Below are 72089 nucleotides of genomic sequence, written 5' to 3' on the forward strand. Positions count from 1 at the left end.
TTGAATATGCGTACCTGGACTTGTTTCTCATCTTGTAGATACAATAATAGCTACCTCAATGTGTTTACCTTTATATAAATTCCAGAACAAGTGACAGGTTGTGATGCACTTTCCACAATGTTATATGATGTGGGAGATTCCCTTAGCTGTTTGTCTTTTCTTCCACTGCTTGAATGTAGCATAAATTCCAAAAGCTAAGGTATGATTGTATAACAAAGATACAGTATATTTCAACACCATTATTATCCCTTTGTCCTCGGGAGTTCAAACATAATTCCTCACTGAGTTTGGTTTCAGGTACTTTAATAATTTGCAATTTTTCATAGGAAACGTTTCAAAACATACCCTATGTAGTTGCACTCCTAAAACATAGGAAGTTTTGAACGTTCCTTTCATATGAAAGTTAAAACATGACCAAACTTTCAATTCCATCAATGTGACTTTATCATTGCAAACAACAAAACAATGTTAACGTACACAATAATAATGCAAAATATTTTACACTTACATTTGTAGATGACCGCCTTGCTTCATTTAGAAAACCATATGACCCGCTATTCCATTGATGTGAAGCTTGTTATAAGACCATACATTAATGTATTAAATTAGCAAACCATGTCTTCAGTTCCTCTTTCCCTAAATTCCAGGAGAGAGAGGGTTTCCACAAAGTATGTTTCCCTTTGTGAAAGAATTGAATAGAAAGAGGGACATTATAATATTCCAATTAGCCAAATTTCCTTAAATAAATAAAAACACTTACAGACAATGGGCTTGCAGTTGTTTGGTATGATAATAAGTTCCCAAACTATATATTTGCTCATTGAATTTGTTCCTTCCCGCATCTCTTCCACCCATAGTTGACACTGAAGAAAAATTTAAGCCTTCTTAAGAGACTTCCTCTAAAATTTAGAGTGACTTCCCCCCTAAAGAACACATAACAATTGTCCAGAGATGACATTCCAAGTTAATCCCTCCCAATTATCCTAAGCATGTTAGTGTCGGGAGTTACTCTTGTAGTTTCCTCTGGGGTCAAGATTGTAGTCCAGTATGATTGTCAATAAGTCCACCCTTGATCATAATAATTTTTGTGTTCCTACTTTTCCACCAGTTTGATCCACTAGAATAACCATTACAAAATTCCCGATGTGTGCTTTGCCGTAACTGAGAATTTCATGCCAAAATAGAAGATTTCCTTCTAGTCAAGACATATAATGACTATGCTAGATGAAGAATGATATCAACAAATGGCAATATGCAATGCTTCATTAACAAAAATAACAAGGGAGTATAAAAGACATTCAATTCTTCCATTCAATAGTGGAGTGTACGGTATATTACAATGGTGAATAATTTCATGCTCTTTACATGCCAATTGATATATTCCTAAAGTGTATTTTCCCCACCAATCAGTTGTTAAAACTTTAGAATCTTTTATCAACTGATTTTCCACTTCAGTACATAATATGACAAGCAAATTAAAACATTCCGACTTGTATTTTGAAATAGTATAAGCATAACCATATCTAGTGCAATCATCAATGAATGAGATAAAAAATGATCTGTAGTGGGAGTGTCCAAAGAAATACCATAAGAATATCAAAATAAATAATGATGTAAAGCTTTTTTTTATCTCCTTCCACCTTCAGAAAAGGTGTATAAATAAAAAATAACCATTATAAATGATTTACAAGTACCATAGTCCTCCCACTTGATCCTGTTCCAAGATATGTCACCAAGTCGTGGATGATATAAATAATATGATTCCAGACATGTGTTCCCATTATTAATATTCCTCTCTATGGAGTTATCTTCACCAAATAAAATTTGGGTTGCCAACTTCTAGTGGACCATCAAGAAAGAAAAGACCATTGTGTAAAGTTCAATAATGCACTAATTTATTACTGAGCAATATTTGCACTCTTCCTTTTCCAAATAGTATAACATAGTCAATAGATTCCAAGATAGAACAATAAATCAAATCCCTTCTCACTGAAGTTGCACATAGTGTCCTATAACAATAATAGTTTTCCTCCACAAGGGAGTTTCATGGCATAGTTTCCAATCCAAAGTACATCAATTTTCCTCTGAAATTGTTGCATGACAATAAATTTGCTATGGTATTCCAACAATAAATGATGTATAGAAACTAACACCATAATCCAACTATTTGAAAAAAAGGTAGTGGTAGTTAAACATATAATACAAACATTGTCAATGCATACCGTTAAGTGTGAGAAAATTTCCTTTTCCATGGAGTGGTTCCCATCTTCCTCCATAAATAAGTGATGCTCTGACGGGGTCCTCTACAAGGGGTAGCTAATACCAAGGAGCCCGACCTCGTCAACTACAAGGGGGCCCAATAGGCCCACGATGTGATGCTAACCCTAAGGAACCCGAAGACCTTCTTGACACCCAAGACTAGAGGACATCAGCGTCCCCAGATCTCATCTAGCATGTAAACCCTAGATCTCTCCTGTCTATATAAAGGGAGGCCTAGGTTCCCCCTTGATCGATCAATCCTTAGATAGGAGAAACTCTCGTAGCAACATCATACACCATTGTATCCCTCGCACGAGGTATCCCTCCATTATGAATATCCAAAACCAGCAGGATGTAGGGTATTACTCTTCAGAGGCCCGAACCTAGATAAACCCCTCGTGTGACCTTCGATGCATAACTTCCAGCTGCGCTTGGAGCCCTACCGAGGGATTTGATAGAAAGCTGCTCTGTTAGTTGGCGTGCCAGGCACGGGCGACACCGGCTGGAGACCGATCACGGGTCGGATCATTTTCTACTTCCAGCGGCCTCTCGCTGGGGGAAAGCCTAACCTTTGGCTCGAACAACATGGGCCGGGTCGACATCAACCTACCGGCCCGTCCCACACACATGATCTACATCGGCAACATCGTTTTCATCACCGACACGCGTGGCGACCTCCAGATATGCTGCCACCTATCCAACATGGCGGCGTTCCGGCCACGACAACCTTAGCCACCGACCCTGCTGATCATTTTCCATACGAACTAAGGGACGCGGGGGCTACATACCAGAATGAGCTCCACCAACATTCTCGAAAGAACGTGCAACTCATCGCCATGGTGTGCGACAACTGCCACATCGATCACCCCGTCGAAGATTGTTTCCTTGATGAAATGATCTCAGATTGCAGCGTCGACACTGTAGATCTATTATCGTTATCTGACCACGAGGACGCAGATGGCGAACTGACCTCACCAAAGAAGATTGAGGCCGAAAATATCAGAACCTCACCAACCAAAATCAGGTCTCCAGGGATGGAGAATAGAGGCCGAGGAAAAGATCAAGAGACCTCAAAACTCTGCCACCAGCAGGAAGCAGAGGGCAAAGTCGAGCCGTACGTCCCACAACCAATTTCTCTTTACAAGGTGATGCTTGCGGAAACGGAGGCTAAAGCAAGCGACAACATGCCATGCTCGACCACCACAAAGGTGGAAAATCCACGAAGTTCCCAGACCCAACTGCCCATAAGGGCAGACCACCCCAGTCCCAAGAGGACGAGCACATCGAGATCTTTACGTCGGGGGCTGTAAGCCATGCACTATTTAAAGCAAACGAGGCAAGGGAACACTCAACAACATATAGCACCAAGCAGCCACAACGCGAAGGCCGCCAGCGAGACACAGAGGCCGAAGGTGAAAAGAACGTCGAGGAAACCGATGAGGACGGGCCAAGAGAGCTCCTTACAGCATCTCAGAGCATCCAGGAGGCGGTATCACTGGTAAATAAGCTCCGAGACACACCCACAGACCCCGAAATCCTAGCCGACCTCATCAAAGCCATCCACAGGACGGGCAAGCTCCAAGAAAGACAAGAACCTCGTACAACGGGCGGCCATGGACCGCCTAACAATGACCCGCTACAAGGATATCAGGAGGAAGACGACGTCGAGAGATATGACAAGACACTGTGCGTCGATGACCTCCGACACACAATACAGGCCGCAAGGGCCAGGCAGTCGGAAGGATCCGTTCACGGTCGCCTAGGCCACCGACCGGATCTCCGCGACCATCTGTGAGCCAGGCCATGGAGAGCCGTAGACTGGACTATGAAGCTCCAATCCCCCGTCTAACGACCATCATCATCCCCATGTGCTTTGGCTATGAGGTCATCACGCACCAGTTCCCGCAACCATTCATCATGCGCGGGGTCAAAAAATACTCAGGAGACACCAAACCCGACGTTTGGCTCAGCGACTACCTGACGTCTGTCGATTTGACACATGGTGATATTGGGAACGCCCTCCACCACATCCCGCTATGCCTATCAGGATCGGCATGGTCATGGTTGAATGGGCTCCCACCAAACTCCATCCATAGATGGGAAGATTTCGAGCACGAGTTTCGCAATAACTTCGAGGGGACATACCACCGGCCAGGAAGCCTGGTAGATGACGGAACGAGTCCATGGACTGACGAGGACTTCGTTGCTAGGCTGCGCATCGACGGCATCACCGGCGCTCTCCACCTTTCATTTCTTCTCCGCCTTGTGAGTCACCCGCACGCTCTCGGCACCGGCCTCAGAACCTTGTTGACCCATATCTTGTCACCTAGGAGATGAAGTGAAGGGTCCGAAGATGATGAACATCGCTATGATGGTGGAGTAAGGGCACGAGGAGGAAGAAAAACAGGGAAGCAGAGGTGTGGGGCAGCAGGCGAAGGTGAAATGACGCCTTACCGCCCCACTACTCTTATGACCAATCACAAATGGACCAGGAATCAAGGCGTCTCTACGCACCATGCGTCTCATGACTCACAAGCTATTCCCATTCGTGTCTTGCAGGTGCAGGAATCAGGGCCAAGTTATGTGGCACCCCGGCTCAGAGCAACTGGTACCTTGCATTGCCAGCCCAGACATCAAGTCTTCTGCCAATACACAACAACTTGGTACAGAAACAACCGCTTTATTGATCTCTTGCGGATACATAGGTTTGATGGTTACATAATGAAACGAGGCCAAGCGGCACACACGGTGCGGCTGCACTTATGTACATTATTTAGTAGACAAGACAAGGACCTCAATGATAAGGAAGCATCTATGTGGCAGCGGAACAATCACATAGCGGAACTCCAACTCACATGGACACTGCTGGGACATGGCCTAGATCACGACAAATCGAACGACTCCAACTCCTGATACAATTTCTCCTGAAACTGGCATGACACGCCAGGTGAGTAGTTTGAATGTACTCGCAAGCTCACAGCAAACAAAGCAAATATGACAAACAACAACAAGGCATTTAACAAGTTGAATGCATGAGCATGAGCATGATACTGTATCCATGAAGTGCACATGGTGCAATGATCACGGTCCCTCAGACCAACTTACCATCTCGGATTACCTCGTAACCACCACAAGAATTTACCATCATGATCCTCACTAGATCACATCCGAAACAACCATAGTGATCCTCACAAGATCACCAACTTTTGAATGTGCCATCTCGGTGTTATTAGGTGTGCCAGTTAATTATATCTATTGACCCACGGTGTGACCTACTATGAACTGTGTCCATAACCAAGGATGCGGCTATCGTAGATTATAAACTCTGCAGAGGTTAGTACACTATACCCACACCATAGAATTCATGGCCACGTGCTCCCATTCGGGTGGACCAATGACATTTCGACAAAACCAATCTATTGCATGACAATCTCCCGACCACTCCGACAAACTCCCCTTTGGGCTACGTCCCGGGTGTCCCCGATGTCACCGCGTGACATCTGCCACCTTCGTGGCCGACCATCATCGTGGCCAAAACTAAAACAAACATCCCAAACAAGGCAATGGTATCATACAACTTCGGGCACACAAGGTTATGGCTACCTAGCAGGCCAGGGCAGAGCGAGCACATAGCCTTCCCTACTTGGAGGCACCGGCGAGAGGCATGATAATAAACCCAATTAGGGCTTCACCATCCAGGCAAGTGTGGTTGCACTGGTGAGCTCGATTTGGTGGCACCATGACTCAATCAACAACTTGTTCAAGTTGAATTAACATCATGTTTAACTTGAAATTTAAATTATTTGAGTCATAGTATGGAATGAAATGCACGGGTCATACGGAGAGTAAATGCATCATCAATAGTATGAACAAATAACATGATCTCTACTGCACATATTACCAAGATGACATATACTCTACTGCAAAGATATAACATGGATGAAATAATATGCACAAGGTTCATATTGCAAATTCTTTCAACTAAATGGTATTAAAATGAATTTTAATTCAAGTAAAATCATTGCTATTGCAATGCCATCCTTGCTAATGATTGTTGTGGCTTGCCTTAGTTCAGAGGAATGTCACAATACTCATGGTCTTATCCAAGGCAACTAGAAGCTTCTCAAAAATAATTAAAATGCAAAAAGAAAATGTCACATAAAGCCTTTTATTGCACTAGAAATTATCTAGAGCAAGAAAAATCTCAAACTTGGCAAACAGAAACTTTAGCTCATTATGAAACTAGTGCAAAAAGAATCAACTCATTTGGAATTATGGTTTAGGAGATATTGCTGGTCAAAGTTGTGCTCAAAATATATGAATTAAACTAAAATTCAGAAAATCCAGGAGAGGCCACATCGAAGGCGTATTTTCAGAATACACCTCCACTCATACCGCTTCGGGAGAGCGAGAGAGAGGCTGATGGGTGCAGCCCCTTGTCAGGTTTGAGGGAGAGAGAGAGGGAAATAGAGGAGGTGGCTCTATCACCGGTGGCTCTTCGGCGAGGAGGCCACGACGACCGCGAAAGAGGAGGGGGATGGGTCCAGTGCCTTGAGGTGAGCATGAATGTACCTGAAGTGATGGCGGAGGTGGACGGACAACGTCAGGGTGTTCTTCTCTAGAGATGACAGGCAGCGGAGCTTGTCGGAGTTGATGATTCCGGTGCGAATCCGACGAACCAACGACACCGTCGTGCTTAGGAGATCAACATGAACACACCTGAGGGAGTGGGCGAAGGCGGGGAGCATCGAAGCAGGAGGTCGGCCATGGGGGATCCGCGACCAACTCCAATGAGGATCAGCTGCAGGAGGCCCTCCCGGCCTTGGCGCACTAGCTAGGAAGAAGATTTGTGGCCAAAGTAGTAGTTTGGGATGATTGAAATGACTCGGGAAGCGCTCTATATATAGACAGTGAGGAGACCGAGCTCCGCCCAAGATGAGCTGCAGAACAAATGAGAGGGGAAGGGCTTGGGCTCGATGCATAGGGGTAGTAGACGATGCCAAGAATAGTCGATGCACACGGCCAAAGCTACAACGCGCGAGGTGGGACAAGACGTTCACGCGGGCACATTGTACCGATCGGACTCGCCGTGTCCGCGTCCGCCATGCAGTCTACCGGCACCGGGGAGGGCCATAGGAGTGCTAGGTTGAGAGATCTGAGCGTGCTGAGTGGCGCAGACATGATGCAGTGGCGCGAGGAGGGCAAACGGGCGATGGCAGGAGGGTCCCGGCGTCCAGAGCGCGCCGAATGCCTGTCGAACACCCTGCACACGCACGATCACCGCGTGCATTGGCACACGCGGTGTGTCTAAGGCTCCAGATTGTGTCTAGGGTGTAGTCCCTTCAACGCGGTGCTGCAGAGTTCCCTCAGATCGACACCTAGCCCAATGGACAACATAGGAGAGGGAAGAAAAGTTTCTGGAGAGAAACTTGTGATGAGACCTGAGAGAAAATTACTTGGATTTAAAGAGTAAAACCTGGAGGTTAAGCTTCTACTGGGAAGGTAGTTATGTGGTAAAAATTTCAGCCCAAATGGATCAAGTGAAAATGTACTTGCTTCACAAAGTGACATTTCTGTCCAGAAGTAAAAATATTTTCTTGAGCTAAAATTCTACAAATGACCATGGCATATTTTTGCATGGGAAGATGAGGCATGACCCAAATAATATTTGGGAATTTATTAGGAATTTTTAGAGTAAGAAAAAAGAGGATTGCTTCATAGCATATTGAGGAAACATTCATTTTTCAGAATGAAAATGAATATTATGCCATTAAATAAAATTATTCCATGGCATTATTTTGAGAGTGATGAGGTCAAGAGAGGGTTTAGTGATGATAGAACCCACTTGGAAGAAACTCAAAATGATTTCCATGTGATAAGTCCAAAAGAAGTTGATTGCAAATCCAAATGCAAATCAAATATTCAATAAATCCCAGAAAAAAGAAAAATGGGCAAAATCCAGGGTGTCACAAACCTCCCCCCTTAGGATGAATCTCGTCCTTGAAATTCGGTTGCTCAGGAAACAAATCAGGGTATGCAATGCTTAAGAAATCCTCCATTTCCCAGGTGGCTTCATCCTCAGTATGATGTTCCCACTGTACTTTGTAAAACTTGATTGACTTGCTACGGGTGACTCGTTCCATCTCATCCAATATCCGAAAAGGTTTCTCTTCGTATGTCAAATCCTTACCAAGCTCTAGTTCAGTCAGATCTGTGCGTTTTTCAGGCGGTGAGATGCACTTCCATAGTTGAGACACGTGGAAGGCATCATGAACTTCGGACAACATAGGTGGTAGCTCTAACTGGTAAGCCACTGTACCAACTCTTGTCATGATTGGGAACGGGCCTATGGATCTGGGGCGAGCTTTCCTCTAGTTTGGAACCTCTTAATTCCTTTCACAGGAGTGACTCGGAGAGAGGCATACTCCCCTGGTTCAAAGCAGATTTGTCGATGTTTTGAATCATAGTAGCTCTTTTGACGAGACTTTGCTACCTGAAGTCTGTCCCGAATTTTCTTTACTTGTCGTTCTGCTTCCATCATCAAATCAGTCCAAAAGATGCGACTGTCTCCGGTCTAAGACCAATTCAGAGGGGTGCGACATTTACGTCCATATAGAGCCTCATAAGGCGACATCTTGAGGCTGGTTTGGTAGCTATTGTTGTAGGAAAATTCTGCATAGGGCAAACTGTCCTCCCATTTTGGTCCTTGAGCAGGAGCACATGCCCGAAGCATGTCTTCCAGAATCTGATTTACTCGCTCTGTCTATCCGTCTGTCTGAGGATGGTAAGCGGTGCTATACTTCAAAGCAGTTCCCAAAGCTTGGTGAAGACGTGCCCAGAATGCCGAGGTAAACAGGGATCCTCGGTCTGAAGTGCTGGTCCGTGGTACTCCATGCAAACTGAAAATCCTGGACACATATAGTTGAGCAAGATGATCTGCATGATATGTGGTCCTTATGGGAATAAAATGGGCCACTTTTGTGAGCATGTCAACCATGACCCATATAGTATTATTTCCTCGGGGTGTCTTGGGCAAACCCACGATTAAATCCATGCAAATATCATCCCATTTCCATTGTGGAACGGGTAAAGGTTGCAATAGGATGGCGGGTTTCTGGTGTTCCGCCTTTACTTTATTACAAATGTCACAGCAGGCGACAAAATATGCAATGTCTTTCTTCATACCATCCCACCAGAATATCTGTCTCAGATATTCATACATCTTTGTACCTCTAGGATGAATTGAATATGCAGACTCATGTGCTTCCTTTAATATCTGGTGCTTTAGATCTCCCTGGCTAGGTACGCAAATTCGATCTCAAAATTTAAGAGTACCTTGATCATCCATGTGGAAGTCTTGAGTCTTTCCTTCTTGCATTCGGGCAATCATCTTTAATAAAAAAGGATCCTTAGCTTGAGCCTTACAAATCTCTTCTTCCAGCGTAGGAGTAACCTCTAAGGTAGCTGTGCACATGGCATCACAAATGACCATATTGAGCTATGCTATCTCTTCTTGCAGTTCAAGAGGTAAGGAGTCCATTAACTCGTTTATTGTGGCCGGTTTGCGACTGAGTGCGTCGGTGACCACATTAGCCTTTCTCAGACGATAGTTGATACCAATGTCATAACTTTGACCAATTCAAGCCATCTCCTTTGCCGGAGATTCAGGTCAAGTTGAGTGAATATGTACTTGAGACTCCTATGATCAGTGAATACTTGGCATCTCTTCCCAATGAGGTAGTGCCACCAGATTTTCAAAGCGTGCACCACAGCTGCCATTTCCAAGTCATGCGTGGGATAGTTCTCTTCATGCGGCCGTAGTTGTTTGGATGCATATGCCACAACCTTGCCATCTTGCATGAGTAGTGATACATCTCCATCGTATCTACTTTTCCAAACTCTTTTGCTCATGTTTTGGACTCTAATTTGCATGATTTGAATGGAACTAACCCGGACTAACGCTGTTTTCAGTAGAATTGCCATGGTGTTGTTTTTGTGCAGAAATCAAAGTTCTCGCATTGACCTGAAAATTTATGGAGAGTATTTTTGGAAAATATAAAAAATACTGGTGGAAAAAGATACCATAGGGGGGCCACCCAGGAGCCACAAGCTTTGGGGGCGCACCTACCCCCCAGGGCGTGCCACCCAGGCTTGTGGGCCCCCTGGACCTTTGACAACCCTAACTTCGACTCCATATATTCCTATTTGCCAAGAAAAAACCCAGAGAGAAGGATTCATCATGTTTTATGATACAGAGCCGCCGCCACCTCCTGTTCTTCATCGGGAGGGCCGATCTGGAGTCTGTTCGGGGCTCCCGAGGGTGTAAATCGATGCCGTCGTCATCATCAACCTTCCTCCACCACCAATTTCATGATGCTCACTGCCAGGAGTGAGTAATTCCATCATAGGCTTGCTAGATGGTGATGTGTTGGATGAGATTTATCATGTAATCGAGTTAGTTTTGTTAGGGCTTGATCCCTAGTATCCACTATGTTCTGAGATTGATGTTGCTATGACTTTGCTATGCTTAATGCTTGTCACTAGGGCCCGAGTGCCATGATTTCAGATCTGAACCTATTATGTTTTCATGAATATATATATGTTTTCTTGATCCTATCTTGCAAGTTATAGACACCTATACGAGTTATGACCCGCATACCCCAAGGTGACAATAATTGGAATTCTTTCCGGTGATTACCATAGTTTGAGGAGTTCATGTATTTACTAAGTGCTAATGCTTTGTTCCGGTTCTCTATTAAAAGGAGGCCTTAATATCCCTTAGTTTACTTATGGACCCCAGTGCCACGGGAGGGTAGGACAAAAGATGTCATGCAAGTTCTTTTCCATAAGCATGTATGACTATATACGGAATAGATGCCTACATTACATTGATGAATTGGAGCTAGTTCTGTGTCACCCTAGCTTATGACTGTTGCATGATGAATGCCATCCAACATAATTATACATTACTGATCCAATGCCTACGAGCTTTTCACATATTGATTCTGCTAAGTTACTTTTACTATTGCTACAGTTACAATCACTACAAAATTGCTATTGTTACTTTTGCTACCATTACCGTTACTATCATACTACTTTGCTACTAAATACCTTGCTGCAGATATTAAGTCTTTCAGGTGTGGTTGAATTGACAACTCAACTGCTAATGCTTGCGAATATTCTTTGGCTCCCCTTGCGTCGAATCAATAAATTTGGGTTGAATACTCTACCCTCAAAAACTATTGCGATCCCTTATACTTGTGGGTTATCAAGACCTTTTTCTGGCACCATTATTGGGGAGCATAGCTATATTTGCTGAGTCACTTGGGATTTATATCTGTTGATCATTATGAAGAAACTGAAAGATACCAGAACCAATATCATTCCCTCTAAGACGAGGGGAGGTAAGGAACAGCCATCTAGCTCTGCACTTGATTCACCTTCTGTTTTGAGTAAGCTTGCAACACCACCACCTGCCATTAATCCTGATATGTTGCAAGTAATTTATGATGCTACTTCTGCTATGAATGATGATACTAGTACTTTGCTTGATAAGACTGTGCCACTGGGCTTATTTCTTGATGAACAACTTGCTAGAGTTAATCAAATTGAGAATGCTGAAACTGATGAGACTTCTGAAACTGATGAAATTACTGAAACTAAAAATTATGAACCACCTATTAGACCTAGCACTCCTAGATATTAATTGGCTGATATACCTGAGGGTTATGTTATGGATGGAGAGGTAGCTAGGGATTTTCTTGCTTGTAAGGATAGAGATGATCTTAAGAAATTACTAGTCAAGTTGAAAGAAAAATCTTTGAATGCTAGAATGAAATATGATCCTAAGTTTTCTACTTCACCTATCTTTGTTACTGACAAGGATTATGAATTCTCTATTGATCCTGAGTTAATTATTTTGGTTGAATCTAATCCTTTCCATGATTATGAATCTGAAACTGTTGTGGCACATCTTACTAAACTGAATGATATAGCCACCCTATTTGCTCATGAGGAAATTTTTGCTATTACTATATTCTTAAGTTGTTTCCTTTCTCACTAAAGGGTGATGCTAAGATATGGTTTAATTCTCTTGCTCCTGGTTGTGTGCGTAGTCCCCAGGATATGACTTATTACTTCTATGAAAAATATTTCCCTGCCCATAAGAAACAAGCTGCTCTACATGAAATATTTAACTTTGTGCAAATTGAAGAAGAGAGTCTCCCACAAGCTTGGGGGAGGCTTCTACAATTACTTAATGCTTTGCCTGATCATCCTCTCAAGAAATATGAAATACTTGATATCTTTTATAATGGACTAACTGATGCTTCTAGGGACCACCTAGATAGTTGTGCTGGTTGTGTTTTTAGGGAATGAACTGTTGAACAAGCTGAAGAACTATTGAATAATATATTGAGGAATGATAATGATTGGACCCTTCCTGAGCCACCTTCTAAGCCAACTCCAAAGAAAAGAGGCGTTCTATTTCCCAGTCCTGAAGATATGCAAGAGGCAAAGAAATCTATGAAGGGAAAAGGTATTAAAGCTGAAGATGTCAACAATTTACCACCTATTGAAGAAATACATGGTCTCAATACCCCGACACAGGTAGTAGAGGTAAATTCACTCTATAGATTTGATGAAGGTGACATTCCTTACACTAAGTCTGCTAATCAATGCTTGGATGAATTTGATAACTTTATTGTTAAACAAGAAAACTTCAATGCATATGTTAGTAGACAATTGAAACAAAATGCTTATATGATTGAACACTTGAGTAACTATATGTTTAGAAATGTTAATGAGGTCAAGGGTGTGAGTAAACATGCTTCCATGATGAAAACTCAAGTAGAACAAGCTCTCAAGGCACAAAATGATTTGCTTAATGAGATGAACAATAAGATGAATAATCATGCTGTTAAAGTTGTGACTAGGGGTGGTAAAATGACTCAGGAACCTTTGTATCCCGAAGGCCATCCTAAAAGGATTGAGTAAGATTCTCAAAGAATTAATACTGATGTACCTAGTCCACCTCAAAAGAAAAAGAAAGACGATAGGACTTTGCATGCTTCTAGTGAACCTACTATAGACACACCTGAAAATCCAAATGATATTTCTATCTCTGATGCTGAGACACAATATGGTGATGAACATGAACCTAGTAATAATGATAATGATGATGTTCATGTCGATGCTCAACCTAGCAATGATAATGATGTGGAAGTAGAACCTGTTGTTGATCTTGATAACCCACAACCTAAGAATAAAAGATATGATAAGAGAGACTTCATTGCTAGGAAACATGGTAAAGAAAGAGAACCATGGGTTCAGGAACCCATGCCTTTTCCTCCTAAAGCTTCAAAGAATAAGGATGATGAAGAATCTGAGCGCTTTGTTGAAATGCTTAGACCTGTCTTTTTGCGCCTTCGTTTGACTGACATTCTGAAAATGTCTCCTTATGCTAAGTATATGAAAGATATTGTCACAAACAAAAGGAAGATACCAGAAGCTAAAATTTCCACCGTGCTTGCTAATTATACATTTAAAGGTGGAATACCCAAGAAACTAGGAGACCCAGGAATACCAACTATACCATGCTCCATTAAAAGAAACTATGTTAAAACTGCTTTATGTGATCTAGGAGCCGGTGTTAGTGTTATGCCTTTCTCTTTGTATTGAAGACTTGATTTGAATAAGTTGACACCAACTGCAATCTATTTGCAAATGGCTGATAAATCAACTGCTATACCCATCGGTATTTGTGAGGATGTGCCTGTCGTAGTTGCAAATGTTACTATCTTAACGGACTTTGTTATTCTTGATGTACCAGAGGACGACAGTATGCTGATCATCCTTGGTAGACCCTTTTTGAATACTGTAGGGGCTTTTATTAATTACTACAAAGGCAATGTCACTTTTCATGTTAATGGCAATGAGCATACGGTACACTTTTTGAAGAAACAACCTCGAGTGGATAGTATCAACTCTATTGAAGAAATTTCAACAATTACTATTGGAGGTTTTAAATTCCCTATTCCTACTCTCAAAAAGAAATATGAAATTCTCATTGTTGGGGACATGCATATCCCCGTTGAGGTAACCTAGTGTTATTCAAAAATTCTTCGGTTTCATGTCATTCGGAAGAAGTTTGTTAATAAGACTTGATCAACCTTATTAATGGATTCCTTTTGACGGGCATGTGGTCGATGAATTTAGTAGACACAACTTTTTGTACCTTTTTTACTTTCTGTTATTTAGAATTAATAAAGTAGAAATGCTATTATTTTACTATTTTTTGAATTATCTGCACAATAAAAAAATGACCAGAAAATAGAAGTTCTCCAAATGCCCTAAAAATTTTATATGATTTTTCTGCAATATTTAAGAATTTTTGGCACTGAACACACCCAAGGGGGGTGCACCTGTGAGCCACAAGCTCACAGGGCGCGCCCAACAAGCTTGTGGGGCCCACGTAGGCCCCCTTACTTAGTCCAGCCACCCATGTGCTTCTTCTTCCTCTAGAAAAAATCACACACCTGCTCAAACCCGTGTTCTTGCTCACCTTGCTGCCTTTTTCGATCTCCTTGCTCGGAGCTTCGTTTTCAAAATTGTTTTAGGGGATCGTTCATTGGTATGTGACTCCTCCAATGGTCCAATTAGTTTTTGTTCTAGTGCTTTATATATTGCAAATTTTTTCTGCTGTGGTGACCATGTTCTTGAGCTTGCATGTCAAATTTATATGGTTCAAAGTAGTTTTGTTGCATGATATAGCTTCTAGACACTTGTGGGAGTAGTTGCTATCAATTTTGTTGAGTTTTGTTCACTTTTATTTTGAGTCACTAAAAATTTCAGAGAAAAGAAAAGCTATGAGGAGGTGGTTAAGGGGCTCATCAAGCCGGAATTCGGAGGAAACTCCAGAGGAGAAGCCCAAATACCATCTTCCACGTGCGGTGGAGGTTCGGCCGTGTGAGTGGCCAAGTGACACATTTTTGAAGGAGGCGGGAATATATAAGGATTTATATTATTTGGCAAACAATGCCGACATCATTCCCTTCCTCGAAGATAAGTGTGATCAATACCTCCTACTCACTAATACCTTCGTGCAAAACTTTCACTTTTATCCTAGGAAGGAACCACCCATGGTAGAATTTAAATTGTATGATGTGCCTAGGGAAATGACATTATATGATTTTTGCAATGTTTGCAAAATACCTTATGAGGGCAGTATCAGTGAGCCATGTCCTAGAGACATGGAAGATTTCATCTCTAACAATACTGTGGGAGAAGAGAGAGGAGTGTCAGAAGCGAGAGTAGCTAGTTTACATTTTCCCGTTTTATGTTACTATGCATTATTTGCCAGGAGATGTTTGACTGGTCCTGGGAAGAGTGGAACTCTCAGTGCACCTGACATTGTTATTTTGTGCCATGCTTTATATGTTGATAGAACTTTTAGTTTGGGCGCCATGGTTGCTCGACGATTACACACAAACCGGTCGAAGGGTGCTATTTACGGTGGTATCTATGCCACACGCCTCATTGCACATTTTGAGATTCCTATTAGACATTATGATGAGGAGGAGATGCTGCTACCCACCAAATATTTAGACTATGCTAATATGGTAGCGCATCATTTTATTGACAATGATAAGCAAAAGCAACTCCTCTACAACTTAGTTTTCAGCCAGGGAACTCGTGAGATTATTACCTTGCCTGCAACTTCTTTGTTCAATATTTATTCAGGCAGGTACATCATTATGCCCGAGGACATCTACGCACACTGGGATCTGACACAACCCCCAGGACCCTTCGCAGTATCCGGGAGAGGGTTATTTCTAGCCATGGCCATAGACCAACTTAGGACAAAAGCCTAAGCTTGGGGGAGTATGTATCTCTCGTCGACATTACATTCATGTTCACACATTCATTCCAGTTGTCGGTGATCATCCTTTTTCATTGTATTATCCATGTTAGTTCATTTTTCTTGCTTTCTTCTTGTGTGTTTGAAAAGCTTTGATAAAATCCAAAAACATTTCTCACTTCTTTTAGTTTTTCTTTCTAGTTTATTTAGTTGTAGTATTAAAAGAAAACCCAAAAAGATTTCTCATTCTTCTTTTACTTGTTGGGGGCTTTCCCGTGTATATAGTTTTTCTCGCTTTAGTTTTTCTTTCATTTCGTTTCTTCAGAAAAACAAAAACTCCAAAAATATTCCAGTGTGTTTCTTTGAAATTCTTTTCTTTTCTTTGGGTCATAAGGAGAAGACCACGATGAAAATATTGACTGGCTCTCATATGCATTATTGATGATCTAACAAAGAGCCCATATTACTTTGTCTTCTCCTTTTGAATAAAATGTTTGCAGATTCCAGTTTAGTCCACGGCACGTGCACTATTATTATTATTCACATCGTTCGGTTGTGCAAGTGAAAGGCAATAATGATGAAATGATTGAGATGAAGAAAAGCTGGTATGAACTCGACCTATTTTGTTTTTGTAAATATGATTAGCTCATCATTCTTGATTCAGCCTATCATGAGTAAACATGTTTGCAATGACAATTAGAGATCATAGTTACTCATGCCATGCTTAAATAGCTAGGAGTGTATAATGGCTTGTCTTGAATGTCAACATGCATTTAAAATGGTTATGACGTAGTATGGTAGGATGGTATCCTCCTCTGAATGATTAAAGTGGCTTGACTTGGCACATGCTCACTCATGTAGTTGAATCAAAACCAACATAGCCTCCATGATATTTATGTTCATTGTGATTTATATCCTACTCATGCTTGTATTCAATGTTGATTAACCTCAATGCATGTTTATGACCGTTGTCGCTCTCTAGTTGGTCGCTCCTCAATCTATTTGCTAGCCTTCACTTGTACTATGCAGGAATACTGCTTGTGCATCCACTTCCTAAACCCAAAGTTGTTCCATACACTACAAAAAAACGACTTTCGTGATGATACGTGTTTGTCACAGTAGGTCATGTTTTCTGTCATGCATGTACATGCATGACGGTTTTATGACAGAATCAAGATAGTCATACCTGTGTTGTCGTAGAAGTGTTCCATGACAATACCAAAATTATCATCACAGAAGTGTCCACTTCCATGATGATAAATTGCGCATCATGGAAGTGCTTTCGTCAAGGGTAACCGACACGTGGAATCCACTGTAACGGATCGCCGTTATGCTATCGGGTCCGGCTTTGGATCTGATAACCCGTTAACAGCCCGGACCAATGGAGATTTTCCATGTGTAAAATTCTCATTGGCCATAGCAACCACGTGTCAGCTCCGCGCTGAGACAGATGTCAACCGCCCAATGGACAGGAGAAGCCTATGATACGTCGACACGTGTCAAGGCCCAACAACGGCCCATTTAGGTTAAAAAGGCCGGTCCAATCAAAATTAGCAGGCTAGCCCATTAACAGCCTGCTTGCAGACGGCCCATTCGCAGTTAAGGCCCATAGGAATAGTGTAAAATCGGCCCGTCAATGACCCATTCTAGATTTCTCACCATTGCGGCCCATGGTCACTTCTGACCCATTAACAGTCCGCTAAGTATTTGGACCGAATTACAACGCGGTGTGTTTTCGGCCTGTTAAAGGTCCTGCTAAATTTGGGCCCATTTATTACCCAATGAAACTTTTGGCCCATAAAAGACTGGGAAGGAATTGTGTCACATTTAGCCATGTATGGCATTCGGCCTGTTAGCGGCCCACTGTAGATTTGGGCCAGTTCCAGCCTGTTGTGTTTTTTGGCCTGTTAACGTCGGCCGAAATCCATGGGCCATATGTGGCCCAATGTCACATCAGGCCTATTAATGGCCCATATAATCACTGATCCAAATCAAGCCCTACCACACTTCCGGCCTGGTAAAGGTCCGTGTAGTAGGTCGGCGCATTTACGGCCCGTCTGAATTTTGGCCTGTGAACGATCCGCAATGTAAATGGGCCACCCTGAGCTGGATACATTTTGGCCTGCTAATTACCAGTGGGTTATTTGGCACATTTCAGGCCCAATCCTCTTTTGGCCTCCTAAAAGCAATGGGCATAATCTGGCCCAATTTGGGCCCAATCTGACTTTCAGCCTATTAAATACCCATGTTATTTATGAGCCATATTAGGCCTGTGAGATATTTACACATGTTAACGGCTTGTTGTTACTACGGGCCCAAATTATGTTTAGGCCTATTAAAGGCCCTCTGTGGGCACTTCCCTAAAATAAGAAAGCTTAAGCTGATTTAGGCCCAGACATTTTAGTGGGCTAAATGCCCATTTCGGCCCATAATCGTTTTTAGCCCAATTGGAATTGTTGGCCCAACGAATGTTGCCCTATTGGCTTTCAGCCGAAAGGAGATCGATGATGCCGAATACCATTACTAAGATAAACCTACACTATACAAAAATAGTATCGTAATTTCTACGGCCTTTGGCAGCACAATAAATGGTGTATCACAACAAAATAAATTATAGCCATACAAAAAAAGGCCTGTTGGCATAAAAGTTTACAGTCCTTGTAGATAAATGCACCATCAGATGTATAGAAGCACAGATCATTTGACTTGAGTGCTAATGTTTCAGGCTGTAGAATCTGATGGAGCAGCATGACCTTCCCCTTTTTTTTCTGCCATTGCTCTTGAACAACGAAGCAAATGTCTAATAGTATGGTTTCAAAACCATTCATATCTTGACGACATTTGTCAACCACTATTCTTGTTTTAGAAACGACCTCCATTAGGGATTGGACTTGTGTGTGGAGCACAGATATATCACTCTGTCTAGCCGGAATATTTTGTTCAGTAGGCGATTTGGGCGAGGTTACCTTGACAACCAACACAAAATTACGGAGGAAGGTGCTTCTTTCACTGTTAGTGGAGAGATACTAACGCACTGCAGCAAGAGGTGACATTGTGCCTGTGGTAGCCTCGTCACCTTCAGGTGGTTGTGGTTGTTCAATCATTTGTTCCATAGCTTGCTGAAAGTTTGAATTTCTATATTAGTGTACCAGATAAGTTACTAATGAGACAAAAACAAACAAAATAGGTTTCATGTATAACTTATTTTGGTGAACTACTGTAATACATTAGCATGTATTGTAGTGCCAACTACATATTAAAATCACTTTCAAAACTTATGTCTATGTAGCATGCCTACTGTATTGTCTATTTCCTCACATTCATTGACATCTAAGGATAAAGAGACATGGTTTAAAGTAGGATGAACATAGTATGACACCATTCATATCACGGGAAAACATATATTAAACAAACAGACTATTGTATCATTGTGTGGGCACGTGAACATCACAACTAGATTATAGATCAAGACCAAAAGAATATCCTTCCTCTCTTTTAAATCGTGTAAGGTGAAATGATACGTTAAGACAACTATGTATAAAAGTGAATAGAGTAACTGACATTGGCTGCAAACCAAGAAGTTAAATGAACACGTCACAGTAACAAGCAGCTCAAAGGCATGCAGAGTAAGGACTTACAATAGCGGCCTGAACTGGTGTGCTCATGCCCTTCATCTTACTGCTGTGGCAATCCTTGAAGATTTGCACTGCATTTGGTTCAGGTTCTTTTTGGTCCGCACGGGCTTTCGTCTGTATTTGAAACAAGTCAATATAGATATGATAATATGGCACAGAAAAAAGAAGGAACTAGCAGCTATTTACAAGAGCCTCGCAGTGTGCAATATAGCTATGAGATCCTATTGTCTGTTGGAATTTCACTTTAGAACGGTTGGTCTTGTTCTTCAAACAGTTAGCCTAAAATAGGATAGACTTGTAAGGCACATACGTAAATACGAGTTCAATATGTGATCTGATCAAATACATATACCCTACCTGATACTTTGGATCAGACCAGTGTTTAACAAGGTCTGTCCAGTCTTCATTCGTAATATATTCCACTGGAGATGTTTGGGCGATTTCATTGTTAGCCTTGCCTTCAAAGTGAGTTTTTCTAAGGTGATACCAATACTGTCGCAGAGCAGACTGAAAAACATGAGTGCATGCTTGTTTAGTTGCATCATCTTTCGGATCCAACTTGAACCTCATCTGTTGAAAAAAGAATGTGAGTCTCATTAGGAAGAAGCTAGAAAGTATGGGACAGAGCAAGACAATATTACAAATTGCGATGAATAACATTACTTACGGATAAATGGTCAAGGAAGGTGTTAAACTGGGTATCGTCTTTCTCATTCCTGTAATGGATCCACGTTGGGAGGATACGTGCATTACACCTAATGGCAACAGCTGCCTCTGATACCAACTTGGCTGACTCTGTAGCATCACGTGACCTTTTTAAACCTGCCTCAAAATGGATCTCCATTCTTCCTCCTTTAGATTTTGTTAATCTGTCAAGCATTATCCCTAATGTTTGTTTCCGCTTGCGCCGTGGTTCTAGTTCAACAGCAAGTATGGAAAGTGTTAGTGCACATCAAACTATGAGAGTACATATAAAGGAGCATGCAACTGCAACTTGACTCGGTCAAGTACCGTCTTGGTGTTGATGCTCATGAGGTTCATCTGATCTTGCCAAGTCCTGTTGTGTCAGCAGTGCTTCAGAAGTAGTGTTAGGTGTGAAGGCAGCTTGGGAACATGCCACTTGCGGAGCAAACGAACGAGTAACTCGTAGATGTAGGTACAGTTGAAGGAGGGGCTGCAGCTGGTGGAGCAGGTGATACTGTGTTTGTAGATTTAGTAGGTGGACTTGGACCTTCTACTACACTATAAGTACCAGCAGAATCTTGAGGAAAGATCCTTTTCTATTGCACCCGACGAGTAACACCATTACCTACTATATTCTTTTCCTTGATCTTTTTTGACTTTTCCATGTCAAGCCGTACCCACAACACAAAAGAATAAAATCGCTCTTCAAAACTCATTGATGCATGATACAGCGAGCAATACTTTGATGTAAGACAACTGTATGAGGAGGATGGAATATGTAAGAAAAACAGGCCGACATGACATATTCACACCTACGATGTGTAAACTAAGCAGAAGAATTTTCAAGAAATTAGAAGTAATGCAAGCTAGACACCATATGAAAGATGCAACCAATATCACTCTGCCAAGTTAAAAGTGTCTTGTCATAAGTGGCATTTCAAAAAATTAGAAGCAGTACAACCTAGAAATCAATGCAAGATGCAACCACTATCACACTACCAATTTAAAAGCGTCCAATCATAAGTGATTGATGCGGGATACACAATAGCAATACTTTGATGTAAGAACATGGTACGATCGATAGATGCAGTGTATTCTAGACACAGAAAGGCATGTCATATGCACATGTATAACGTATAAACTCAACAGGTGCAATTTAATAAAATTAGAAGAAATACAAGCTAGACAACATATGCAACATGAAACCAATTATCACACTGTCAACTTAGAGCAAGCACCTGCGATGGTGGAGTTGGGGAGATGAACTCATCATATAGACTTGGGACTTCAACTACAGTAGCAATAGCAGTGGAAAATCTAGAGAGCCTCCGTTTGCGTCGGTCCGGAGGACCACCAACATCCCCTAACTTACTCTTTTCCTTCCTCTTTTTTGATATTGCCTTCTGAAGTTAAAACCACAAGAAGAGGAATAAAATTAGCTCTGCATAACTGGTTGATGCATGGTACAGACGAACACTACTTTGATGTAAGGCAAGCGCATGATAGGAGGATGGAATATATACAAGAAAATGACAGCATTGCATATTTACACCTATGATAGGCGGATGGAATATGTATAAAAATGGTAAGCAGAGGCATTTCAACAAAATTAGAAGAAATGAAAGCTAGGCACCATATGAACATGCAACCAATATCACTCTACCAGGTAAAAAGTGTCTCGTCATAAGTGCCATTTCAACAAATTGAAAGCAGTACAAGCTAGAAGACAATGCAAGATGCAACCTACATCACACTCCCAAGTTAAATGTATCTTATGGGTAAGTGATTGTTGCAGGATACACAACAGTACTTTGATGTAAGAACATGGTGTGATAGAAAGATTTATTATGTTCTAGAAACAGGAAAACGTGTCATATTGACAGGTATAAGTTGTAAGCTACGCATATGCAATTAAATAAATTTAGAAGGAATACAAACTAGACATCATACGGAACACGCAACCACATATAATAGTGCTAAGTTAGAGCAAGCACCTATGATGGTGGAGTAGGGGAGATGTGCTCATCATCTACACAGCTACGTTGACTGTCCAGCCTTGTGTTGTCTTGCGAATCTTGTTGGGAGGATGGTAGAGTAGAATCTGTAGAGACCCTCTGTTTGAGTTGCTCCGAAGGACCACCATCATCCACTGCCTTACTAATTTCCTTCCCCTGTATTGATTTTGCATTGTGAAGTCAAACCGATAAGAAAAAGGAATAAAATCCGCTCTTCAGAACTCATTCATGCATGATACTGTCGAACACTACTCAAATGAAAGGCAAACACATGATACGAGGATGGAATATGTACGAAAAATAGGACGACGTGACATATTCACACATATGATGTGGTAACTAAGTAGAAGGCATTTCAACAAATTAGAAGCACTTCAAGCTAGACACCATATGAAAGATGCAACCAATATCACTCTGCCAAGTTCAAACTCTCTGGTGTTTCAACAAATTAGAAGCAGTACATGCTAGAAATCATATGCAAGACTCAACCAATATCATAGTGGTGACTTAAAGGTGCCTCTGTTGGGGAACATAGTAATTTCAAAAAAATTCCTACACACACGCAAGATCATGGTGATGCATAGCAACGAGAGGGGAGAGTGTTGTCCACATACCCTTGTAGACCAAAAGCGGAAGCGTTAGCACAACGCGGTTGATGTAGTCATACGTCTTCACGATTCGACCGATCAAGTACCGAACGCACGGCACCTCTGAGTTCAGCACACGTTCAGCCCGATGACGTCCCTCAAACTCCGATCCAGCCGAGTGTTGAGGGAGAGTTTCGTCAGCATGACGGTGTGGTGACGATGATGATGTTCTACCAATGCAGGGCTTTGCCTAATCACTGCTACAGTATTATCGAGGTGGACTATGGTGGAGGGGGGCACCGCACACGGCTAAAAGACCAAACGATCAATTATTGTGTCTCTAGGGTGCCCCCTGTCCCTGTATATAAAGGAGCAAGGGGGGAGGTGCGGCCGACCTAGAGGGGGCGCGCCAGGAGGAGTCCTACTCCTACCGGGATATGACTCCCTCCCTTTTCCTTGTTGGACTAGGGGAGGAGGGGGAAAGAGGAGGGAGAGAGGAAGGAAGGGGGGGGGGGGCGCCGCCTCCCTCTCCTTGTCCTATTCGGACTAGGGGGAGGGGCGCGCGGACCTGCCCTGGCCGCCTCTCCTCTTCTCCACAAGGCCCACTATGGCCCATTAAGCTCCGGGGGGTTCCAGTAACCTCCTGGTACTCCGATAAAATCCCAATTTCACCTGAAACACTTCCGATATCCAAACATAGGCTTCCAATATATCAATCTTCATGTCTCAACCATTTCGAGACTCCTCGTCATGTCCGTGATCACATCCAGGACTCCGAACAACCTTCGGTACATCAAAACATATAAACTCATAATATAACTGTCATCGAAATGTTAAGCGTGCGGACCCTACGGGTTCGAGAACTATGTAGACATGGACCGAGACACATCTCCGGTCAATAACCAATAGCGGAACCTGGATGCTCATATTGGTTCCCACATATTCTACGAAGATCTTTATCGGTCAGACCGCATAACAACATACGTTGTTCCCTTTGTCATCGGTATGTTACTTGCCCGAGATTCGATCGTCGGTATCTCAATACCTAGTTCAATCTCGTTACCGGCAAGTCTCTTTACTCGTTCTGTAATACATCATCCCGCAACTAACTCATTAGTTGCAATGCTTGCAAGGCTTATAGTGATGTGCATTATCGTGTGGGCCCAGAGATACCTCTCCGACAATCAAAGTGACAAATCCTAGTCTCGAAATACGCCAACCCAACAAGTACCTTCGGAGACACTTGTAGAGAACCTTTATAATCACCCAGTTACATTGTGATGTTTGGTGGCACACAAAGTGTTCCTTCGGTAAACGGGAGTCGCATAATCTGATAGTCATAGGAACATGTATAAGTCATGAAGAAAGCAGTAACAACAAACTAAACAATCAAGTGCTAAGCTAACGGAATGGGTCAAGTCAATCACATCATTCTCCTAATGATGTGATCCCGTTAATCAAATGACAACTCATGTCTATGGTTAGGAAACATAACCATCTTTGATCAACGAGCTAGTCAAGTAGAGGCATACTAGTGACACTCTGTTTGTCTATGTATTCACACATGTATTATGTTTCCGGTTAATAACATTCTAGCATGAATAATAAATATTTATCATGATATAATGAAATAAATAATAACTTTATTATTGCCTCTAGGGCATATTTCCTTCAGTCTCCCACTTGCACTAGAGTCAATAATCTAGTTCACATCGCCATGTGATTTAATACCAATAGTTTACATCACCATGTGATTAACACCCATAGTTCACATCGACATGTGACCAACACCCAAAGGGTTTACTAGAGTCAATAATCTAGTTCACATCGCTATGTGATTAACACCAAAAGAGTACTAAGGTGTGATCATGTTTTGCTTGTGAGAGAAGTTTAGTCAATGGGTCTGCCACATTCAGATCCGTAAGTATTATGCAAATTTCTATGTCAACAATGCTCTGCACAGAGCTACTCTAGCTAATTTCTCCCACTTTCAATATGTATCCAAATTGAGATTTAGAGTCATCTGGATCAGCGTCAAAATTTGCATTGACGTAACCCTTGATGACAAACCTTTTTGTCACCTCCATAATCGAGAAACATATCCTTATTCCACTAAGGATAATTTTGACCGCTGTCCAGTGATCTACTCCTAGATCACTATTGTTCTCCCTTGCCAAAATCAGTGTAGGGTATACAATAGATCTGGTACACATCATGGCATATTTTATAGAACCTATGGCCAAGGCATAGGGAATGACTTTCATTCTCTTTCTATCTTCTGCCATGGTTGGGCTTTGAGTCTTACTCAGTTTCACACCTTGTAACACAGGCAAGAACTCTTTCTTTGACTGTTCTGTTTTGAACTACTTCAAAATCTTGTCAAGGTATGTACTCATTGAAAAACTTATCAAGCATCTTGATCTATCTCTATAGATCTTGATGCTCAATATGTAAGCAGTTTCACTGAGGTCTTTCTTTGAAAAACTCCTTTCAAACACTCCTTTATGCTTTGCAGAATAATTCTACATTATCTCCGATCAACAATATGTCATTCACATATACTTATTAGAAATGCTGTAGTGCTCCCACTCACTTTCTTGTAAATACAGGCTTCACCGCAAGTCTGTATAAAACTATATGCTTTGATCAACTTATCAAAGCGTATATTCCAACTCCGAGATGCTTTCACCAGTCCATAGATGGATCGCTGGAGCTTGCATATTTTTTTAGCACCTTTAGGATTGACAAAACTTTCTTGTTGCATCATATACAACTCTTCTTTAATAAATCCATTAAGGAATGTAGTTTTGTTTATCCATTTACCAGATTTCATAAAATGTGGCAATTGCTAACATGATTCAACAGACTTAAGCATAGATACGAGTGAGAAACTCTCATCATAGTCAACACCTTGAACCTATCGAAAAAACTTTTGCGACAATTCTAGCTTTGTAGATAGTAACACTACTATCAGCGTCCGTCTTCCTCTTGAAGATCCATCTAATCTCAATGGTTGGATGATCTTGGGCAAGTCAATCAAAGTCCATACTTTGTTCTTATACATGGATCTCATCTCAGATTTCATGGCCTCAAGCCATTTCGCGGAATCTGGGCTCATCATCGCTTCCTCATAGTTCGTAGGTTCGTCATGGTCAAGTAACATGACTTCCAGAACAGGATTACCGTACCACTCTGGTTTACCTACGTGGTTCGCTAGTAACTTGATCTGAAGTTACATGATCATCATCATTAGCTTCCTCACTAATTGGTGTAGGAGTCACAAGAACAGATTTCTGTGATGAACTACTTTCCAATAAGGGAGCAGGTACAGTTACCTCATCAAGTTCTACTTTCCTCCCACTCGCTTATTTCGAGAGAAACTCCTTCTCTAGAAAGGATCCATTCTCAGCAATGAATATCTTGCCTTTGGATCTGTGATAGAAGGTGTACCCAACATTTTCTTTTGGGTATCCTGTGAAGACGCACTTCTCCGATTTGGGTTTGAGCTTATCAAGTTGAAACTTTTTCACATAAGCATTGCAACCTCAAACTTTAAGAAATGACAGCTTAGGTTTCTTGCCAAACCATAGTTCATACGGCGTCGTCTCAACGGATTTAGATGGTGCCCTATTTAACGTGAATGTAGCTGTCTCTAATGCATAACCCCAAAACGATAGTGGTAAAATGGTAAGAGACATCATAGATCGCACCATATCTAATGAAGTACGGTTACGATGTTCAGACACACCATTACACTGTGGTGTTCCAGGTGGCGTGAGTAGTGAAACTATTTCACATTGTTTTAACTGAAGGCCAAACTCGTAACTCAAATATTTTACTTCTGTGATCATATCGTAGAAACTTTTATTTTTGTTACGATGATTCTCTACTTCACTCTGAAATTCTTTGAACTTTTCAAATGTTTCAGACTTGTGTTTCATCAAGTAGATATACTCATATATTCTCAAATCATCTGTGAAGATCAGAAAATAATGATACCTGCCACGAGCCTCAATATTCATCGGACCACATACATCATTATGTATGATTTCCAACAAATCTGTTGCTCGCTCCATTGTTCCGGAGAACGGAGTCTTAGTCATCTTGCCCATGAGGCATGGTTCGCAAGCATCAACTGATTCATAATCAAGTGATTCCAAAAGCCCATCAGCATGTATTTTCTTCATGCGCTTTACACCAATATGACCTAAAGGACAGTGCCACAAATAAGTTGCACTATCATTATTAACTTTGCATCTTTTGGCTTCAATATTATGAAAATGTGTATCACCACGATCGAGATCCAACAAACCATTTTCATTGGGTGTATTACCATAGAAGGTTTTATTCATGTAAACAGAACAACAATTATTCTCTAACTTACATGAATAACCGTATTGCAATAAACATGACCCAATCATATTCAAGCTCAACGCAAACACTAAATAACATTTATTTTAGGTTTAACACTAATCTCGAAAGTATAGGGAGTGTGCGATGATGATCATATCAATCTTGGAACCATTTCCAATACACATCGTCACTTCACCCTTAACTAGTCTCTGTTCATTCTGCAACTCCCGTTTCGAGTTACTATTCTTAGCAACTAAACTAGTACCAAATACTGAGGGGTTGCTATAAACACTAGTAAAGTACACATCAATAACATGTATATCAAATATACCTATGTTCACTTTGCCATCCTTCTTATCCGCCAATTACTTGGGGTAGTTCCACTTCCAGTGACCAGTCCCTTTGCAGTAGAAGCACTCAGTTTCAGGCTTAGATCCAGACTTGGGATTTTTCACTTGAGCAGCAACTTGCTTGCCGTTCTTCTTGAAGTTCCCCTTTATTCCCTTTGTCCCTTTACTTGAAACTAGTGGTTTTGTTTACCATCAACACTTGATGCTTTTCTTGATTTCTACCTTCGTCGATTTCAGCATCACGAAGAGCTTGGGAATCGTTTCCGTTATCCCTTGCATATTATAGTTCATCACGAAGTTCTACTAACTTGGTGATGGTGACTAGAGAATTTTTTCAATCACTATTTTAACTGGAAGATTAACTCCCACTTGATTCAAGGGATTGTAGTACCCAGACAATCTGAGCACATGCTCACTGCTTGAGCTATTCTCCTCCATCTTTTAGCTATAGAACTTGTTGGAGACTTCATATCTCTCAACTCGGGTATTTGCTTGAAATATTAACTTCAACTCCTGGAACATCTCATATGGTCCATGACGTTCAAAACGTCTTTGAAGTCCCGATTCTAAGCCATTTAAGCATGGTGCACTGAACTATCAAGTAGTCATCATATTGAGCTAGCCAAACATTCATAACATCTGCATCTGCTCCTGCAATAGGTTTGTCACCTAGCGGTGCATCAAGGACATAATTCTTCTGTGTAGCAATGAGGATAAACCTCAGATCACGGATCCAATCCGCATCATTGCTACTAACATCTTTCAACTTAGTTTTCTCTAGGAACATATCAAAAATAAAACAGGGGAGCTAAACGCGAGCTATTGATCTACAACATAGATATGCTAATACTACCAGGACTAAGTTCATGATAAATTTAAGTTCAATTAATCATATTAATTAAGAACTCCCACTTGGATAGACATCCCTCTAATCCTCTAAGTGATCACGTGATCCATATCAACTAAACCATGTCCAATCGTCACGTGAGATGGAGTAGTTTCAATGGTGAACATCACTATGTTGATCATATCTACTATATGATTCACGCTCGACCTTTCGGTCTCAGTGTTCCGAGGCCATATCTGTTATATGCTAGGCTCGTCAAGTTTAACCTGAGTATTCCGCGTGTGCTGTTTTGCACCCGTTGTATTTGAACATAGAGCCTATCACACCCGATCATCATGTTGTGTCTCAGCATGAAGAACTTTCGCAACGGTGCATACTCAGGGAGAACACTTATACTTTGATAATTTAGTGAGGGATCATCTTATAATGTTACCATCAATCAAAGCAAGATAAGATGCATAAAAGATAAACATCACATGCAATCAATATAAGTGATATGATATGGCCATCATCATCTTGTGCTTGTGATCTCCATCTCCGAAGCACCGTCATGATCACCATCGTCATCGACGCGACACCTTGATCTCCATCGTAGCATCATTGTTGTCTCGCCAATCTTATGCTTCTACGACTATCGCTACCACTTAGTGATAAAGTAAAGCATTACAGGGTGATTGCATTGCATACAATAAAACGACAACCATATGGCTCCTGCCAGTTGCCGATAACTCGGTTCCAAAACATGATCATCTCATACAATAAAATTTAGCATCATGTTTTGACCATATCACATCACAACATGCCCTGCAAAAACAAGTTAGACGTCCTCTACTTTGTTGTTGTAAATTTTACGTGGTTGCTACGGGCTTAGCAAGAACCGTTCTTACCTACGCATCAAAACCACAATGATAGTTTGTCAAGTTGGTGCTGTTTTAACCTTCAAAAGGACCGGGCGTAGCCACACTCGGTTCAACTAAAGTTGGAGAGACTGACACCCGCCAGCCACCTGTGTGCAAAGCACATCGGTAGAACCAGTCTCGCATAAGCGTACGCGTAATGTTGGTCCGGGCCGCTTCATCCAACAATACCGCCAAACCAAAGTATGACATGCTGGTAAGCAGTATGACTTATATCGCCCACAACTCACTTGTGTTCTACTCGTGCATATGACATCTACGCATAAAACCTGGCTCAGATGCCACTGTTGGGGAACGTAGTAATTTCAAAAAATTTCCTACGCACACGCAAGATCATGGTGATGCATAGCAACGAGAGGGGAGAGTGTTGTCCACATACCCTCATAGACCAAAAGCGGAAGCGTTAGCACAACGTGGTTGATGTAGTCGCATGTCTTCACGATTCGACTGATCAAGTACCGAACACACGGCACCTCCGAGTTCAGCACATGTTCAGCCCGATGACGTCCCTCGAACTCCGATCTAGCCGAGTGTTGAGGGAGAGTTTCTTCAGCACGATGGCATGGTGACAATGATGATGTTCTACCGACGCAGGGCTTCGCCTAAGCACCGCTACAATATTATCGAGGTGGACTATGGTGGAGGGGGGCACCGCACATGGCTAAAAGATCAAACGATCAATTGTTGTGTCTCTAGGGTGCCCCCTGCCCCCGTATATAAAGGAGCAAGGGGGGAGGTGCGGCCGTCCTAGAGGGGGCGCGCCAGGAGGAGTCCTACTCCTACCGGGAGTAGGACTCCCTCCCTTTTCCTTGTTGGACTAGGAGAGGAGGGAGAGAGGAAGGAAAGAGGGGGCGCTGCCCCCTCTCCTTGTCCTATTTGAACTAGGGGGAGGGGTGCGCAGCCTTGCCCTGGCCGCCTCTCCTCTTCTCCAAAAGGCCCACTATGGCCCATTAAGCTCCCGGGGGGTTCCGGTAACCTCCTGGCACTCCGGTAAAATCCCGATTTCACCTGGAACACTTCCGATATCCAAACATAGGATTCCAATATATCAATCTTCATGTCTCGAACATTTTGAGACTCCTCGTCATGTCCGTGATCACATCCGGGACTCTGAACAACCTTTGATACATCAAAACATATAAACTCATAATATAACTATCATCGAAACATTAAGCGTGCGGACCCTACGGGTTCGAGAACTATGTAGACATGACCGAGACACGTCTCCGGTCAATAACCAATAGCGGAACCTGGATGCTCATATTGGCTCCCACATATTCTATGAAGATCTTTATCGGTCAGACCGCATAACAACATACGTTGTTCCCTTTGTCATCGGTATGTTACTTGCCCGAGATTCGAGCGTCGGTATCTCAATACCTAGTTCAATCTCGTTACTAGCAAGTCTCTTTACTTGTTCTGTAATAGATCATCCCGCAACTAACTCATTAGTTGCAATGCTTGCAAGGCTTATAGTGATGTGCATTACCGAGTTAGTCCAGAGATACCTCTCCGACAATCGGAGTGACAAATCCTAATCTCGAAATACGCCAACCCAACAAGTACCTTCGGAGACACCCGTAGAGCACCTTTATAATCACCCAGTTACGTTGTGATGTTTGGTGGCACACAAAGTGTTCCTCCGGTAAATGGGAGTTGCATAATCTCATAGTCATAGGAACATGTATAAGTCATGAAGAAAGCAATAGCAACAAACTAAACGATCAAGTGCTAAGCTAACGGAATGGGTCAAGTCAATCACATCATTCTCCTAATGATGTGATCCCGTTAATAAAATGACAACTTATGTCTATGGTTAGTGAGGGAGTCCTGGATTAGGGGGTCTCCGGACAGCCGGACTATATCCTTTGGCCGGACTGTTGGACTATGAAGATACAAGATTGAAGACTTCGTCCCGTGTCCGGATGGGACTCTACTTGGCGTGGAAGACAAGCTAGGCAACACGGATATGTATATCTCCTCCTTTGTAACCGACCTTGTGTAACCCTAGCCTCCTCCGGTGTCTATATAAACCGGAGGGTTTTTGTCCGTAGGACAAGATACAATCATACCATAGGCTAGCTTCTAGGGTTTAGCCTCTTTGATCTCGTGGTAGATCAACTCTTGTAATACTCATATCATCAAGAACAATCAAGCAGGGCGTAGGGTATTACCTCCATCGAGAGGGCCCGAACTTGGGTAAACATCGTGTCCCCTGCCTCCTGTTACCATCCGCCTTAGACGCACAGTTCAGGACCCCCTACCCGAGATCCGCCAGTTTTGACACCGACATTGGTGCTTTCATTGAGAGTTCCACTGTGTCGTCACCATAAGGCTTGATGGCTCCTTCGATCATCGCTAGCGATGCAGTCCAGGGTGAGGCTTTCCTCCCAGGACAGATCTGCATATTCGGCGGCTTTGCGCTGCGGGCCAATTCGCTTGGCCATCTGGAGCAGATCGAGAGCTACGCCCCTGGCCATCAAGTCAGATTTGGAAACTTGAACTACACAGCCGACATCCGTGGAGACTTGATCTTCGATGGATTCGAGCCCATGTCGGACGCGCCGCACAATCATGATGAGCATGACATAACTCTGCCGTTGGACAATGTCCGGGAGATCGCATCCGCAACTACTCCATCCATCAATCCGGAGCAAGTCGCGCCATCCGAGAGTGGAGGGGTGGACCCCGCCATGGAGGCCGCACTCTCAATGGTGATAGAGCCAGATACTGACTTCACCCCTTACAAGAGCCGTGTCGCCGAACCACTGGATTCATCTCCGGCCCGGACTCCGAGCCGCTCACATCCGTGCCCGTCGAGTCCGACTGGGCGCCGATCATGGAGTTCACTTCCACAGATATCTTTCAGCACTCACCTTTTGGATATGCGCTAAATTCATTAAGGTCTCTCTCCCTGTCTGGAGAAGCTTAGACGAAATATGTCCAGCTAGAATGGGATGCGGACGACGAAGAAATTCGCTGCCCACCCACCACCCACTTAGTAGCCACGGTTGATGACTTAACCGACATGCTCGACTTCGACTCTGAAGACTTCGACGGTATGGACGACGAAGCCGGAGACGAACAGGATCCACCGCCCTCGGGGCACTGGACCGCCACCTCATCATATGATATATACATGGTGGACACCCCCAAAGAAGCCAATGGAGATGAGACAGCGGAGGATGACCCCTCCAAGAAGCAACCCAAGCGCCGACGTCAGCGGCGCTGCTCTAAGTCCCGCCACAGCAAGAGCAGTGATATCGGCACATGAGATAATAACACTCCAGATAGCGCCGAAGACAACAACAATCCCCTCCAGCACGGTGTAGAGCTAGAGGACGAACAAGCTAGCCCTCTAGAGCAGGCAGCAGATGGAGAACCGGAGGAGGACAATTACATGCCTCTCTCTGAAGACGAGGCGAGCCTCGGCAACGACGAGTTCATCGTGCCTGAGGACCCCGTCGAGCAAGAGCGCTTCAAGCGCCGGCTTATTGTAACGCCCTCGATGCGGCTATATCTCCCATGTGTCGAAGCACGACTTAGAGGCATAACCGCATTGAAAGCAATGTCGCAAGTGAGGTAATCTTCACACAACCCAAGTAATACAATAGGGGAAAAAGATACATAGTTGGCTTACACTCACCACTTCACACAATTACATGAATAAAGCATTACAACATCCAAATACAATCAAGGTCCGACTACGGAACCAAAATAAAAGAAGAATCCCAAATGCGACAAAGGTCCCCGATCGACCCCAACTGGGCTCCACTACTGATCAACTAGAACGGAACAACACAAAGCGACAAGATCTTCAACGAGCTCCTCCTTGAGCTTGGTTGCGTCATCTGCACGGACTCATCGGCACCTGCAAGCTGGTTTTGGAAGTATCTGTGAGCCACAGGGACTCAACAATCTCGCACCATTGTGATCAAGACTATTTAAGCTTATGGGTAAGGTAAAAGTATGAGGTGGAGCTGCAGCAAGCGACTAGCATATATGGTGGCTACCATACGCAAATGAGAGCGAGAAGAGAAGGCAAAGCACGATCGAGAAACTATGATCAAGAAGTGATCCTAGAACAACCTACGTCAAACATAACTCCAACATCGTGTTCACTTCCCGGACTCCGCCGGAAAGAGACCATCACGGTAACACACGCTGTTGATTCATTTTAATTAAGGTCAAGTTCAGGTTATCTACAACCGGACATTAACAAATTCCCATCTGCCCATAACCGCGGGCACGGCTTTCGAAAGTTCAAATCCCTGCAGGGGTGTCCCAACTTAGCCCATCACAAGCTCTCACGGTCAACGGAGGAATAGACCTCCTCCCGAGACATTCCGATCAGACTCGGTATCCCGGTACAACAAGACATTTCGATAGGGTAAAACTAAACCAGCAACACCGCCCGAATGTGCCGACAAATCCCAATAGGAGCTGCACATATCTCTTTCTCAGGGCACACTCAGATGAGACATCCTACGAGTAAAACCACCCCTCAAGTTGCCCTGAGGTGGCCCCGCAGTCTGCTCGGTCGGACCAACACTCAGAGGAGCACTGGCCCGGGGAGGTTAAAATAATGATGACCCTCGAGAGAGCGACTCCCAAGGGAAAAGTAGGTGGTGGTGAGGCAAATGGTAAAACCAAGGTTGGGCATTGCTGGAGGAGCTTTACTTAAGGCGAACTGTCAAGGGGTTCCCATAATATCCCAACCGCGTAAGGAACGCAAAATCCGGAGACATAACACCGATATGACGGAAACTAGGGCGGCAAGAGTGGAACAAAACACTAGGCGAGAGGCCGAGCCTTCCACCCTTTACCAAGTATATAGATGCATTAATTAAATAAGATATATTGTGATATCCCAACAAGTAAACATGTTCCAACAAGGAACAACATCTCCATGTTCCAACAAGGAACAAAACTTCAATCTTCACCTGCAACTAACAACGCTATAAGAGGGGCCGAGCAAAGCGGTAACATAGCCAATCAACGGTTTGCTAGGACAAGGTGGGTTAGAGGTTTGGTTCAACAATATGGGTGGCATGATAAGCAAGTGGTAGGCATCGCAACATAGGCATAGCGAAAGAGCGAGCAACTAGCAAGCAAAGATAGAAGTGATTTCGAGGCTATGGTCATCTTGCCTGAAATCCCGCAAGGAAGAAGAACGAGTCCATGAAAAAGACAAACGGACGTAGACGAACGGTTCGTCACAAACACGACGTTAACGGAACCAACCCGAAGAAGCAACACCGGAAAGAAGCAAACAACATAGTAAACAACCATCACATAATCATGGCAAGATGCACAACCAAGTGTGATGCATGTCCGGTTAATTGATAAATGGCATGGAAAAGTGCACAAGCAATACTACAAATTAAGTGGAGCTCAATATGCAACTCCGTTGCATATTGACAAAATACCACGTGACTTATTAAGTTCGATCTTGTTTATGTACCCAACAATATTAAATGTTGTTAGCATGGCAAGATATGAAGCAAATGAAAACTACCTATCTAGTCAAGGTTAAATGAGGCCGGAAGCAACGAACAACAATTTCTGGAAACTCCTCATATGCATATTTTAAAGTTTGGTACTGTTCTTCCCTAAACAATATTTTAGAGTTGTTAAGCATGCAAAGTGAAGCCACCATATTAAACTAGGCATTTTTCTACCCCAATTACATATAAAGTTTATTTAATTCGGAGCTACGGTTGAATAGTTATGAATTAAATCATTTTAGCATGGCATAGGAGCAAATTTAAACAAACAACATTTTAAACATTTTAACCATGGATGAAAGTTGCATATTATTAAACTAGACAAAATTCTGAGCAAGTTTCATATATAAATCATTTTAAACCGATGCACGAATTGTGAGTTATTATATGCATGAACATGAGGGTCTTTTCTGTAAAACTGCAGTCTCAGGATAAATAGACAAATTCGAAGATCCTGAAAAAAAACATCAACGGGCTGAATCTGGACAGGAAGCCCAACAAAGGGAAAGAAAAAAAAAGGACGGGCGCTGGGGTGGCCTCACCATGGGCCTCGGCCCGGCTTGGCAGAGGAGGCCGGATGGGGCGGCGCGGATCTTGGGCTGGCGGAACAGATGCGGCCCCGCTGGGCCTTGGCGGCGCAGTCAACACACGCGGTTGGGCCAGGCGCTGAGGTGGATGAGGCCGGCTGCTGGGCTGCTCCTGGTTTGAGGCCCAGGGCGCGGGCGATGTTCACGTTGGCGAAGGAAAAGGGCGGTCAACGGGGCAGCGCTCAGCTCGTCCCTGAAGCGAGGCACGAGCAGGCAGCCGATGTGGGCGGCGGCGGCGAACAACTCACCGGATCCGCCTGATCCGGGCGAGGTAGCGGCACGGGAGGCCGAAAACGGGCAGGACGACGGCGGGGCACCCAGATCCGGTGGCCCTGGGGTTCCCTGTACAAGGCTGGAGATATAGAGAGGTTAGAGGAAGGGGGAGAAGGAGATGGCCAGGAAAAATAGAGCAGGGCGGCGGGATCCGGCCTGGGAGGTTCTCCAGCGAGGCTTGCCGGCGACGAGGTCTCCAGAGACCGTACGAAGGCTCGAGGAGCTGCTCTCCTTTGGTGCTGGACCCGCACGGGAGTCGGGAGGGGAGGCGGCTGCTAGCAGAGGATGTCGAGGAGCAGGGACGCGCGAGGAGCTGCTGCTGGGCTTGGTCGTCGGCGGAGACAAGGCCTCGGGCAGGAGATCGGCGAGCGGCGCTGGTTCCTCGGCCAGGAGGAAGGAGGAATCGAAGGGAGCCATGAGAGGGCTCTGGTTGGGTGGATCGATGAATTGGTAGGTGGAGGCAGCGCTGTGGTTGGGCAGATTGGAATGAGAGGATCCCGAGGGAGTGGCGGCGGCGCTAGGTAGGATGGGACAAGGTACCTGATTTTTAGGGTTGGACCTTGTGCATTTATGTGGCAGGTGGATTAAGTTGGGGCTATCGGATCCCTCCGATCGTAATCGGGCGGTCGACAAAATAAATTGTTAGGAGGTCCAAATAAGAAAACGGTGACGTTTTGTAGATGTTTGGGGATGTTCCGGACCCAACAGTGACGACTGCTCGGGTCGGGTCCGGGACAATTTTCGGACGCGCGCGAGGAGGGCCGCGGGCTGACGAGAGAGGTTAGGTTGGACCTGGCGATAGGTAGTGCAGAAGGCAAAGGGCTGAGAAGAGAGAAGAGGAGAGGCCCGATGACTGTTTCTGGGGACCGAAAACGTCCGACGTTAGACCGGCTATACTGCCGCTATAGTTAAATGTTGAGGCGTCAAACGAGCTTCGAAAGCGATGAAACTTGGCAGGCGGTCTACCTACACTATAACAAGACCGCACGCCAACTCTCATCCCATTCCGAGAACATTTTCTGGCCACTTATAAAATAATATTTCGGACATGCCGCGGGCGCGTGCAAGTGTGTCTGGGCTCAGAACGGACAACGGACGGAACGAGGAGACCGGGACTGATTTAAGTTTTGAAAACATGATGATGCAATGCACATGATGACATGACAAGATGCAACACGCAAGCGAATGACATGGCAACGCCAGCGAATAACTCAAAGACACCTGGCACAACGGTCTCGGGGCGTTACAACACTCCACCACTACGAGAGGATCTCGTCCCGAGATCTAGAATGGCACCGGAGGGAAAAATGGAAGAGAAAGAGAAGAGGTAAAACTAAGTTGCTTCTTTGACAAACGAGTGAGACCAAAGAACCTTGAAAAAAATTTGAGCAAATTGAAAGAAAGAATGCAACGGGGATAAACGAAGTTGAAAGCACTCCGTTAAGAAAGAGGAATAAGAAAGAACCGATTCGGGTAGCACTCCGCTTGAAAAGAGATGAAAGACTTGATAAGATGAAGGAACTTGAGCAGAGGGCACAACACTCTGGTTGAATGTATAAACCCATAAAAGAACACGCTCCTGAAAACACAAGAAGATGGGTTGAAGAGAGAAACATCACAATGCCTCCGGATGAAGGAATAAAAGGTAGATCATCAGAACGAAAGAACGGAGAAGAAAATGGCAACTTCTGCCACAAGTGAGCTTGAAAAGGTATCCTTAGGATAAGGGTCGAACGGAGTTGTTGGAAAAGCCAACAACAAAAAGGATAAGCTTGATATGGTCTTATGGAATACATCTCAAATTATGAGGTGACAACCTGCCACTCACGGAAAAAGAATTGGATTGATATGAACAAATTGGCGAGAAAGTATATCGCACCGGGAAGGATAAATGAAGAACTTGGATCATTTATAAGCACCATAATAGCAACAAACCTTAGAGAAGGCTTTAGGTGAAATATAACCCAAGGTAACCCCAATGACGAGATTGGTGGATTTAAAATACCTCATTCTCAATAACATGTGAATCATGAAACATGAACTCAAATTATCAAGAATGACATAATACCACCTCCAATGATTAGGAAGAAAGAATTGCACTCCGGATAACAAGATGAAGAAAGCTTGAGCTCCTTTGAAAAGAATCTCAATGAACGCTAGGAGAAGGAATCATCCTTGATGAACCATCATGTAGAGCCTCCATGAAGAACTCCGGTAATAAAAGAATGACCAATTGAAAGGAAAGAGAAGTTGAATCCTTGCAATGATTAGATGGATCTCCGTGGTGATATAATTGAAAGAGGTTGGAACTCCGGGAAAAGAGAAGATGAAACCAATGAAACTGAGAATTTGATAAGCCTTCAGAATAAGGAATTAATCACTTGGATGGAACAAGAATAAGAACTATGTTATGCGTATCCTTCAACAATTTAATTGCTGACAAGCAATGGATTTGGCATACTACTTATCCTCGAAGAAAGATTAAGATAGATATAGCGCAAACTTGAGAAAGTCTTCAACGATCCACCGGTAGAATTTGAAAAGCACGAATGCATAGATATTATACACAAAGGAAGAAAACTCTTGAACGAACCACCGTAAGAATTGAAAAGAACGAATAAAACATAATGAAACACCGGGAAGAATTAACAAATGAACGAAGATGCTTGAAAGTATTTAGATCCATGAGAATGAAGAGATCACGAGCCGATTAAAGATCACTTGCATGAAGCACCAGTAAAATTTGGAGAATGATAGCTGAAAGCTGAGAATGAATAAACCTGCATTGATGGACTCTGGATGAACAAACTGAAAAGGCTCCTGAATTGCTCCGGATGGATAAAAAGAATTCTCACAATAGAACTATTATGAGAGGATGGCAACAAGCTAGAATCATGAATCTTGAGGAGAGTGGAGCAAAATATGGAGGTAAAACTCTTCTTCGGTCTTCAAATATCCGAGAATGACGACGAGAAACACCACCATGAATTATTTAGAAACTCCGGAAGAATCAAAACGAAGAGGTTGAGCCAACGATGAAAAGAATTGTGAAAGATCTAGGAGATGGCATTTGACTAATGATAACTCATTCTTACGTCAAACTTTAAAAGGAATTTAGGATAGCTCCGGGAAAATAAGAAGAGTCAGGTAAGATCCCGGGAAAAGACCTGTGGGTTAGGGCCCACTCAAAAGATACACCGTTGAAAAGATTGCTTGAAAAGGAGAATGCACCGGTTGAAGTAAATGGCTTGAATGAGATAACATCCTCGAAAGAGCTTGAACGAAAGCAGAGTGGAAAACATGAATCTTCGAGATGTCTTGAGCACTCCGAAACAAATGTATAGCGGGATGTGAATGATTAAGAGGTGCACCGGTATGAGATGGTATTAGAAACGAGGGAAGGATATGATCAACAAGGCTTGAATTGAAACCACCGGAGAAGATAAAAGAAAGAAGAATGATGAACTAGAAGCTCCGTTAGTATCTTCATGAGAATCAACGGATAAGAATATTGATAGAAAAGAATGGAGAGACCTCACATCAATAAGATGGATACTTGATTAAGAAATCTAAGTCCTTAAAGAAAAATAAGGGAGGGAGGGCGGGAAAAACAAAGGCAACTTGGGGTGGATGAAACGAACAACGTAGAGAAAGCTGAGATTGAAACTTGCGGATGTTGAAATGATCGGAGCCACTTGAAGAGAAGCACACCGGTTAAAAAGGATTGGCAAAAACAATCTTGATGAACAAGAAGGATTGGTATTCACATCGAAGTATGAGAACACCGTTTCGGAAAGGTATGGAATCAACACTTGACTTCGAAGCAACTCGAATACCACAACTCAAAACAAAACAAAGGATTGGCTTGCAAAATAAGTCGGAACAAACATATGATAGAGATTTCGTCCGAAGTTTTCATGGTGGGGCCTACACGGGCTCGATCGTACAGCACCATCATGTACAAGGCAGTACACATGACATACGAAGCGTCCCCGAGTCGGCATAGCCAAGGACTCTTTAAGACACAACGAGACCACTGTAAAACCAATCGTGAATAGGCGGACCACTAGACGTCGAACCCCAATTTCATATCATACATCTGTCGAAAAGATATTCTAAGAGCTACTAGAATTCCCACTTATAAACTCCCGAAATTTTCCGGTTATGCAATCAGGTGTTGGGGATACAGGGGAAGCATAATATCTCACCCAAATCTAGCAAATCCTACATCCAGCTGTATCCGTCCTTCAACACATAACCGAGAAACCTTCGGAAATCATCTACCTCAACCTTCGAAAAGCATCCGTTATACGAGTTATGGCAATACTCCCGAACTCCCGCCCCAGTACTGGGTGGCGTCGAGGTTATCTGACCAACGAACTGCATAAAAGAGATTTTCGATGTCGGCATACTAAACTCAGGTATTCCAGAACTGCAATGATAAAATTATGACGACAACACCTCAGAGCTCAATTCCCCGGGACACTTCCACTAAACCCCTGACAGGAGGCACCAAGACAATGTTCTCATCATAAAACCATCGGAACGATTCCAAGATACCCGCGTGATCCTAAATTTTTTTTTAGTGAAATTTGAGAAGAGAAGAGTCAAAACTCTACGTCAGGATGCCTTACCAGAGCGATGAGGAGACTAGGAAGTAAAAAGAATCCCTAAACTCTCCGATATATGATTCCTAAATGACTCAAAACATTTTTCTAGACACAACTCGGCCGCTAATAACGATCAAGCAATGGGGCTCCTAAGGTCGGGGAAGGCTCTGATTACCAACTTGTAACGCCCTCGATGCGGCTATATCTCCCACGTGTCGAAGCACGACTTAGAGGCATAACCGCATTGAAAGCAATGTCGCAAGTGAGGTAATCTTCACACAACCCAAGTAATACAATAGGGGGAAAAGATACATAGTTGGCTTACACTCGCCACTTCACACAATTACATGAATAAAGCATTACAACATCCAAATACAATCAAGGTCCGACTACGGAACCAAAATAAAAGAAGAACCCCAAATGCGACAAAGGTCCCCGATCGACCCCAACTGGGCTCCACTACTGATCAACTAGAACGGAACAACACAAAGTGACAAGATCTTCAACGAGCTCCTCCTTGAGCTTGGTTGCGTCATCTGCACGGACTCATCGGCACCTGCAAGCTGGTTTTGGAAGTATCTGTGAGCCACAGGGACTCAGCAATCTCGCACCCTCGCAATCAAGACTATTTAAGCTTATGGGTAAGGTAAAAGTATGAGGTGGAGTTGCAGCAAGCGACTAGCATATATGGTGGCTACCATATGCAAATGAGAGCGAGAAGAGAAGGCAAAACGCGATCGAGAAACTATGATCAAGAAGTGATCCTAGAACAACCTACGTCAAACATAACTCCAACATCGTGTTCACTTCCCGAACTCTGCCGGAAAGAGACCATCACGGTAACACACGCTGTTGATTCATTTTAATTAAGGTCAAGTTCAGGTTATCTACAACCGGACATTAACAAATTCCCATCTGCCCATAACCGCGGGCACGGCTTTCGAAAGTTCAAATCCCTGCAGGGGTGTCCCAACTTAGCCCATCACAAGCTCTCACGGTCAACGGAGGAATAGACCTCCTCCCGAGACATTCTGATCAGACTCGGTATCTCGGTACAACAAGACATTTCGATAGGGTAAAACTAAACCAGCAACACCGCCCGAATGTGCCGACAAATCCCGATAGGAGCTGCACATATCTCTTTCTCAGGGCACACTCAGATGAGACATCCTACGAGTAAAACCAACCCTCAAGTTGCCCCGAGGTGGCCCCGCAGTTTGCTCTGTCGGACCAACACTCAGAGGAGCACTGGCCCGGGGGGGGGGGGTTAAAATAATGATGACCCTCGAGAGAGTGACTCCCAAGGGAAAAGTAGGCGGTGGTGAGGCAAATGGTAAAACCAAGGTTGGGCATTGCTGGAGGAGCTTTACTTAAGGCGAACTGTCAAGGGGTTCCCATAATAGCCCAACCGTGTAAGGAACGCAAAATCCGGGAACATAACACCGATATGACGGAAACTAGGGCGGCAAGAGTGGAACAAAACACTAGGCGAGAGGCCGAGCCTTCCACCCTTTACCAAGTATATAGATGCATTAATTAAATAAGATATATTGTGATATCCCAACAAGTAAACATGTTCCAACAAGGAACAACATCTCCATGTTCCAACAAGGAACAAAACTTCAATCTTCACCTGCAACTAACAACGCTATAAGAGGGGCTGAGCAAAGCGGTAACATAGCCAATCAACGGTTTGCTAGGACAAGGTGGGTTAGAGGCTTGGTTCAACAATATGGGTGGCATGATAAGCAAGTGGTAGGCATCGCAGCATAGGCATAGCAAAAGAGCGAGCAACTAGCAAGCAAAGATAGAAGTGATTTCGAGGGTATGGTCATCTTGCCTGAAATCCCGTAAGGAAGAAGAACGAGTCCATGAAGAAGACAAACGGACGTAGACGAACGGTTCGTCACAAACACGACATTAACGGAACCAACCCGAAGAAGCAACACCGGAAAGAAGCAAACAACATAGTAAACAACCATCACATAATCATGGCAAGATGCACAACCAAGTATGATGCATGTCCGGTTTAATTGATAAATGGCATGGCAAAGTGCACAAGCAATACTGCAAATTAAGTGGAGCTCAATATGCAACTCCGTTGCATATTGACGAAACACCACGTGACTTATTAAGTTCGATCTTGTTTATGTACCCAACAATATTAAATGTTGTTAGCATGGCAAGAGATGAAGCAAATGAAAACTACCTATCTAGTCAAGGTTAAATGAGGCCGGAAGCAACGAACAACAATTTCCGGAAACTCCTCATATGCATATTTTAAAGTTTGGTACTGTTCTGCCCTAAACAATATTTTAGAGTTGTTAAGCATGCAAAGTGAAGCCACCATATTAAACTAGGCATTTTTCTACCCCAATTACATATAAAGTTTATTTAATTCGGAGCTACGGTTGAATAGTTATGAATTAAATCATTTTAGCATGGCATAGGAGCAAATTTAAACAAACAACATTTTAAACATTTTAACCATGGATGAAAGTTGCATATTATTAAACTAGACAAAATTCTGAGCAAGTTTCATATATAAATCATTTTAAACCGATGCACGAATTGTGAGTTATTATATGCAGGAACATGAGGGTCTTTTCTGTAAAACTGCAGTCTCAGGATAAATAGACAAATTCACAGATCCTGAAAAAAAACATCAACGGGCTGAATCTGGACAGGAAGCCCAACAAAGGGAAAGAAAAAAGAGGACGGGAGCTAGGGTGGCCTCACCATGGGGGTCGGCCCGGCTTGGCAGAGGAGGCCGGATGGGGCGGCGCGGATCTTGGGCTGGCGGAACAGATGCGGCCGCGCTGGGCCTTGGCGGCGCAGTCAAGGCACGCGGCTGGGCCAGGCGCTGAGGTGGATGAGGCCGGCTGCTGGGCTGCTCCTGGTTTGAGGCCCAGGGCGCGGTCGCTGTTCACGTTGGCGAAGGAAAAGGGCGGTCAACGGGGCAGCGCTCGGCTCGTCCCTGAAGCGAGGCATGAGCAGGCAGCCGATGCGGGGGGCGGCGGCGAACAGCTCGCCGGATCCGCCTAATCCGGGCGAGGCAGTGACACAGGAGGCCGAAAACAGGCAGGACGACGGCGGGGCACCCAGATCCGGTGGCCCTCAGGTTCCCTATACAAGGCTGGAGACAGAGAGAGGTTAGAGGTAGGGGGAGAAGGAGATGGCCAGGAAAAACAGAGCAGGGCGGCGGGATCCGGCCCGGGAGGTTCTCCGGCGAGGCTTGCCGGTGACGAGGTCTCCAGAGACCGTACAAAGGCTCGAGGAGCTACTCTCCTTTGGTGTTGGACCCGCACGGGAGTCGGGAGGGGAGGCGGCTGCTAGCAGAGGATGTCGAGGAGCAGGGACGCGCGAGGAGCTGCTGCTGGGCTTGGTCGTCGGTGGAGACGAGGCCTCGAGCAGGAGATCAGCGAGCGGCGCTGGTTCCTCGGCCAGGAGGAAGGAGGAATCGAAGGGAGCCATGGGAGGGCTCTGGTTGGGTGGATCGATGGATTGGTAGGTGGAGGCAGCGCTGTGGTTGGGTAGATTGGAATGAGAGGATCCCGAGGGAGTGGCGGCGGCGCTAGGTAGGATGGGACAAGGTACCTGATTTTTAGGGTTGGACCTTGTGTATTTATGTGGCAGGTGGATTAAGTTGGGGCTATCGGATCCTTCCGATCGTAATCGGGCGGTCGAGAAAATAAATAGTTAGGAGGTGCAAATAAGAAAACGGTGACGTTTTGTAGATGTTTGGGGATGTTCCGGACCCAACGGTGACGACTGCTCGGGTCGGGTCCGGGACAATTTTCGGACGCGCGCGAGGAGGGCCGCGGGCTGACGAGAGAGGTTAGGTTGGACCTGGCGATAGGTGGTGCAGAAGGCAAAGGGCTGAGAAGAGAGAAGAGGAGAGGCCCGACGACTGTTTCCGGGGACCGAAAACGTCCGACGTTAGATCGGCTATACTGCCGCTATAGTTAAACCTTGGGGCGTCAAACGAGCTTCGAAAGCGATGAAACTTGGCAGGCGGTCTACCTACACTATAACAAGACCGCACGCCAACTCTCATCCCATCCCGAGAACATTTTCCGGCCACTTATAAAATAATATTTCAGACATGCCGCGGGCGCGTGCAAGTGTGTCTGGGCTCAGAACGGACAACGGACGGAACAAGGAGACCGGGACTGATGCATGTTTTGAAAACATGATGATGCAATGCACATGATGACATGACAAGATGCAACACGCAAGCGAATGACATGGCAACGCCAGCGAATAACTCGAAGACACCTGGCACAACGGTCTCAGGGCGTTACACTTATGGCCACGAAAAATAGCCTAAAGAAGGAACAACAATAGCTTCAAGCTGATCAAGACTTGCTAGCAGACAGGTGGACCAAAGTCCTTGTGGCCAAGGAGCATGAACTCGAGCGCCCGTCCAAGAGTTACCCAAAACGCATGTTGCTACCTCACCTCGAGGAGGAAGCATTGAAACCTCATTCACCAGTGTACGGTGCGGCTGACCGGCCACTACGTGGCCGAGCCAGAGAGGCATTTCAGCCTAAAGTTCAGACTGCACCCCGTCGCCACTCAGTCAAAAATACTAAGGCCCGGGGCAACACAGAGGACCTGCGAGACATCTTGGACAGTAAGGCAAAAATCGCAAGGTCAATATACGGGACACGGGCACGTGCGCTCACGCGGGTGATGATCGTCGCGTCGGATACACCAAGAGCAAATCCGGCCGGGCCGAATACAGCAGACAAGACTCATACGAACTACGTCGGGATATAGCCCGGCATAGAGGTGCCGCACACCCCCTATGCTTCACTAATGAAGTTATGAATCATGAATTCCCGGAGGGTTTCAAACCCATAAATATTGAATCATACGATGGTACAACAGATCCCACTGTATGTATTGAGGATTTCCTCCTTCACATCCACATGGCTCGTGGTGATGATCTACATGCCATCAAGTACCTCCCACTAAAACTCAAAGGACCAGCTCGGCATTGGATGAATAGCTTGCCAGCAGATTTCGTTGGCAGTTGGGAGGATCTGGAAGATGCATTTCTTGACAACTTCCAGGGCACTTATGTGCGGCCACCGGATGCTGATGACTTGAGCCACATAACCCAACAGCCAGGGGAATCTGCCAGACAATTCTGGACACGGTTCCTGACTAAGAAAAATCAAATTGTAGACTGTCCGGATGCAGAGGCCCTAGCGGCATTCAAGCATAACATCTGCGACGAGTGGCTCGCCCGCCACCTCGGCCAGGAGAAGCCGAAATCTATGGCAGCCCTCACGACACTCATGGCCCGCTTTTGCGCGGGCGAGGACAGCTGGCTGGCTCGCAAAAACAACACATCGAGGAATCCAGATACCTCAGATACCAAAGATGTTAACGGTAGGCAGCGTCGTAATAGGCCAAAGCGCCGCAATAACAGCGATAACACCGAAGATACAGCAGCTAATGCCGGATTCAGAGGCTCTAGATCCGGTCTGCAGAAAAAGCCATTTAAAAGAAATACTCCGGCTCCGTCCAGTCTGGATCGCATACTGGATCACTCGTGTCAAATCCACGGCACCCCTGACAAGCCAGCCAATCACACCAGCAGAGAATGCTGGGTGTTCAAGCAGGCCAGTAAGTTAAATGCCAAGAACAAGGACAAGGGGCTGCATAACGATGACGAGGAGGAGCCTCGCCCGCCGAACACAGGAGGACAGAAGGGGTTCCCCGTCAAGTGAAGACGGTGAACATGATATACACAACCCACATTCCCAAGAGGGAGCGGAAGCGTGCACTAAGGGACGTCTATGCGACGGAGCCCGTCGCCCCAAAGTTCAACCTATGGTCAGCTTGCCCAATCACCTTCGATTGCAGGGACCACCCCACTAGCATCCGTCATGGTGGATCCGCCGCACTGGTCCTAGACCCCATCATTGACGGATTTCACCCCCCTTGAGTCCTTATGGACGGCGGCAGCAGCCTGAACCTGCTTTATCAGGATACAATGCGAAAAATGGGTATCGATCCCTCGAGGATCAAACCCAGCAAAACCACCTTTAAAGGCGTCATACCAGGTGGAGAGGCCCATTGCATAGGCTCAATCACACTGGAAGTGGTCTTCGGATCACCGAATAACTTCCGAAGCGAAGACTTAATCTTCGACATCGTCCCGTTTCGCAGTGGCTATCATGCACTGCTCGAACGGACAACATTTGCAAAATTCAATGCAGTGCCGCATTAGGCATACCTCAAGCTCAAGATGCCAGGACCTCGTAGGGTCATAACAGTAAATGGAAACACAGAATGCTCGCTCCATGCAGAAGAGCACACTGCGGCCCTTACAGCAGAGGCACAAAGCAGCCTGTTGAGGCAGACCACTCATTTGGCGTCACAGCCCCCGGACACCTTCAAGTGAGTCCAGAACAAGCTGCAACATGATCGCCTGGCACGATCAAAGCTCGCCTAGCAATCCGCCCCCCGTCCCAGTCACGGTGAAGCAACGAAATCCATGCCGCGCGTACATAACTACGCATTGAAAATACCATGGAAACTGGAGGGGGCACAATCAGGACACGCCCCGCATTGTGGCTTAACCACACTAGGGGCTGTATACCTTTGAAAATCCTTTTCTCTTTCAGGGCCTAACTCTTTGGAAGCCCTTTCCGGCAGTACGATTGCTGGACACATTCGAGAAGCAACGACCAAGGCGGCAAGAAGCTAAGATGAACACGAGAACCGCCAGGTGGTCTCTAGTAATACTTGATATACCCGCTTTTCACTATTTATGCATAGCTTGCCCTGGGATAGGACATTTCGAATTGTCCTACTTTATGCTTATTGCACTACTTGTACCAGTACGCTTCGATGTATTATTCAAATAACAATGCATATCATTAATCTGTCATTGAATTATTTAAGTTTCTCTTTCTCTTATATGTTGATTTACGACAATCCGCACCCGCACGTTCGGGTACGGTCAGTACGCCAGGGGCTCTCATTTACCCCATAATACGGCGCAAGAAGTCTGAACACTTTCGACAGTGTGGCACCCTGAACTTATAGCATTATATGCATCAGCTCCGAATCATGTCTTTGGTCAAATGTTGGGTTTCCCGGCTCCCATGCTTTGGTACCTTACGTTCCGCTATATCGGCTAAGGTAGCGGTGGGAGAACTACTGCGATTGTGTCCCGGTTCTTCCGGACGAGCACCTCAGTAGAGAAAGCCAAAAACTGACTGTCATGATAAGGCGAGAGACTGGTCGCTGTTCGAGAGGTCTCAAGTCCTTAAAGACTTTTTCTGCTTCGGGCGAGGAGTCGGCCTTGTCCGGCTTAGGCGTGTATAGCGCCCCAAATTCGGCCCTCCAAATACCAGGGGCTTCGCCAAAATTTTTAAAATCATAGACTTCTATGGCTAAGTGAGAGTGATAAATCATTATAGTCCGATTGCCTGGTTCGTTGCGCTGAACACCTCCCTTGAAGGACCCAAAATTGGGGTAAAGAGTGTTCAGATTTACCCCAAACACCCCAGTACTAGTTACATGGGGGTAGAAGCCGACGAATGGCCAACTCTCAGATTTTATAAACGGCCGCACAGAAGGTAATATTTTAAATTAAGAAAGCGTCACATGGCGCAAAAGAACTCGTTTCATATTACAGGATCACATGGGCATGCTTATTCAAAAATTACATCCTTGGCACACTCATCTGCCACTAAGCGGGAACCCTTCAAGACGCCCTCATAGTAATTCTCGGGGCAGCGATGCTCCTTGCTCTCTGGCGGCCCCTCCTTCACCAGCTTCACGGCGTCCAGCTTCGCCCAGTGCACCTTCACCCGGGCAAAAGCCCTGCGTGCACCTTCGATGCAGACAGACCGCTTGATGACTTCAAGCCGTGGGCAGGCTTCCACAAGCCGCCTCACCAAACCGAAGTAGCTGCCGGACAGGGGCTCGCCAGGCCACATCCGGACTATAAGGCCCCTCATGGCCTGTTCAGCCGCCTTGTGAAGTTCGACCAACTGCTTCAGTTTGTCGCTCAAGGGCACGGGGTGTTCAGTCCCAGTATACTGAGACCAGAACAACTTCTCCGTTGAGCTCCCCTCCTCAGCCTGGTAAAACTCCACGGCATCCAGTACACTACGGGGAAGATCTGCAAACGCTCCTGGAGAGCTCCGAACTCGGGTAAGAAAAAGGAAAGTCTCCTTCACGTGCTTTCTTTGCATAAAGAATGCCTTACCCTCTGCTATCTTCTTCACCGCGTCAATCTTCTGGAGGGCCTTGTCGGCTTCGGCCTTGGCGCTCCGGATGCTTTCAAGCGCCTGCATGAGATCGGACTCTCGCGTCTTAGAGTCAAGCTCCAAGGACTCGTGCTTTTTGGCAAGAGCCTCGAGCTCTTACTGCACCTCGCCTACTCGGGTTTCTTGCTTCTCCCGTTCAATGCGTTCTTTGGCCACTTTGTCTTCGGCCTCGGGCAACGCCTTCCTCAGGGTCTCCACCTCGGTTGTGGCCCTGACAAATTCATGAGATCCTATTACTTTACACCTTAACTTCTTTTTAACTATATAGACAAGGGTATATCTTACCTTTGCTCTCTTCGAGCTACCTCTTGGTAAGGTCAAGCTCGTCCTCGGACTGCTTCAGGTCTTGCTTCAGCGCAGAGACCTCAGCAGTACGTGCGGCAGTGGCCAGCAGTGAAGCCTGCACATACACATAGACATACTCTAATTAGACTCCTGAGTTATCATTTGATACTCTATTCAGCTTTTCTTCGCGAACGTCGAACAGAGCATCAGGGGCTACTATCTATGCGGTAATATTTTCATGTATTTTGAATGCTTACCTCAAAGCCTATTAGGAGGCTGGCGCAAGCTTCGTTCAGTCCGTTTTTGGTGGACTGAATCTTCTCGACCACCACACTCATGATAGTGCGGTGCTCTTCTTCGGTGGAAGCGCTGCGAAGCGCTTCCAGCAGGGTGTCCGGTGCCTCTAGTTGGACAGAGGACACGGGCACAGATGGTTGGCCCCCCTTAATGGGGGACCGCCTGCCAGAGTCCGGAACCATCGGAGGTTCCGGCGCAGTGTCCGGCTGGGGCCCGAACTCGAAGCCCGTAGGAGCCTCGCTCCCTTGGTACCCAGGGTCCGGGAGGTCGCCGTGAGGCGCCCCCAGGATCACCTCCCCTTGGCTCGGTGCCTTTTGAGACAACACCTCGGCGTTATCCGTAGGGCGAGGGGTGGAAGTGGTCGGAGGAGAACCGATGTTCATATTCGACGAGTCCAAAGAGCCGCTCGACGAGGGTACGTCGAGATGAGCTCGGGACGGACTGCATAATCATGTTCGGCATGAGGAAAGGCAGTACAATAAAACATACCATGAAGTACTATGTTGTCCGTACACTTACGACTTCGCCAGGGGCTTGTCCCTAGGTAGCCACTCGTCGCCGCTGTCAGCTGCCGTCGTGGCACAGTCCGGAGGGAGGGTCTTTCCCTTCTTGGACCCTTCGGCCTCCCCGGATGGGTCGGCCTTCCTTTTCTTGTCTCCCCTGGCTGGGTGGGAGAAATTTTCTCCTCCTCCTCGTTTCCATGGGAGGAGTGCGCGTCGGAGTCAACGGACGATGAGTCCGATATAACCTTGTGCCGGAGACCCTTTCGGGTCCCCGTGGCCTTCTTCTTGGCCTTCTTTTCGGGCACCTCGTAAGGTGCCGGAGTCAGCATCTTCGTTAGAAGAGCGTCTGCAGGATCTTCGGGCAGGGGGGCTGGGCAATCAAGCTGCTCCGCTGTCTCTATCCAGTCCTGTTAATGACATGAAAGCTTAGATCCAACACATAACTAAACTGGGGCAAATAAATACCCTAAGAGATATAAAATCCTACCGGATGGGCGCGGTGCTTTGCGCTGAGTCCGCGGTCCTTGGTGAGGGAGGGAGGCATCTCGGCGTCCTTGAACAGCACCCTCCAGACGTCCTCGTGTGTCGCATCGTAGAGCTCTCACAGTGTCTAGTGCTTGGCCGAGTCGAACTCCCACAAAACAAATGCCCGTCGTTGACACGGAAGGATCCGGCGGAAGAGCATAACCTGGACCATGTTGACGGGCTTGATTTTCTTGTTCGTCATGTTCTGGATGCAGGTCTGGAGTCCGGTCAGCTCTACCGAAGAACCCCAGGACAGGCCCTTCTTTTTCCAGGAGGTGAGCCGCGTGGGGATTCCGGATCGAAATTTGGGGGCCGCCACCCAGTTGGAGTCGCGCGGCTCGGTGATGTAGAACCACCCCGATTGCCACCCCTTTATGGTATCCACATAGGTGCCCTCGAGCTAGGTGACATTAGGCATCTTGGCCCACCATGGCGCCTCCACACTCTGCTTGATGGCCACCCACCACCTTCGGTTTGACATTGAAGATTTTCAGCCATAGGCCGAAGTGGGGCCTGATGCGGAGGAAGGTCTCGCACACGATGATAAACGCTGAGATGTTGAGGATGAAATGGGGGGCCAAATCATGAAAATCCAGCCCGTAGTAGAACATGAGCCCGCGGACAAACGGGTGGAGAGGAAATCCCAGACCACGGACAAAATGGGTAAGAAAAACTACCCTCTCATGGGGTTCGGGCGTGGGGACGATCTGCCCCGCATTTGGTAGCCGGTGCGCGATATCCGCGGCCAAGTATCCGGCTTCCCGTTACTTTTTGATGTTCTCCTTCGTGATGGAGGAGACCATCCACTTGCCTCCTGCTCCGGACATGATTGGAGTGGTTTGAGAAGAAGAACGCGAGCTTGGGCGCTAGAGCTCGAGTGTGCGGGAATGGGTAAGCGAGAAGGAAGAAGGCGTGGGTGGAAAAAGTAAATCTTTGTCCCTTTATAAGGGCGGAGGAGGCGATGTGTCTCCCCACTTGCCTGGCAAAACCGCTTATTTCCCAGGCGTCGTAATTGATGGCGCGGTTGGGTTACCCACGTCCGTACTGATGAGAATCCCGTGATAAGGGGAACACGATCTCTGCTTTGACAAGACGTATCAAGAAAACCGCCTCGCGTTATGTGCTGAGCTGGTTAAGAAAAACGGTTCTAATAATGACCGGGCCGTGGTGTGATGTCATGCTGTCAAAACGTGTCAGCAGATTAGATTTGTGGAAATATTATTCTCTCTATGGTGGTATGTGGAACTTGTTTTGCAGGGTCGGACACTATCCTTGTATTCAAACTCTTCCATGGTGTATTCGGAGGAGGAACCCGCCTTGCAATGCCGAAGACAAGAGTGCGCGCTGGACTCATCATCATTGAAGCCTGGTTCAGGGGCTACTGAGGGAGTCCTGGATTAGGGGGTCTCCGGACAGCCGGACTATATCCTTTGGTCGGACTATTGGACTATGAAGATACAAGATTGAAGACTTCGTCCCGTGTCCGGATGGGACTCTACTTGGCATGGAAGTCAAGCTAGGCAATACAGATATGTATATCTCCTCCTTTGTAACCGACCTTGTGTAACCCTAGCCCCCTCCGGTGTCTATATAAACCGGAGGGTTTTAGTCCGTAGGACAAGATACAATCATACCATAGGCGAGCTTCTAGGGTTTAGCCTCTTTGATCTTGTGGTAGATCAACTGTTGTAATACTCATATCATCAAGAACAATCAAGCAGGACGTAGGGTATTACCTCCATCGAGAGGGCCCGAACCTGGGTAAACATCGTGTCCCCTACCTCTTGTTACCATCTGCCTTAGACGCACAGTTCGGGACCCCCTACCCGAGATACGCCGGTTTTGTCACCGACAGTTAGGAAACATAACCATCTTTGATCAACGAGCTAGTCAAGTAGAGGCATACTAGTGACACTCTGTTTGTCTATGTATTCACACATGTATTATGTTTCCGGTTAATACAATTCTAGCATGAATAATAAACATTTATCATGATATAAGGAAATAAATAATAACTTTATTATTTCCTCTAGGGGATATTTCCTTTAGCCTCATCATAAGTGACTGATGCGGGATACGCAAGAACAGTAGTCTGATGTAAGAACATGGTGTGATCAGATATAGTATGTTCTAGAAACAAGAACACGTGTCATATTCATAGGTATGATGAGTAAAGTAAGTAGATGCGATACAACAAAGTTAGAAGCAATACAAGCTAGACATCATACACAACATGCAACCACATATTATAGTGCCAAGTTAGAGCAAACACCTGTGATGGTGGAGTAGGGGACATGTGCTCATCATCTACACAGCTATGTTGACTGTCTAGCCTTGCGTTGTCTTGCGAATCTTGTTGGGAGGATGGTGGAGTAGAATCTGTAGAGACCCTCCGTTTTAGTTGCTCCGAAGGACCACCATTATCCAATGCCTTACCAATTTCCTTCCGCTTTATTGATTTTGCATTGTGAGGTCAAACCGACAAGAAAAAGGAATAAAATTCGCGCTTCAGAACTCATTCATGCATGATACTGAGGAACACTACTCGGATGAAAGGCAAACTCATGATACGAGGATGGAATATGTATGAAAAACTGGACGGCGTGACATATTCACACCTACGATGTGGAAACTAAGCAGAAGGCACTTCAACAAATTAGAAGCACTACAAGCTAGATACCATATGGAAGGTGCAACCAATATGACTCTGCCAAGTTAAAACTATCACGTCATAGGTGGCGTTCATCAAATTAGAAGCACTACATGCTAGAAATCATATTCAAGACACAACCAATATCACACTACCAACTTAAAGGTGTCTCATCATAAGTGACTGATGCAGGATACACAAGAACAGTAGTTTCATGTAAGAACATGGTGTGATAGACAGATATAGTATACCAAAAATAGGAAGGTGTGTCATATTCACATGTATAATGTGTAAGCTAAGAAGATGCAGTTTACACTAATTAGAAGCAATACAAGCTAGACACCATATGCAACATGCAACCAGATATCACACTGCCAAGTTAGAGCAAGCACCTGGGATGGAGTAGGGGAGCAGAGACTTGGAACTTGTAATGCACTAGCAGTATGAGGAGAACCCGTACAAATGCTCCATTTGCATTGCTGCAGAGGACCACCATCATCGCCTTCCTTACTCTTTTCCTTCCTCTTTTTTGATTTTGCCTTATCAAATCAAACACACAAGAAAAAGGAATAAAAGTTGTTCTTCAGAACTCATTGATGAATGATACTGCCAAACACTACTTTCATGTAAGGCAACCACATGATAGGAGGATGGAATATGTATGAAAAACAGGACGGCATGACATATTGACATGTATGATGTGTAAAGTGTAAACTTAGCACAAGGTGTTTGAACTAATTAGAAGCAATGCAAGCTAGACACCATATGAAAGATGAAACCAATTTCACTCTGCCAAATTAAAAGGGTGGCCTCATAAATGTATTTGAATAGATTAGAAGCAATACATGGAAACAGGCTAGTAATCAGATGCAATATGCAACGAATAAAGGTGTCTCATCGTAAGTGATTGATGCAGGATACATAAGAGCAGTAGTTTCATGTAAGAACATGGTTAACAGATAGATGTAGTATGTACCAAAAATAGGAAGGCATGTCATATTCATAGGTATAATATGTAAACTAAGCAGATGCAATTTACCCTAATTAGAAGCATTACAAGCTAGACACCATATGCAACATGCAACCACATATCACACTGCGAAGTTAGAGCAAGCACCTGCGATGGTGGTGTAGGGGAAACGCTGTCTTCAAGTACAGAGCTACGTTGAATATCTTCATTTAGACTTGCTCTTTCTTGAGAATCATGTGGGGAGGATGAAACTGCACTCTTTATAAGAGTAGCGCGTCTCATACTAACCCACGAGCGTGACTGTCTCATCATAAGTCATAGATGCAGGATACACAAGAACAATAGTTTGTTGTAAGAATATGGTGTGATAGGCAGATGTAGTATGTATGTACCAAAAATAGGAAGGCGTGTCATATTCACATGTATAATGTGTAATCTAAGGAGATGCAATTTAACAAATTAAAAGCAATACAAGCTAGGCATCATATGCAACATGCAACTAGATATCACACTGCCATGTTAGAGCAAGCACCTGGGGTTGTGGAGTAGGGGAGATGAGATTTGGAACTTCCACTGCAGTAGGAGTAGCAGGAGAATCTACAGAGATCATCTGTTTTGGTTGCTCCGGAGGACCACCATCATCCTGTGCGTTCATCCTTTTGGATTTCGCCTTGTCAAGTCAAACACACAAGAAAAAGGAATGAAATTCTCTCTTCAAATTCGTTGATGAATGATACTGATGAACACAACTTTTATGTAAGGCAACCACATTGTAGGAGGATGGAATATGTACGAAAAATGCTAAGCAGAAGGCATTTCAACAAATTGGAAGCAATGCAAGCTAGACACCATATGAAAGATCCAACCAAAATCACTCTACCAAGGTAGAAGTGTCTCATCATAAGTGGCATTTCAACAAATTAGAGGCACTACATGCTTGAAATGATATGCAAGATGCAACCAATATCACAGTGTTAATTTGAAGGTGTCTCGTCAGAAGTGATTGATGAGGGATACACAAGAAAAGTAGTTTGATGTAAGAACATGGTTAATAGAAAGATGTAGTATGTACCAAAAATAGGAAGGCATGTCATATTCACAGGTATAATGTGTTAACTTAGTTCCTAAAAAGGATGCCCCCTCACTCCTAATGATTTCAGACCAATTTCTCTCCTAAATGGTGTACTCGAGATTATTACCAAGCTACTAGAAAACAGATTGCAAAAGGTGATCCTACAACTGATTCACATTAATCAGTATGGTTTTCTTAAGGACAAGGTTATTCATGATTGTTTAGGATGGTCCTATGAATATCTTCACCAGTGTCTCAAATCAAATGAGGAAATACAAGTTTTGAAACTAGATTTTGAAAAGGCTTTTGATACCATAGAGCACCAAGCAATTATAGAGATCCTCAGAGCCAAAGGATTTGGTGAGAGATGGATATCATGGATACAAATCCTTTTTAGTTTGGCTACATCTGCTGTTCTTCTCAATGGAGTGCCAGGGAAAAAATTCTACTGTAGAAGAGGGGTTAGGCAAGGTGATCCCCTTTCTCCTCTCATGTTTGTGCTAGCTGCAGATCTCCTTCAGTTTGTGATAAACAAAGCTATGAGGTTGGGGTTATTAAATGCACCACTGCAAGTTAATTCATGCCCTGATTTTCCTATATTACAATATGCTGATGATACACTGGTGATAATGCAAGCTGACTCAAGACAACTGATATGTTTAAAAGCCCTCTTAAACACCTTTGCCTCTGCCACTGGTCTCAGAGTGAATTATCAAAAGTCTATCATGGTTCCCATCAACATTCAGGGGGAGAGGGCCCAGATGTATGCTGGGACTCTTAACTATGAAATGGGTCAATTCCCATTTACATACCTTGGGTTACCTTTAGGGCTTTGCAAACCCATAGTTGAACAATGTATTCTGATGGTTAATAGAATTGCAAGAAGACTGGGGGGAATTGCTACCTTTATGACCTTTGCAGGAAGACTACTAATGGTTAAATCAGTTCTGGCTTCCCTTACAATCTTCTTTATGAGCTGTCTGGATGTTCCTGTTACTATCAAACAATAGGTTATTAAGTATTTGAGACACTGTCTTTGGAGAGGTTCAGATATGGAGGATCACAGACCTACATTAGTAGCTTGGACCATAGTTTGTAGGCCAAAGAATCAAGGTGTTTAGGAGTTATGAACATCTTCACCCAGAATAAGGCACTACTAATGAAAAATCTACACAAATTTTACAACGGACATGAAATCCGTTGGGTTAAATTGGTAAGGGAAGCACACTATTCTGAGAACCAATTACCAGGGGAGGAGCTTGTGGACTCTTTTTGGTGGAAAGCTAATTTATAGTTAGTTGAACAATACAAAGCATTGGCTATGTGTAATTTGGGAGATGGTAGAAGTGCTTATTTTTGGAGTGATCTATGGAGTGAAGTATCTTACAACAAAAGTTCCCACACCTATATTCCTTTGTGCTCAACCCTAGGTTGACTGTCCAACAAGTGGTCACTATAGAGTACTTGGAAGATCTTTTTCACCTGCCACTGTCAACTGAAGCACATGAGCAATTCCTGCAGATAGAGGATATTTGTTTGACCCTCAGACAGTCTTAATACCAGAACATGACAGACACATGGAGCTACATATGGGGCAATGCTCATTTTTCATCGGCTAAGGCATATAAGGTTATGATTGGATTCAAACAGGTCCCTCCTCACTTTAATTGGATTTGGAAATCTTCATGCCAACCGAAGCACAAAATGTTCTTTTGGATGTTGTTACATGACAGGCTCAACACAAGAAATCTATTGAGAAGGAAAACCTTTGTTTTACAAGAATACAATTGTGCAGTCAGGGATTTTCAACAAGAAGAAACCTTACATCACCTATTTTGGGGCTGCTCCTTTGCCATGATATGTTGGGACTTCATATATCCCACTAGGACTCCAAATTTATTAGTATTTGAGGCATTCGAAGACATTAAAGACAAGCTGAGACTTCCTTTCTTCATGGAAATTATCATTATAGGCTCCTGGGCAATCTGGATTTCTAGGAATAATAAAATCTTTGAGCATATACAACCGTCATTCCAAGGATGGAAGCATATCTATTTGCAAGAATTGAAGCTGCTCACTCACAAGATCAGACCTAAATATGAAGCTCAGTTCAATTACTGGCTGGAATCACAGTAGTAAACGCTTTTATTGTGGTTAGTAGGTTAGGGTAGTGTTAGTGCTAGCTGCTCTTATCTTAGTTCTCTTTTTCTTGTTTTCTCTTATCTTTTTTAGTCTCTTTTCTAGATTTTATTTTTGTTTCCCCCGAGGGGCTTTGCTCAAGCCTCTGGCTTAGTTTCTTTAGTTTCTCTTCTTTTCGCTTGTGGACCTTCCTTATTTATTTTAATAAAAAAATTGTTGTGGGGTGTTTACCCTACTGTTCATAGTCAAAAAATGTGTTAATTAAGCAGATGCAATTTACCCTAATTAGAAGCAATACAAGGTAGACACCATATGCAACACACAAACACATATCACATTGCCAAGTAAGAGCAAGCACCTGCGATGGTGGTGTAGGGGAATTGCGGTCATCAACTATAGAGCTACATCGACTATCTTCATTTAGCCTTGCTGTTTCTTGAGAATCATGTGGGGAGGATGACATTGCACTCTTTAAAAGAGTAGCGTGTCTCACAGTAACCCACTGGTGTGACTGTCTCATCATAAGTGATTGAAGAGGGATACACAAGAGCATTAGTTTGATGTAAGAACATGGTTAATAGACAGATGTAGTATGTATCAAAAATAGGAAGGTGTGTCATTATCAAAGGTATAATGTGTAAAGTAAGCAGATGCAATTTAACCAAATTGGAAGCAATACAAGCTAGATACCATATGCAACATGCAACCACATTTGACAGCGTGAAGTTAAAGCAAGCACCTGGGATGGTTGTGTGTGGCAATTGAGATCATCAACTGCAGAGCTATGTTTACTGTCTCCATCTACTGACACTGCACCCTTTAGAGCGCTGAAACGCTTAGTGCTTATCCTTGAATTAGGCTGGAGTGACTTCTATCTTTTCTTTTGTGAATTTATCAACAGTGCATCCGAGTCTGAAATACCCATGCATAAAAAACAATAGTGTGAGTATGGGTGAAGTGTGTGCACAAGTAGTACACTGTAAAAGTAGCAGATAGCGGGTGGGTGAGAAATAAATGATGGGAGACATATGATAGCTCTACAATATGCATGGCACACGAAATTAGATTCTAGGATTTTGAGATATGAGCATAGGGATGGCTCGAAAATGCACATACTCTTCCAGCACACCACAAGCTGTGGTCCTATGAAAATAGCAGTCAACTAAAAACAAATAGGTCAGTCCATTATTTCTGCACCGTCTGATGTACAAAGAACGGGAAGATCGCCTTCATCTACCTCTAGCCAGTCAGTGTTGATGATCTTCCTCGAAACGCCAGTGACCACCGACCCATTCCCCTGCCTCCGTCCTCCCCTTGACCTCACCACACTGCCATGCTGGGCACTGCCCCCCAGTCATCCCTTTAAGCCTCGCTGACCTCCAGATCGGGCGAAAGCAGCTCCTGTGCCCCACACCCCTACGATAGATACCTATGCGCCGCTTTCCCGGTGAATAGATGGACTAGGTGCTCCGCGCGCCTAAGCGGGTGTTGCTTCTTTTAATTGTGAATCAACTAACCCTGAATTGAAATCCAGGTGGGCGACTGACCTCTAGCTAAGGTGAAATAGTAAATGGGGGAAAACCTTGTGCATTTAGTATGACAAAGAAGGTGCAGTAAGAAGTGCTCAACTAGTTTCTTTCGTGCGATGAATACGGTGTGAGTAGAGATGTAAGATTTGCATGAATAAGGGAAGAGGAGTACCTCTTTCTGCTGGCAGTGCTATGTCCTCCTTCTGTTTTTCCAGCGATCTTCTTGTGGTTCACTGGAAACAAGATGTTGTGGAGGACGGTGGAGCCTTGGACGAACCCATGGCCAAGTTGTTGAGTGTGGTGCGGTGGTCGTCTATCAGCGGTGGGGAAGCAAATCTAAGGCGGTGAATGACGGCGTAGCGGGAACAGCTCCGGTGTGGTGGACAGTGGCGATGTTGGAGCGGCAGCGGTGAGGCGCAAGACGGCGTGGTTGAAGTGGTTCTGGTATGGCGCACATCAGCGTCGGCGTTGTGGAGGCAGCTCTGCCTCGGCTTCAACTACTAAGTCCTTGAGGGCGTTGCGGTTGCGGTTGCATTGGACGATGATGTCAGGGTACCGGCTCCGGCGTGACGGACGAGGGCGGCGGTGGATTGGGCGCGATGGAGTGGAGGACGGAGGAGGCTGGGGTTTTATGGCTGGTGGAGAGGGCGTTTTGGTGCCCATGGAGTATGAATGGGTAAATGGAGGGAGGGGGAGCTAAGGGGGAACAATGTTTCAGTTTGGGACACGCTTGTTTGAAATTTGGGGAAAGTTACAAACTTTGCCCCAATCTAAAATTTCGGACATACTGCGGGTCGAGGGTAGGACGGTAATCTCAGGTGCCCCAAATAGTGGGCGGGATAAATTTTGGCTGAGCGCATGGGTGTTAGGCGCCCATGGTGTATGAATGCTTCTCAGAGAGGTTGACTGGCGTCTTGGTGAAGTTACAAACCTACCCCGGTTTAGACCTTTGGACATCGAGCGGATAGTCTACACGGGTCAGAGTTAGGACAGTAATTTCCTACCACCAAACATTGGTCTCGCGTGGTTTCGAGCGACCAGAGGCTTATTTGGCGCTTCGTTCAATATTTGGGAGCAGAAGCATTAACGTTTACAGTTCTCTTGAATTGAACTTTCAGGATTTGTCAAACTTCAAAAATCTTGACTCTTCAAAATCCTAAAACTACAATTATTTTGGAATGGAGGGGGTATATTTGAATCTACATTGTACACGAGTATATATTAAAAAAATCCAGCTTAGCTCAATTCATGCATGGTTCCAGATATAATCTCCTTGGTTGCAAAAAAAATACTCCCTCCTTCCATCTATATAGGGCCTATTGCGTTTTTCGAGGCTAACTTTGACCAAATACTAGAGAAATAATATATGACATGCAACTTACACAAAGCACACCGTTAAATTCGTGTGTGAAAGGAGCTTTCAGTGATATAGTTTTCACATTGTGCATGTCATGTACTATTAATCTTGTCAATAGTCAAAGGCGGTCTTAAAAAACACATTAGGCCCTATAGAGATGGAAGGAGGGAGTAGTTAGACATGCATATGAATATATAGCATGTTTAAACGTACAACAAAGATTGATGCCCCCTTTTAGATCTGTTTTACAAATGCCATTATCTCGAATTCAAATAGTTGAATGCACTTCCTATGAGTTCGAATCTTTGAAACCACTTTTATGTTGAATTCAACATGTATTCTATTTTGTAGCTAGCAATTTGGAATGTATCCATGTATGTGAAAAATGTATAAAATGCTTGACATTGACAACACGAAGTGCACTCATGTTTATATATGAATTGCAAAAGCCATGCATTGTCTGGATTTCAAACCACTCTCACTCTATGGATCAATAATGTGAAATAAACCCACACACATGCTCGAATTCAATAGAGTATGGGTGTTTGATAGACCAATGTTCGTTCATACGCAAATTGCAAAATTCATGATCCCATCCAAAAAATTTAATGCAATTTATATTTTAATTTAATGCGTAGAACTGCCTTTTACGCGTATATGCACTATGCTTCGGCCCCTCTTCACACATGCGCTATATATCTCTCTATCTGACGCATAAGTTCACACACTTTATATACATCGACATTTCTCTCTCACACATGCTCACTCTCTCCCGTGTCTCACGCACACACTCTCTATATCTCCCTCTCTCTCTCTCTCTTACTACTATCTATGACTCTTTTCACTAATCTCAGTTGGAAAACACTATTTCTCTCACATGCATATATACACACGCATGGTCTATGCTGGCCCGCTATATGCACATATATCTGCCTACGTGTCTCCCACATGCACACTATCTTTAGGCCTCTCTCGCACACATTCCCCCCACCCACCTCTCTCTTACTAGTTGGCGGATATGATTCCATCAAATCATTCGGTAGGATATCCCTGGCGGTTAGGCTTGATGGTAATAAGAGAAAAAAATTTACCCAAGTCCAGGCCCTTGCAATTGAGAAAAGAACCTACTCCTGGTACTGTATATTTGTGACTGGGGTGTGTACAAAGTACACGTGAATACCAGCCATTGTGTCTGTGTGTATATACTATCGATGAACTAGCCCCCGGACTTATATAACATACCCGGGGCCTAGGGTTACAAATCATAGTTGGGACTTCATCAATGGGGATAGAGTCATCCACGACTCTGGTAGCTTCGTCTTGTACACCGAGTCCTCCATGGGTCTTCGTATAATGCGTCTCGGTCTGACATATATGGCGCAGGACAGAACCGACCTATGAGTCCTCATGTCGACCCACCACAACTAGAAATGATGTGCCCACCACACCCACACACCATTGGCCACTAAGAAAATAAACATATACAATAGTACAAAGTATACATGAAAGTTAATTGCATGGTGCATCCAATGATATTTGTTTCGTATTGTGATTTATATTTTCTCCTAAAAAATTAGTCACGGGAAAGAGAAACGAAGGGCATATCTCTCTTTGTCTCCACCGCACACCCCTCTCTCTACACCACTTTCACGTACGCACACAAACTATCTCTCGGCCCTCTAAAAGTATGTCCTTGACACATTCATGCGTGACGGCCACTGCATTTCAAGCGAAAGCACTATACGGTCACTGGACTTCAGAATATGCTCATTACGATCACCATATACATTCTTGTGGTGATCATACGGTCTCAAGCTCACCGTACGTCTCCATATTTTGTTGATGACACTGACGTTCATTGTAGTTGAAGCGTGCTCCGTATTTTGTTGATGACACTTACGTCCATCGTATCTGAAGCGACAACAAGATATGGTCATTGGACTTCAGAATAAGCTCATTATGGTCACCATATACATTTTGTGGTGCAGACCAATCTGTGGTTGGATGGTTAGGAGGACAGTGGTATCCCCAGCCCACCAGGGTTAAAGTCCTGGTGCTCGCATTTATCTTGGATTAATTTTAGTATTTTCGGCGATGCACGTTCAATGGGAGGAGACGTTCCCCTCGACTACAAGGCGCCTACAGTGACTTCGTAAAATCTCAAGATGATATGTCGGCTCACTCTCTCGAAGGTGCTCATAGGGGATAGGGTGTGCATGTGTGCGTTCATAGGGGTGAGTGTATGCATGTATATATGAGCGCTAGCATCTATACTATGTTAAAAAATACATGTGGTGACTATATGGTCACTGGCTCACCGTACAGCTCCGTAAATTTGTTCATGACATGATCAATTAACCAGTCAAACGGTCCACATGGCGCAACTAGTGTTGCACCATTAGCACACGTTACCATTGGGCCCACCTGTCAGCGCGTATATGAAAGAAATAAACGGTAGCTCGCGTATGTACTGTGTTCATGAAATACATTTTGTGGTGATCATACGGTCACTGGTTCACCGAACACCGTACAGCTCCGTAGTTTGTTGATGACACGATCAATTGACCAGTCAAATGGTCCACATTCATCAGCGCACATTACCATAGGGCCCACCTGTCAGCGCGTATATGAAAGACAGAAATGGTAATAAATTAGTGGTCGGTGGGGATTCGAAGTCGTGAGACCTGAGATTGGTAGCCCGTGTGCCCTAACCACAACGGGCAAGGTCGCCTTGTGATGATATGCTGAGCCGACCATTTTAATTGCATGCACGCACGAGCTACTATGCTGAATACAAACACATCACACATGCGCAAAAACACGCCCGCATGCATGCATGCAATACTCACACGTACACATGCACGCACGCAACACTCGCATGAACACATGCACACATGCAGGCATGCAACACTGACACATACACATGCACACACAAACACACACACGCACACACGCACACATGCAACACTTAAACGTACACACGCACGCAACACTCACTCATACACATGCACGCACGCAACACTCACTCGTACACATGCACACACGCAACAATCACATGCCTGAAATGCCCGCTTCTCACCGCCCTGGCCCATCAAAAAACCCTCCCCCTCCCACACGCGATTCCCGCCCGGCGCCAACTGCCTGCATTCATGAGGAACCGGCTCCTCTGCCATGCGCTGCCTGCGTTGGGTCACTGACATGCAGGCCAGGTACCCAACGGCCCCGCGCGTCAGTGGAAGAACGGCACGGTGTCGTACGTCAGATGATCTGGTCGAGGGCACCGCCCGCTGCATGCGCGGCTGAACACGCCTCCTTGTCGCATTCAAACACCTCCGTGAAACCAGTACTCAACGCCATGCGTGCTAGTCGTAGTGATCTGAAAGGGCCCACTTCAAAAAACAAATAAAGAAAGAAATGGCCCAGTACACATTCATGGCTCATTCGGTTTGGAGGAAATCAAAACATAGGAATTAGGAGTAGTATAGGAATTTGATAGGATGGCACTTGCCATCCTAAGGAATTGACTTGCCTTGTTCCTACGCGCAAAATGAGCTTTGAGTGGATGTGTAGTTTCCTCCAAAAACACATGAATTGAATAGTATTCCTACGAAATTCATGTACGCATTTCCTACAAACCGAATGCATATATAGGACATTTTCCTCCGGAATTCTTATTCCTATGTTTTTCCTACGAAAATCCTCCAAACCGAATGAGGCCTCAAGCATTTCATCACATCTTTCTCTCGCTCTATCTGTCAAACAGACTATGCCAAACTCCCTTGCCTACCGCGCAGGAAAAGACTCGCCCTCACCTTTTTTAGTCGGGGTTTGTATCGATGGATCACGCGAAGCAGCAAAAACCAAGCCGTGTCTTGTACTCCTCCGTCGTACTACTAAGAGTGTAGACAGTCACTTTCACAAATGTTCTATTTCCTCTCGCCGACATGTGGGACATATAGCAACCGGGTCCACATGTCATGCACCAAATAACAGTGCAGAACAGCAGGGGGACGCACCCCAGTCGTAGTGCCATAGTAGTAGTAATGAGCAATGAGACGTTAAATCACAAAGCCACACCTTTCCTGTAGACAGACGAAGCAACCATTATTTCACACTTCACTGAATCCGCTTCTCCATCATCTCCTTCAAGAAAACCACGTATTGCTTCTGCCATTGTTCTTCCTGAAGAGGGATGCGCATGGGCTTGGTACATCATGACACGTGGGACCGCATGACAGGCCATGCTCCCCCGCCCACCGCTCGTTAAAATCACGTCATTTTTACTACTCCCTCCATGTAGGTGCATAAGTTGTCTTAGGTTGTGCATCATAACCAAGGCGAAGGGGAAAACGAGAGAACTTATTGTTTATTTGCTAATTAATAGCATTGTATGCAATGAACTAACCATTGCATGTCGTGTTTGGTAGTCTCAAGTCATTGAAAGAATGCACGGCACACATGTCTTATTGGTTGATATGTCAAGAAACAAGAAATGAGGTGGTAGTTAATGCACCACGCCTAAGTGTTTTAGGATTATTTGGTTTTCTAAGGTGACTTATACACCTAGACGGAGGGAGTAATCTGGATACTATCTTTAGTAGATAAATATAGTTGGGATTCACCGAGGAGCAAAACCAAGTGGGTCATCCACCGTGTTGTTCCATGTGCGATGCACCACATTACAGTTCGGAGCAACTGTTGGACTTGGAGGCACCCCGGTCATAACCCCACAGTAGTAGTAAATGAGCGATGAGGGGTCAAATCACAAAGCTGGATGGACGAAGCAACCATCATTTCACTCTAGGGCGCAAGAGCATAAATAAAAAAGAAACCCAATGATGCGTGCGGTAGCTACCTAGGGCGCCCTTGGGTAGGAGCCTCCACTACAACAAATCCGCTTCTCCCTCATCCTCTTGAAGAAAACCGATGATGTGTGCGGAGGGTAGGGTTTCTAGGAGTACTATGGCATGCAGGGCCCATGCCATAGTAAATGGGAGAGGGATTGAGTTGGAGTCGACGCCTTAATACGGGTGGGCCGCTCGGTTTTACGGGAATGAGGAAGAATTTTGGGTTCGGGGAGCAGTGGAGATATACGTACAAAAAATTGTGGACGTAGGTTCGACCGAAAGGCAATGACGCATGGGCCCCGCATTTTGATATACCGGCGGCCACGTGAAATTTTCAACTCAAAATAATGCATAAAAGTTCCTCCAAAAACATCTATAACTAATGGGAAGTGAATGTATGCTTAAAATGAAAATAAAATAAAAAGTTAATAAAAAGAGAAAAATGAATTGCCGTTAAAAGAATGAGGTTTCTAAAAAATGTGGATGTGAACTACATATGTGTGCACGTGACCAACACGTATATTATCAATACAAAATCTAATGCAAAAAATAACTTATGAGTAACATGCACGAATTGATGATGTGGTGCTTGCATGCATAGAGTACAAAAACAATGTGATTTATGACTTGCATGCATGACGTGTTCATGTGCCATAGTTGCATGTCCAGGAAAAAAGCTAGTGGGTTGTACTAGCTATTCAGGAATAGAAGATGTATATATGGAAGTTGTAGGGAAAGAGATGACATGTATCTCAATTCCTATGAGTAGGGATTGGAAAAGAGATGTCATTTGGTTCACATCATAGGAACTTTTCTATTGAATCTAGAGATGACATGTATCTCAATTCCTATGAGTAGGGATTGGAAAAGAGATGTCATTTGGTTCACATCATAGGAACTTTTCTATTGAATCTAGGCTAATGTTTATTTTCCTTTGAAATTGTGGTAGTATAGGAATCCATTCATATCAACCAAGTGGCTCTAAAGCTATAAAAATCATATCATGTTTATTTTCCTTTGAAATGTGGAGTATAGGAATCTATTCCTATGAACCAATTGGCTCTAAAGGAAAAATTCCTATAAAAATCATATCATATAGAGTTCCTATGATATTCCTCCGCACCAAAGGATGGTTGAAATTGCTGCAGGTGACACGATGGTCTTTCTTTGTACACTCCTCCCTCATCTTTATAGTTACCTCTTGATGATGAATGAAATGATATATACTGGGTATTCTATATGTGCATTTTGTTCTATGAAAACTCGGTAAAAGTGTGCGAGGTTTGAATTTTCAATAAAGCTATATGCACTACATTTTGGAATGGAGGGAGGAGCATACGGCAGTTGCTAACACTCACGTGGAAGATTTTTGTGTCGGAGGAGTGCCTGTTCTGTTAAATGCCATGGCAAAACTGACACTGTCGGATGCCAATCTGACGGTTCTTTCGGCGTTCATTCGGAAACGACTTGTGGCGAACGTTTGTTAGATATGATTTACGGACACATGCATTGCATTGATACATTCCCCCTCTCTCTCATGCACACACGCACCCTCACGAGTCAAAACTCTCTCGAGTCCTCTCGCACCCACCATCTATTTGTAGGTAGAGGTCACACACGAATGTGCTCTTGATGACCCACAAGTATAGGGGATCAATGAGGAGCAGAAGGAAATGACAAGTGGTTTTCAGCAAGGTAATTTCTGCAAGCACTGAAATTGTCGGTAATAGGTAGTTTGATAGCAAGATAATTTGTAATGAGCAAGTAGCGGTAATGGTAAATAAAGTGTAGCAAGGTAGCCCAATCCTTTTGTGGCAAAGGACAGGACAAAACGGTCTCTTATAATAAGCAAAGCGTTCTTGAGGGCACACGGGAATTTCATCTAGTCACTTTCATCATGTTGGTTTGATTCGCGTTCGCTACTTTGATAATATGGTATGTGGGTGGACCGGTGCTTGGGTGATGTTCTTACTTGAACAAGACTCCCACTTATGATTAACACCATCGCAAGCATCCGCAACTATGAGAAAATTATTAAGATAAAATCTAACCATAGCATTAAACATATGGATCCAAATCAGCCCCTTACGAAATAGCGCATAAACTAGGGTTTACACTTCTATCACTCAGGCAACCCATCATCTAATAACTACTCCACAATGCATTCCCTTAGGCCCAAAGATGGTGAAGTGTCATGTCGACGTTCACATAACACCACTAAGGGAATCACAACATACATGCCATGAAAATATCGAACGAATATCAAGTTCACATGATTACTTGCAACAAGACTTCTCCCGTGACCTCAAGAACAAAAGTAACTACTCACAAATGATATTCATGCTCAAGATCAGAGGGGTATTAAATAGCATAATGGATCTGAACATATAATCTTTCACCAAATAAATCATATAGCAACCAACTACCAGATGTAATCAACACTACTAGTCACCCACAGGTACCAATCTGAGGTTTCGGTACAAAGATTAGACACAAGGGATGAACTAGGGTTTGTAGATGAGATGGTGTTGTTGAAGATGTTGAGGAAGATTGGCCTCCCAAAGATGAGAGGGTTTTTGGTGATGACGATGGCTTTGATTTCCTCCTCTGGGAGGGAAGTTCCCCCGATGGAATTGCTCCGTGGGTGGGCAAAAGTGCTCCTGCCCAAGTTCCGCCCCGAGACGGCGGTGCTCCGTCCCGAAAGTCCTACTATTATTTTTTCTAGGTCAAAAGACCTTATATACCAGAATATGGGCACCGGAGGTGGGCTGGGCTGCCCATCACCCACCAGGGCATGCCAGGGGGGCCCGGCGCGCCCTGGTGTTTTGTGGGCACCAGGCATCCCCCCTCTGGTGGTTCTTTGCTCCAATATTTATTAAATATTCCAAAATAATTTTCTATAAATTTTCAGCTCATTTGGAGATGTGCAGAATACATATCTTTGACATAACTTTTTCAGGTCCAGAAGTCCAGCTGCCAGTATTCTCCCTCTTTGTGTAAACCTTGCATATTATGAGAGAAAAGGCATTAGAATTACTCCATAAAGTGTTATTATGCATAAAAACATTATAAATAACAGTAGGCAAACATGATTTAAAATGGATGTATCAACTCCCCCAAGCTTAGACCTCGCTTGTCCTCAAGTGAAAGACGATATCGAGAATCATGTCCACATGTTTAGTGACAAAGGTGTCGATAAAAACAAAATACATACATAGTAGCATCATGCTTATTATTATAACAGCAACAAACTTTATCACATAACTTTATCATATAACTTCTCACGAGCAAGTAAAAATTCATCACAACATCGAAGTAAAAAAGCATAAACTTTATGGAAAACCAACAAACTATGTTCTCAATCAACTTTGCAACTACAATTCATCATATTTCCAGGAAGGGTCTCCGTATCGGAGCCTTTTGGCAAGTACACATACTCAACCATCATTTTATCTTCTATGATTGCTAACACTCACAACATACATATGAGCAAAAAGTTTCAATCGGACACATAGAAAGATAGGGGCTTATAGTTTCGCCTCCCAACTCGTTCACCTCAAGGGTGATGCCAACAATAATAACTCATGATCATTCACATTCAACTGGATATATGTGCCTAGTTCTTTCCCCACCACATGATGCTTGCCAAAGAGAAAAACAAAAAGGAATAGAAGAGAATACTTTGACTCTTGCATAAAAGTAAATACATAAAAGTAAAAGATAGGCCCTTCACAGAGGGAAGCAGAGGTTGTCATGCGCTTTTGGTTTTGTATGCGCAATCTCTTAATGCAAAAGAACATCACGTTATATTGCCCCTTATGATAGCAACCTTTATTATGCAGTCTGTCACTTTTATTACTTTGCCATCACAAGTTCATACAACGCTTATTTTCCCTTACACTAAAGGATCAAACACATTTTAGGAGCAATTTTTATTGCCCTTTTCGCACCTATGACAACTTACTTGGAGGATCTTACTAAATCCATAGGTAGGTATGGTGGACTCTCAAAACATGGATTTGGGTTTAAGGTTTTTGGATGCACAAATAGTGTCTCTACTTAGTGCGGATTTTTGGCTAGCAAAGATATTGAGCAAGCACCACATGTTGAAGGGCCTATGACAATATAACTTCTATGTGAATATGAACAAACATAAATCATTACATTGTCTTCCTTGTCCAATGTCAACAATTTTAACATATAATATTTAATGGGATTTCACAATCATAAAAGATGTCCAAGATAGTGTATTTTCATGTGAATCTTCTCTTCCCTTATTAATTATTTCATGAGTTGCATCATTGACCAATACTATGTTTGTCAACCTTCAATAAATTTTACCACTTATACGTTTCCTTATGTGATGTCATTACTTACCATAAGATTAGCATATGATCTTTTTCATTATTTTCTTTTTATTTTGATTTAAACATAAAAGTAAAGAAGCAAAAACTCAAACTAAACTTTATTATATAGATCTCACTCGATTACATAGATAGATAGATCATGAAACTAACACTCAAAAATAGATCATACTAGACTTTTATTTAACTAAATCACGAAATAACTAAGGATCAAACTAAAATAGGTAAAGGTGATGAGAGTGATGGTGATACGATACCGGGGCATCTCCCCCAAGCTTGGCACAAGACAAGGGGAGTGCCCATACCCGTGTACTCAAGTCTCCTTCTTTGGTGAGGAAGATCATGATGGTGGTGGTGATGAGGTAGCAATCTTGTCCTTCGGCTTCCAAGGCAGGGGTTCACCATCATAAGAGGATGCACGAGTATCCTGGGTCTTGAAACCGGCAGCTAAACTCATACCTTTAAATCTTGCTTCATACTCAAAAACTTGATTTTGAAGATCATAGATTTGGCTTTGCAAAAAATTGATTTGCTCGTTGAACTTGAAGATGATGTCCTTCATAGATCGACCATCCACCTTGTGATCATGGGTGAATTCCGTAATCATGAGGTGATTGGCACTGAGTCCATGCTCCACCATCCCTTGGCACTTGAAGATCTCCTGCTCCACTGCCTCGAGCCTGGCCTCCACTGTTCCCGTCTTCTTGGGCCCTTGAACATCCCGGATGTGGAGCACCCCCTCACGCATCTCAATGGCTTGAGGGTTCTTCATCACCTCCGACAAGTAGGGGTTGATTACCCTCTCGAAGAACTTGTCCTTGGAGGAGCTTGGTGCGGCCATGGCGATCTAGATCTATCAGAAAAATAGCATGAAACAAGAACATAGGATTTCTCTGTGATACGGAGGTCAAATCATTCGGGGTATATATAAAGATTTTTTTATCTTGGGAAACAAGCATCTGGAAGGAAAACAGAGTCGAGAAGGTGCCCGAGGGGCCCACCACCTACCAGGGCACACCCTGGTGTCTTGTGGGCACCAGGGTGGCATTCCCGGTTGTTTCTTATTTTCCTATTTTTTATAATATTCCAAAACTGACAAAAAATATTTTTGTGGATTTTTTGGAGTCTATTTACTTACTGTATCACATACCTCTTACTTTTCAGGGTTCTGGAGTGTTCTGGAAGGTTTCTTTATGTGTTCCTCTGGTGTCATGGTTTGAATAATATTGGTTTCAACTTTAATGGGCGTAACTGAGATATAGTGCTTAATTCTTTGTCCATTGACCACCTTCGGCATTATTGATCTTGATAGCTCCAGAGCGATAAACTTCTTTGATAATGTATGGCCCTTCCCATTTGGAAAGAAGTTTTCTTGCAAAAACTCTAAAATGAGAGTTATACAATAGAACATGTTCACCAACTTTAAATTCCTGCTTTTGGATTCTTTTATCATGCCATCTTTTAACTTTTTCTTTGAATAGTTTGGCATTTTCATAAGCTTGGGTTCTCCATTCATCTAGTGAGCTAATATCAAATAGCCTCTTTTCACCGGCAAGTTTGAAGTCATAATTGAGTTCTTTAATTGCCCAATATGCTTTATGTTCTAACTCTAGAGGCAAATGACAAGCTTTTCCATAAACCATTTTGTATGGAGACATACCCATAGGATTTTTATAAGTTGTTCTATAGGCCCAAAGTGCATCATCTAGTTTCTTAGACCAATTCTTTCAGGACCTATTGACATTTTTTTGTAATATTAATTTTATTTCTCTATTGCTAAGTTCAACTTGACCACTAGATTGAGGATGATAGGGTGATGCAATTCTATGATTAACATCATATTTAATAAGCATTTTACAGAAAGCACCATGAATAAAGTGTGAACCACCATCAGTCATTAAGTATCTAGGGACTCCAAACCTCGGGAAAATAACTTCTTTAAGCATTTTAATGGAGGTGTTATGACCAGAACTGCTAGCTGGAATAGCTTCTACCCACTTAGTGACATAATCAATAGCAACCAAAATATGAGTATACCCATTAGAGGAAGGAAAAGGTCCCATATAATCAAAACCCTAGACATCAAATGATTCAACAACAAGTGAATAATTCATACGCATTTCCTGACGCTTACCAATATTACCAATTCTTTGACAATCATCACAAGACAAGACAAACTTATGGGCATCCTTGAAAATAGTAGGCCAATAAAAACCAGACTGTAATACCTTGTGTGCAGTTCTGTCTCCTGCATGATGCCCTCCATAGGCTTCAGAGTGACATTTTTGTAGGATTTGTTCCTGTTCATGCTCAGGTACATGCTACCTCTTGAGCACTGCGTTGGATTTCCTTGAAGAGGAAAGGATGATGCAGCAAAGTAGTGTAAGTATTTCCCTCAGTTTTTGAGAACTGAGGTATCAATCCAGTAGGAGGCTACGCGCGAGTCCCTCGTACCTCCACAAAACAAATAACTCCTTGCAACCAACGCGATAAGGGGTTGTCAATCCCTTCACGATCACTTACAGGAGTGAGATCTGATAGATATGATAAGATAATATTTTGGTATCTTTATGTAAAGATGCAAAGTAAAATAAAAGCAAAGTAAAAAAAGCAAAGGAAGTAACTATGTATTGGAAGATTTAATATGATGAAGATAGACCCCGGGGCCATAGGTTTCACTAGTGGCTTCTCTCAGGAGCATAAGTATTTTACGGTGGGTGAATGAATTACTGTTGAGCAATTGACATAATTGAGCATAGTTATGAGAATATA

This window comes from Triticum dicoccoides, chromosome 2A, assembly GCF_002162155.2.
Source record: "Triticum dicoccoides isolate Atlit2015 ecotype Zavitan chromosome 2A, WEW_v2.0, whole genome shotgun sequence".
In the NCBI taxonomy this organism is placed as follows: domain Eukaryota; kingdom Viridiplantae; phylum Streptophyta; class Magnoliopsida; order Poales; family Poaceae; genus Triticum; species Triticum dicoccoides.